This window comes from Trifolium pratense, linkage group LG3, assembly GCF_020283565.1.
Source record: "Trifolium pratense cultivar HEN17-A07 linkage group LG3, ARS_RC_1.1, whole genome shotgun sequence".
Taxonomy (NCBI): Eukaryota; Viridiplantae; Streptophyta; class Magnoliopsida; order Fabales; family Fabaceae; genus Trifolium; species Trifolium pratense.
In genome coordinates this window covers 17,145,800-17,215,515 of record NC_060061.1, presented here as the reverse complement: position 1 = coordinate 17,215,515, position 69,716 = coordinate 17,145,800, and the positions used below count along the sequence as shown (strand labels likewise).

Sequence of the window (69,716 nt, the reverse complement as noted above, 5' to 3'; positions counted from 1 at the left end):
CTTCATCTCCGCCTCCGATCTCCCCAAATTCGCCGTCCCCGGTCACGAAAACCTATTCCTAGCTTCCATCGGCGATTCCTACGTTTTCTCTTTCTCATATCCTTCATCACATACTTTACTTCAATTTATTATTATTACATTTTTCATTGTTTCTTATATGTTCGATTCAGTTACTTAGATTTAATTGTTATTTATTTTTTAATATTATTCATTTCAATTACAATTGCAATTCTGAATGATGATAATTTATGCACGAATTGGTGAATTTCGTGAAATTGTGACCTTAACTTAGAGAATACAGCTCATGAAAGCATACGTGGTGGTCATATTGCATTGAATTCAATTCAACGTCGATGTGCAAAAGTTTCTGCTGGCGAATCTGTAGACGTGACTCGGTTAGTTTTCGGTGGTTTGTATTTTACTGATTGGCATTGATTATTGAGTATTGACCGTCCATTTGCTCATGAATTGATTTGTTATGTTGTTTAAGATTCGTGCCGCCTGAAAACTTCAACCTGGCAGTGCTAACCCTTGAATTGGACTTCATTAAAAGGGCTGGAAGCAGAAGTGAACAGGTATTTAATGTTGATTGGAACAAGTTGATTTTGTTGTCATCAATTTGCTGTTGATTAGAGTGGTTTGGACTTTGGAATTGAATTTTAAAATTGTTGATGTTGCTTTGTCTTGTAGATTGATGCCATTGTACTTGCCAAGCAATTTCGGAAGAGGTTTTCAAAGCAGGTAAGGTCTTTCACAGGGCTAGTTGTGCCCTTTAGTTATGCTATGTGCTATTGTTGGTTACTTTTTGACTAATAAATTTGAACATAGTCATTGCCAAACAGTTACTATATATATAGTCCATAGTATTGTAATTCAAATAATTTATAGTTCTAAGTTATTGTTTTAAATAATGCGAATCTTATTTAATTCAGGTAATGACAGCAGGGCAGAAAGTTTTATTCGAGCATCAAGGAATTAATTATAGCTTTACAGTCAGCCATGTTACTGTCGAGGGCCAAGAAAGGTCTAGTGATAAAGGGATGATTTCGGATGACACATTCATTGCTTTTGAAGCATCACGTGACAGTGGAATTAAGGTGAGTTTCCTAATTTTCTTTTGACATCTACACTACTGCTTAGTTCTTTCTTGACACATATTCCAAATGCTTACACAGCTTAACTATCCTTTGATGCTTAATTTCGCTGATTTAGTTTTGGGTAATGTTTGGCCAACCTTGATCTTAGACTAATACTGAAGTTTTTTGGTAATATCTTCTATATATCATTTAATAACGAAGTTGAGTAATTTAGTTTATTCATTGTTACACGTATTCCATGTGATCTAATAGTTAACACTCTGCTATGCAAAATAATGTCATGATATGTAAACTTCTTCACTTTACTCTACAAACAACAACCAAGTCTTTTCCCACTAGGTGGGAAAACTTCATAACTCTACTAACTGTAATTTTTTCTTGCATAATTTTGTTGTGCTTTGCAGATTATCAACCAGCGCGATGGTACTACTAGCAACATTTTTAAGCAGAAAGAATTTAACCTTGAGTCTCTGGGTATTGGTGGCCTGGGTGCAGAGTTTGCAGATATATTTCGAAGAGCTTTTGCATCTCGTGTTTTCCCTCCCCATGTGACATCTAAGTAATAGTTATGATACTGTGGTCCATTTAATCCAATGTTTTATAATATATCATGTTCTCACCTTGAAGGCTTTGAGGTTTCAGATTAGGGATCAAGCATGTCAAGGGCATGCTGCTTTATGGTCCTCCTGGAACTGGAAAGACTCTTATGGCACGCCAAATTGGAAAAATTTTGAATGGCAAGGATCCAAAGGTTTGGAAACCACTCCTTATACTTGTGTAATAATTTCAAATATGTGCATCTATATCAACTATTACGCATGTAATTAGCCATGGTTAATAGAGAGAGAATATTTGTAATATCTTTTATTTAATTAATATTGTTCACTCTCCTGGTTGTTTTTCCTAGTGCACCAGGGTTTGCCTTGGAATATACGTTTCTTGAATGTTTTTATGATTTCGTACTTTTAACTTTTCTACTCAAAATTTTGCATAACTTGATCGTTTTCATGTGTTGTAGCATAAATAACTTTTTCATAATAAATATATGCTTGATGTAAGAATATTAAATCCCATTACTTGCAGTCAACACTTGCCTATTTCTTTTACTATACCCTGCACGAGTCCTATTTGGGTGGTTGTAACTTTCTCCTGGCATATTATCAGTTCTCACCATGCTTTTACGCCTTCTATACTATACTAACTCGATTTTTGGAAATCATGATTTTTTTTGGTATGCTTTAGATTCCTTAACTGATTGACATGCTTGAAATTTATAAAAATTGGATGGGAAATATGTGTTTTTCTTTGTATAAGTTGATATCTGGTTATATATTATCTTTTTGGTGGTTGATGAATCTTAGTTTTTCTTTTCTTACCCATACTAGATTGTAAATGGCCCTGAAGTTTTGAGCAAATTTGTGGGTGAAACTGAAAAGAATGTGAGGGACCTTTTTGCTGATGCTGAACAGGATCAGAGGAACCTAGGTGATGGATATATATGCACTGCATGTTCTTTAAGTTCAAATTTAAGATAGTTCACTTATATTGTTCTCTGTTTTCCAGGGGATGAAAGTGATTTGCATGTTATCATATTTGATGAAATTGATGCTATTTGTAAGGTATGGGGTTTCTTGAACATTATTTCGACACCAATTATCTATTGCGTTGGTGTATTCAATTTGTTAATTACTGTTAATAAGTACATTATCATTGATTGGTGGAATATATATATATATATATATATATATATATATATATATATATATATATATATATATATATATATGGTCGGGATCAAATGACACCAACTAGTTTGACACCAAATATTACACCTCTCAATAACGTTTTATCCGATATAAATTTTATAAAATCAACCGTTGGATTGAAAGTTTATATCATATAGATCATTTATGTAAAACTTCAACAAATCTAAAATCATTTGATATGGTATTGAGATACATCAAAATTAACGGTTTGACTCTTTTTTTATATGCCGTTAATCTTTATGTGTCGCAATAGCATATCAAATGATTTTGGATTTCTCTGAAATTTTACACAAATGATCTATATGATATAAACTTTCAATCCAACGGTGGATTTTATAAAATTTATATCGGTTAAAATATTATTGAGAGGTGTAACATTTGGTGTCACACTAGTTGGTGTCATTTGATCCTAACCCACATATATATATATATATATATATATAAAACGGGCTAAAGCCCGAAAAAGAAAAATTACAAAAGAATCGAATGAGGAGTACAAACTCCTAACACATCAGCAGCCACCCACTGCTTAATCTGAGGAGGATGCTCAAAAATCACCAAATCTTCTCCAAACTCTCACCCTAAAGAGCAAGACCATCCACAATCATATGTTTGCTCTCGATAAATATGATTTATGCCAGCACTCCAATCAGCCCCCAGCAAGTCTCCTAATCTTCCTCACCGAAGCTCTTCCTTGTACACTACCTAAAGCACCACCTTGCAAGCTTCCAATAACAACATCTGAATCCAACTCCAATTCCACGGTCGAAGGCCTATCTCTTTGGCCAAACCTAAACCCTTATAAGCCCTCCAAAGCTCTTCCATGTAAGTACACGTAGAGCCAAGAGGCTTAGCAAAACCAAATCCAACAACCTCTATCATCTCAATAACACCCACTCAGCCAACTGACAGATTATTACCACTTTGAGGCACTATCTGTGTTTATTCAAGGCCATCCATGTCTATGCGGCTTCCAACTTATCATCACCCCTGCTTTGGCACACACGCAACAGGGATGAAAACTTTGCTTGACCCTCATATAGTTAGAAACTTATTGAGTGATTATCCGTGAAGGAAAAGGAGGCCTCCCAATATCTTCAACATGAGCACCCTTATTTCTCCAACCCCGCAAGTGGTAGCACCCGTGAACATAGGGAACATGATGGCATTTCAACGTGTGGCTATGAGAATAGTGCATGTAGTTATCTGAGTAATCATAAGCATTGGATTTAAAGTTATACTGCAATTGAATTTTCTGATATTATGCATGAGAGCCAATTTGAATAATCTTTCCGCACATAAAAAAGGAAAATAAAATTGAAATAGTCCTACAATGATTATGAGTCTTTTAACCAATAACTTGCATAATTTGAAATGAGCTTCCACGTCTCAACATTTCTGAAGATTTCTTGACCACTGATAAGTGTATAAAGGAATTTTGGTTAATAAAGATTAAAATAATTATCTAAATTGAGAAATCCCTATATGCCAGAAGTTAATCCAAACTGTGCTATATGTTTTTCTTCATGTCTTGTGCAGTCCAGAGGATCAACTCGAGATGGTACAGGGGTTCATGATAGCATTGTGAACCAGCTTCTTACTAAGGTATGTGAACGTGTTAAATCTTAAAAATTCTTTTAATATACATCAATAGTAGGCATCAGTAATTCTAAGAGATTATGCTTGGTTTTGCAGATAGATGGTGTGGAATCGCTAAACAATGTTTTGCTTATTGGAATGACTAACAGAAAGGACATGCTTGATGAAGCACTCTTAAGGTATCTATATGACTATACCTATTTCCCCTGTTCTCACCTGGCTGAAAGTGAAAATATGAACAATTAACATCAATATGCTATAATTATTGTCAAATCTACTTCCAATTTGAATGGTTTTTATAGAATATTAGAAGTTGAGAAGATGAGGAAATGCAAGAAAATAATAGCAAATGAAATAAATCAGAGAGAGAAGAGAATCCAGAATACACTAGTGAATTCGATCAAAGATATCTGGCATATTTATAGAGCAGTTAACAGATCTATTAGATCTGCAACTGCCTGACAGTTACTGGTTTTGGAATCTTGTTACAACTTACAACAGAATGCAGTTTACAACATAGGCATGTTACTAAATTTTCCAACTGTCAAGAGTTGCTTTGCAGTTCATGAGTTATATAGTACAGCTAACACCTCACATTATGTTCTGATATTGTCCAACATAGAATTATGAGAGTTTGAGGAAAATTGTGACTTTTTAGTCTACAGATGTATATATTTATATTAATTACAACAGCAATAATCTCCTAAATTTAAGCTAATGTGCACCAAAAAAATGAGTTAATATTAGATAACAATGCTCTGTATGCATGTAATTATTCTAATGCCCCCCCCTCAAGTTGCTTCATGCATGTCATTATATATGCACTAAAATTGTTATAAATAAAGTCAACCCAAGGCCCAGTAGACGTTTTTGTATATATGCTAATTGGTCATTGGATTGGAGTTAACTAAATTAGTAATTGTCTTTCCTCTAGCATGATGATGCTAAGTCTCTGCGTTTGGTCCGTTCAACAGAGATTTGATCGGAGGCAATACATAATGCCACTTAGTTGTAATAAAGCAGTCGTTTCCATAATGCCTCCCAACTTGAGCTGTTGAAGTAATTGCTCCGAGTTCATTGGTTTATATCGCCATAGCATGATACCCGGCCCCTCAACTGGATCCAGTAACTATGTTATCTTGCTACTCCACCATGAGATTAATTTACTAATAGTCAATAGATGCTGATTATAATACTGAAAGAAAACATGTTTTATAGATAGAAGTTCCCTGCTCCATGGTTGTATCAATGGGGTACCCAATCAGTGCACAACAAGATGAGAATGTAAACATAGTACTTTTGTTTGTCTAGCTCTATCTCCAATTGTTTGAATATTTTCTATATCGTCAACCCTCCTTATTGGTTCTCAAGAGAGTTTGAAGAAAACTATCTGACTAATTAGTCTACACATATTTCATGTTTCTATCATGTAAAATACATGTTAGTTATAAGGGGAAGCAATCATCTCATAATTTAGAGCTAATAAGCTATAGTCACTATATATGTGCTTAACCCTCATGCTTAATTCTGATACTTGTAATTGATTTGTATAGTAGCTATATGCCTGTGTGCATCTGGTGCATATCTTGTAGTCATTTATCAGTTATTATAATGTCTTGTAGACCAGGGCGGTTGGAAGTCCAGGTTGAGATAAGCCTCCCTGATGAAAATGGTCGATTGCAAATTCTTCAAATTCATACTAACAAGATGAAAGAGAATTCTTTTCTAGCTCATGACGTGAACCTTCAAGAGCTTGGTATGTGTTTAGTTAGTGATGCTTAATCTTTTTACACATGCTTATACATCTTGCTATTATTAATGAAGTAATAAATATCTGGATGATTATGCTTCTTAATTGCATTAGCAGAATATTTCTTGACTCGAGAGGGGGGGTTCACCGGAAAGCACGGACCAGTTAAAAAAATTAAGCTAATCAAGGTCGGGGCGGGAATATCGGTTCAAAAATAGAGATCAATCACTTTGGCAGGGGGGGGGGGTATTATAACAGAATGTATTTGTTAGATTTTGTTTGTTAGTTTCATTCATCACATGCACACTGAGGTGGAGTCTGGTAAATTAAAAACCGGTTCAGAGATGTTTCCACTGAAAAAAAGTTCATAAATCTGTTCAACTTTTAACTGATTTCAAGTCACCTAAAACAGAACTGACATAGGCTTTGACATTGTACTTGTGACGGAAGTATATTTTTTAATTGGAAACTTAAGTGAGGTGAATAACAGATTTCTTACACAGGACACACCTATAATCAGGTTCTTTGTGCTAAATAGTTCATAAATGGAACAAATTAATTTTCTATATGATAATTAGCTAATACTTACTTTTGGTTAATGTATTCAGTTAGTAACATGATGATAATAAGATAGTGGAAAAAACATTATTAATGTTGTTTGTTAATATATTTTGTATTTATTAATTATTATTTAGGATCCTAGTTTCCTTAGATATCTCATTTTGTTTTGATTTGATCCCAATATTATGAGGTTGTTTTTGCTTTGTCTCTTGTATATTTATACACTTGTAAATCTCCTATGAATCTGCTAGGAATAACAGAAATACTCAAATTCAATTATTCATAATCAGTTATTTTGATTATATTATTTCTTTATTAACAATCATGTATATGTACAAAGCGAAACCTATGATTTTTGGTGTCAATATTATTTTTCATTTTACTGAATGATAGGACTCGATCTCGATTACGATTAAACATTAGGATAAATATAGAGCAGAAAAAACAATTGTTGTTATATTGATAATCCAATAGAATCAAATGATTCTATGGCTGAATCACACTATAAGATTGAATGATAAAATGCAGAAAATGTAAAGATAGGCTAGGTAGTTCGAGACACCTAGAATCTCCCAAGTAGAGTGACTACTAAAATAATTGTCTAATTCCCTACTCAACATTCTTTCATCTTATAACCATCAGATCTAGATCTACTTTTCCTTTCCTCACTAAATAAGGAAACATTCTTATAAGGGAATGATTCACTTTATCCCCCTGCCCACGTTTCCTTTTATAAACCATGTCATAACTATCAATACCTCCCCCTTCAAAATTCTCCTTGACCTCAAGGAGGAATCTAGGAAACTCTTTTCTCATCTTGCCAGCTAACTCCCAAGAGTTTTCAAATTCAGGCAATCCTTCCCATTTGACTAAAACTTCCACTTCTCCTTGGTCGTTCCTTCGAGTATCTAACGCTTCAGGTTCTGGTTCCAGCTGCGACTCCTCATTCAAACCAGTTGGTAAAGGTTGGAAATGATTCCTTCTTCCATAGACCCAATTAAGCAAGCAATAGATTGAAAGAGAATTTTTCCAATAGCATTCACAAGCAACTTCAACCATAAAAACATTGAATTTTCCTGGGTCCCATGGTATTATCCTCACTGATGAATTTAATACCACCATTTTCACATTGGCTAAATGAAACAACCCCTCTAGGTAGCAAACACTGAGATTCCAATCAAACATTAAGAATGCTGCTAGAAATTTGTCACCCAAATTAGAAACTTTCACATTGTGCTCATCATTGGCATGTTCTATAGTCCTTTGTAACAATTCATACCACATAAGAAAATTAGAAAATACTATAGTTGCAAGAGCCAAAGTTTCAAAGATGACATAATCCTTTTCTATCTCAAAAATTTGTAAAAGTGGATCAACAATAGTATTGACCAAGTTAAAGTTTCCCTTTGTTGCATACCCACAGAGTTTAGAATCTTTATCTATATTCAATTCATATGCACTGGAGCACAAGTGTTGCAACTTGACCCTATTGTCTTTCATAAGGAAGTGGTATTGAGTAAGTAAAACCTCAATTGAAGACACAGATGGTTGTTTGATGGTGAGAGAAAAACTGATGATGAACATTGATATCTCATTGTTATATTTTTGGGCTGCTGTGAATGTCCTAATTGACACTCCAATTGTAACTAGAGAAACCACAATAATTGAAAAGGTTTTACCATTATTGGCAGTAATGTCTCTCCCATGTAATTGGTGTGGAACTGTTATCCAGTGAGCAGCACAAATTAACCAAGTACGAATATCAAATTGAATCTTTTGCAGTCTCTGGTGGCATGCATCAGCTGCATCGAAATAATCTGTCAATGACCATACAATTCTACAGGCAATTATAATTGCGAACCCATCAGATTTTGTATGATCTTGATAACAACTCCCACTTGCCCAAGAAACATGACCATATTCTTTGAAGTATTTGAAAAACTCAGCGTGCATCCCTTGTGCAAAGTCATTAGTCCATGAGTTCCAAATTGATGATTTTGGCAACACCTATTCAATTTCCATCCATGGCCACACATCAACAATTCTCTCAACTTGTGTCTTCAAATTGAAAATTATAGAGGGCCAATCTTTTAAGTTCCATATTTGCCTTCCATGGAAAATCTTAAGCACAGAAGCACAATCAACATACATGGAATAGGTATTAAACATTGCAAGCACTTCCCTATCATGAGTACCCTCTGGAGGTACTTCCATCTTGCCAATTGACACAAGCAAATTTGCCTCCGTTTCCTGATGTCCCTTTCCATTCTCGGAATCGCCCAAATCCGGTGGCTTGGGCGGCGGACATCGCTGCGGCAGTACGGTCTCCGGTTGACCACAGTCTAACGGCTCTGACATCTGTGTCGGAACATTTTGGATTGGTGTTGTTTGGACCTCTCCGATATCGACAAGCATATCCGTTTCCGGAAGTTTTGATGGTGGTGGAAGCGCCGGCAGTTTCGGAAGTTCCTGCATGACTCCATCCATGCTCTGCATCTCAGTTTTTTCTATTCGCCCTTTCCGATCTGTCAATTCCGGCTCTAACAACAAATTTGTCAGAATCTTCAAGGACCTAGAACTAATTCCTTCACACCTGATTGTGTGGTTGCTTTCTTTCTCCTCTACCGTTGTTCCCTGTTCCTCTTTCATCTCCATCATGCTCACATAATCATCTCCATCAAACTGTGACACTAGTACTTCATCAATGCTCGGCGGTGGTTCCGGCTGAAACTCTGATTTGTTGAGGTGAGTTTCGTCTTTGACACCATAGAATGTCTGATTGTTACCACCATTAGTTTGTTGTGGTTGAGATCGTGAATCCCACGACCACGTGCTATTATCACTCCATTCCTCCTCTTCGTCGTGGTACACTCTTCGACGATGGCGGTTACGACGATGTGGAAATTCCTCCTGAATCAACTGTTTAATCTGTTCCAACGTGACATTAGGTCGTGCTTGTAGCTCTAGAACCAGCTGACGAAGCTGCTCAACTGCAACTTCAGCCTTGCTCATCCTCTGTTCTAACGCATCAACACGTTTCTCTATTCGATGATTGAATTTTGGATTGTAACCGAGGCTCTGGATACCAATTGATAGGACTCGATCTCGATTACGATTAAACATTAGGATAAATATAGAGCAGAAAAAACAATTGTTGTTATATTGATAATCCAATAGAATCAAATGATTCTATGGCTGAATCACACTATAAGATTGAATGATAAAATGCAGAAAATGTAAAGATAGGCTAGGTAGTTCGAGACACCTAGAATCTCCCAAGTAGAGTGACTACTAAAATAATTGTCTAATTCCCTACTCAACATTCTTTCATCTTATAACCATCAGATCTAGATCTACTTTTCCTTTCCTCACTAAATAAGGAAACATTCTTATAAGGGAATGATTCACTTTATCCCCCTGCCCACGTTTCCTTTTATAAACCATGTCATAACTATCACTGAAAAAGAGGAAAAATAAAATTATTAGAATCATGGTTTTTGAATCATAAAGATCATGGGAGGTTTACTCTGGGTTTACCTTGTCTTGTGCAGCTGCTCGAACCAAAAACTACAGTGGTGCGGAACTTGAAGGTGTTGTGAAAAGTGCTGTCTCATATGCTTTAAATAGACAATTGAGCCTAGATGATCTCACTAAGCCAGTGGAGGAGGAAAATATTAAGGTTACGATGGATGACTTTTTGAATGCACTCCATGAAGTTATTCCTGCATTTGGAGCTTCCACTGACGATCTTGAGCGATGCAGGTACCGCTTTTGGTCACAAGGCTTTACAGTTTCCAGAAATGGGTTAAGCAATTTCATTTTATTTATTCTTGCCCATTGTTATTCTGAAACTTTTCATAAAATGTACTTTGTAGAAGAGATTTCACAAATTAAGTATATTATCTGTTTCATAAAAGTATCTTTGCATGCACACTTTGCATGATAGATAGGATTAAATGTGAAACATGCAAGCTTTCTTTGGTGTGACAGAATGACGCCATTGCAAATTTCTAGAGTCTTCCATTCTGTTTTCTCTTATACTGATTGCTAGTTCAGTCATGTTAGTTATTAGTTAATTTCTGTTTCTTCTCTATACTTTTAGAATCATCAATGCATGTTATAAACTTATAAATTTCCTTGTATCACTTGTTATAAACTTATATAAAAATCTCAGAGACTCTGATAGAAATAGAAAGTTGAGATTTCAGAATAGCTTGAATTCTCTTTTTGAAATTCCATTATTCTCAAACTTCATTAGAGTATGAGCGAGAAAATAAAGGGAAGTTTTGGAAACAGTGAGAAAACCAGAGAGCAATCTCCAAATTCTGCATTTTATATTTTGGTCAACCAAGTACCGAGTTCATGAAGTTAAGAGTCTGTTGTACAGGTGAAGAGAACTGTTACAGCATCTTACTAATTGTATTAGATTCTGTTACTTCAATAGACTTTGAACAACTAACAGCTAATCGTTACAAGCAGTTAAAACAGAAGCCAACAGTTGCTGTAACTGAACTAGAGAATTGCCTGATGCGAGTATTTATCATTCCATTCTATACCTACCTCCAATACTATAGCGAAAAGACTGCAGCCTTTTAACCTGACTAAAGCAAAACATCAAAGAGTACAATTTCCAAACTATATAAATATTTTTGTGCTACCTCTTCTCTTGCATCATTTGAATGCAAACACGAACTACTTTGATGGCTTGAAAGGTATTTTTCAGTTTCTTGCAAATGGAGTTTCTGGGGATCCCTTCCCTTGGATAGTTTATCGCAAATGTTTTTGCAGCTCTGCTGGTTTTCGACGTTTTACTTGTTTCCAAAAGCTTTTATTTAATTTTATACTTTTATGATATGGCACATGAAAGTCTGAGTACATCCGGAAGTACTTTAGAAATCATAAAATTTGTTTTATGGTTTAAGGTTTTGTGTTATTTGATTTGTAGACTCCATGGCATGGTGGAGTGTGGTGATCGACATAAGCACATTTATCAAAGAGCAATGCTAATTGCTGAGCAAGTTAAAGTTAGTAAAGGAAGCCCCCTCGTTACTTGTCTTCTGGAAGGTTCTCGTGGCAGGTATGTGTTGATTTTCATAGTCATTTTGACTTTTGTGATAACATATTTCTAAACTGCTTTGTTGTTATAGTGGTAAAACCGCACTTGCAGCTACTGTAGGTATCGATAGTGACTTCGCATATGTCAAGATAGTAAGTTCTATCCTTATCTTGAACATTACACTACAGAAATCTACGTTGCTTTTGACTTTATAATTATGGCCAAATTTAACTTTGATCTTCTGTAATTGGATAGATTTCAGCTGAAACAATGATCGGTCTACATGAGAGCACTAAATGTGCCCAGATTATTAAGGTTTGTCATAATATTTTCAGCCATTCGTTTTAACCTATTGAGTATTGCATGTATATATTTCCGAAGACTAGCTTACCGACCTTGCATATGAGGTTTTATTGAGTCAACAATCAAGTATATGCTTTTAACTTTCAATTTCTTTGGCACTTTAACAATTACAGTGTTATTTTACCATTTCCCTTTCTTGTTTATCTTGTAAATTTTAAGGTCTGATGATTTCTAATAGGTTTTTGAGGATGCATACAAGTCACCTTTGAGTGTCATTGTTCTTGATGACATTGAGAGGTAAATTTGTAATTATTCTTTTCATCATCCTTATCTGTAATTCCTCCTCGAATATTAATTATTTCGTTGTACATTTATCCAGATTATTGGAGTATGTGGCCATTGGTCCTCGTTTTTCAAACTTGATCTCTCAGACACTACTGGTCCTGCTCAAAAAGCTACCTCCAAAGGTTTCTGTTTGTCCATGTCCTTTGAGTTTATTTTTGAATCGCAAAAGTTTTAAAACAACATTGATGGGAATAAATGAAGAGTTTTCCTTACAAGTGTGACATAAGACACATATTTTCCACCTCAAACAAATTTGGAATTTAAGTTTCTTTGTGTTAGCTTAGAACCAGGGTTTCAATCTTCAACAGCTCAAGTATTTGAAGTTTTAATGTGTGCACATTGTTTTTGCAATTGATACAAGCAGCAGTATATTTAACTGTTGAGAGTTCATCTCCACTCCATCAATATCACCAAATAAAAATTAGAAATATCAACGACATAATTTTTGTGATGTCATGTAATAAGTCTTACTGTAAATAATGTGCATTTCTAATCATGTTTTCAGGGGAAAAAACTCATGGTAATTGGTACAACAAGTGAGGTCGACTTTTTGGATTCAATTGGTTTTTGTGATACATTCTCCATAACTTACAATCTGCCCAACTTGAGCAGAAACGATGCGAAGAAGGTACACTTATTTGTTCTTGGCATTTTGGTATCTCTCCCAGGTTAATTATATACTATTGAGTATTGACATGGATTATGAATTTTTCTTGTCTTTGTTGGCGGCTTTCTGATCTTTTTGATCTGTTGTTTCATTTGTTTAAAACTGAAGTGCTTGTATCACTTGCAATGTCAAAATTTGAATGAACAATTTAATTTGTTTCATGAGTTTATATGCACTCCATTGTGTTTGCTTATATTATAAATACTGTAGTTCAAAGTAAATGTTGAACATCTATTTCATTTGTAAAATTACAGGTCATAGAACAGTTGAATGTTTTTGCTGATGAAGATATTGATTCTGCCGCAGAGGCATTGGATAATGTATGTATCATTACTCCTTTATTTGCTTCATCCGTTTATTTTGTCCGCTGTGATAGTTTGGTTGGTCTTACTCCTAAAGCAGTGGAATTCCAATAATATTACTTGAAAAAGTTTCTTTGTCAATTTTTATGTGTCCGTCTGCAGATTGTTAATAGTATAGGTGTTGGTCGTTTGTTTGTTGATATTTTTATCTTTTTGCCAATGAGGTATGCTCAATTTTGTATTTTCTACCATACTATGCGTTTAACCACAGGAAGTTAAATTATTTGCTGAAAAGCTTAGCATAATATTTCCTACTCGAAACCAGTGGTTGGCAAAGAACATTTTCTGCGATGTTTGTACTTATTTTAACTCCTACTTCATGCTCAACTTTATCCTCAGATGCCTATCAAGAAGCTATACATGTTGATTGAGATGGCAGCGCAAGGTGCGCAGGGTGGATCTGCCGAAGCTATCTATTCTGGCAAAGAGAAGATTAATATATCCCATTTCTTCGATTGCCTTGGGGATGTTGTCAGATTAGTATAATTTATTGCCTATACGTGTTGATTGAGATGGCGCGCAAGTTGGATCTGCCGAAGGTATCTGTTCTGGCAAAGAAAAGATTATTATTTCTCATTTCTACTATTACTTTGGGGATGTTGTCAGATCAGTATAATTTCTTGTCTAGTCAAGTGCTTTCACAATACAGTGCATTGTATCATCATTGTGTTTTTATTGAATATCATTTTTGTATATTTAAAGCTCCTAAGTTGCATAATAGTACTTTTCAGTTTTGCGGAGGCCTTATCAACCACTTATGCTTGCTTATGCTGATAGTAATTTTGAGACAGGTGTTTGTAGATCAGGTTTTATGTGTTAGGGCTATAGTTTAGTTTGAATTGAGCTGTACCAAACTGGCATAAGCATAACCTTCTGTCTCAGTGATTCAATATTATCTAAACATCTTATTGTGTTATCTTACAATGATATATTTGTGTAAATGTGAAAATTAATAACAATGTACAGGAACAGTTTCAACGTTTTAATATCAGGCTATCTAATTACAGCATTCACATTTTCAGTAATAGCTAAACATTGTTTGAAATTAACCCATTATTAATATATAAATTGTGGGATTGAGATCATCTTACTGCTTCCCCTTCCTTCATCTCATCTAATCAATGTCAAGCATAATTTATTTCTAGGCTGTTTTCATTTCAGGTGAGTTTCATGTACTTGATTAACAAATTAAAGGTAAAAGGTAGATATTATAAGTATGCCATAACAAATCATACGTGTTTCTAGTTACACCCTAAAAAACTGGTGAGTTTGTTAATAAAAGATTTTTGTTGCTAAAAAATAAATCAATGATATTGTTGGTATTATAAGAAATCCACACAATTTTTTTTTATCCTCTTTATATATAGGTATAGATACACAATACTAAAATAAAATCAATTAAAATTAAATAAAAAATGATTATGAGATATACACAATAATTTAAACTTTTGAAATATATATTCAAAATTTACAACACAAGTAACACGGTTTTAAAAATCATGTGTTAAAATCCTAATCGTAAAAAGTCTTTTAAAAAAAGTCTTTTACAATCTTACAAAATCAATAAAATCACACGAAATCTTTTAAAATATTCAAGATTTTTTTTGCCAAAAAAGTCTTTTAAAATTCCAATCTAATACACCCCTTAAACTTGTGAAATATATACTCAAAATTTACAACACTAGTAACAGGGTTTTACCTGACCTAGTGTTCCTTAATTTCCCTGCGGCTGCTTCACAGAGGTTCTCTTCTTCCTTTTTCTATTTTCTTTTTCTAGTTTTGTTGAAACTGGTAAATATATTATAAAATCCGGATCAAAAGACAAGACATATAATTTAACAGCTAGAATTTGGATCGAAGTGCTTAATTTGTTATATTATTCTTTTCGTATGTCTTTATATAATGTTAAATCCTTTGTTTGTTTTTTGTTCATTTAATGCTATGTTATTTTATTTATATTTGGTCATTTATTTTTTTGCTGTCATCACATGTTACTATCAACTACTACTCTACTATATATTGAAACATAGAAAAAGCCTAGATTTGTTATATGTTTATGCAAATCACATCAAAATTTCCAATGAATTTTGTTGGAAAATCACTAGTCTCTGGACAGTTGAATTGTGTGAACAAATAAGTCAACAACCCTAAGTCAACAATCACATGATGATCACATCTCCACATTCATCATATCATAGCATTATTTAATAGTAAATAATTTATAGCCCACTAATGGCCTATAGATAGTAACTTGAACAAGCAATCCGGCTAATTAGTTGGGTATATTCACCGAGAGGAAGGGAAAGAGAATTTAGTGGGTGGATTAAGAAAGGAAAGGAAAGGATCAACACTGTCGTTTCAAAGATGGAGAGGAATATTATGATTTGTGTTATTTTAACGGAGTGCAAACAGTGTTAATTTAGAGGAGAGCTGTTTGTCACATTCAAAATTAAGTAGGGGAGGTTTGTGTCTGGATAAAAAATAGAGGGAGGGTGAGTGATATTTTAACAAATTTTAGGGGAGGTTATGTAATTTGCCCATAATATTATTACGGCTTTGAGTATTGAGGTTTATGTGTTAGTAGTATAGTAGTTCATTAAAAATTATTATAAATTCTCTTATAATTCTGTCATTATAATATTATTGAAACTCTAGCCATCACTTTATATTTGTCTTTGAACTTTAATAAATTTAAACTTTTGAAATATATATACACTCAAAATTGACAACACAGGTAACAGGGTTTTACCTGACCTAGTGTTCCTTTCCCTGAGACTACTTCACAGAGGTTCTCTTCTTCCTTTTTCTATTTTCATTCATTGTTGTTTTTTTTTTCTTCTTAATTTTGTTGAAACCGGTAAATATATTATAAAATCTTATCAAAAGACAAGACATATAATTTAACTAGGATTTGGAAGTGGTTAGTTTGTTATATTTTTCTTCAGCAAATAATTTTGGTATGTCTTTATATAATGTTAAATCGTTTGTTCATTTTTTTGCTATATATATTTAATTTACAAGGAGCTTTGTTAGGTTAGAAAGCGGTTTTTGAATAGTAGTAGTGTTGGATATTGCCTTGCAAATTGATGACTTTATGCATGTTGGTTTTTCAATTGACAACTTTAAAGCGAATGTAAAATTATTCCTAAGCGAAACTAGTAATTTTGGCACAATTCCTGTGGAGAATGATAACTTATTACTTTATTACTTGGTTGTGATTCTGTGCATTTACAGAGCCACCATCGGGACATATGTTTACACAAATCAATAAACTAAATTTATTAATTTTTTGATATCTTCTAATTAAAAATTCGAATATTAGAACATATATTTATTACAATTTATTTAGTCCGCGTGACTTTAGCTCCGTTGGTAGAGACATCACTTTATATGCAGGAGTCGAAGTTCGAACTCTGGACACTCCACTTATCCAACGTTAAATTCTAGCCACTAAACTACCTGGTTAAAAAAATATAATTTATTGATTAATGAATTTTACAAGTAAAGCACAATAATTTCACTTATATTTTATAATAAAATTTTAAATATTTTATTAAAATAATTTTTTTACTGTAATATAAAAATAAATGAATATGTTTAAATGTACAGATTTTTGAACTAGTTTAGTAATAAAATATGGGTAAAATATGTTTTCAATCCTCACTTTTATAGCGAATTTTGGTTTTTGTCCTTATAAAATAAAATCTCTTATTTTCATCTTACAATTTTTTTTTCTTTTGTTTTTAGTCCCTAATGGAAAGATTTTGATTTTTTTTGACATTTTTTTAACACAATATGGACTTATATGGATTTAACATGATATATACACATACAATAGACTATTTTGAACATAAAAATGTCATAGTATTGACATTAACATGTCAAATTTTTGCTCATTAAGGACTAAAAACAAAATAATTTTTTGGTGAATACAAGTGATTTTATTTTACAGAAACAAAAATCAAAACTCATTATAAAAGTAGGGACTGAAAACATATTTTATCTATAAAATATTAATATATTTGCTATTAAAAAACAAACCATAAAATATTAATATTAAAAAAAAATCGGTACAAAAATATATTAAGAAAAGTGAGAATTGAGTGATAAATCAGAGAGCCGGAAGAGACGAGGGAGTAGAGATCCTGACAAGTGATTGGACTAAGAGAAGAATAGTATAAAGAGATATTTATTCAGTGTTTTAAGCCTATGATAGGCTTCCACACACTTGTTTCATCTAATTGTTAGGAATGAAAAGAAAAAAGTGAAAAGTAGTAGTCCTTCATGGACCACTTATTGTCATGGTCCATATTAGAAGCAGTCCGCATTTTAATTATAATTTATATCAAGTGAATTTAAACTCGTCTCTCGAGGTTATAAAGTCAAACTCTTATCACTAAAGTTAAACAAACACCTAACATCAAGAGTAAATCCAAGGTTGCCACCAACTTGGATTTCAATAGTATTTTATTGGGTTACAAAATCTCATAATTCATAAAGGGAAGAAATCCTTGACTTTAAGAATACAATGTTCTGGACTACGCCTAACAAATCGGCAAGATTGCTTTCTTTGATGGATGAAATAATTAAATAAAATCTAATATAAAATATGATAAATTTTGTTAGGCTTAAATGCAGTTTTAACCCTTCTGTTTTGAAAAATGCGTAATTTTACCCCTTCTATTTTAAAATGCGGAATTTTACCCCCCCTATTTTATAATTTGTTGGATTTTGCCCCCCCCCACAAAAATTTGGCACAAAATCTGCTTCTGAGCCTCAAGTTCAAAGCTTTGCGCAGAACTCAATTTGGATCAATAATTCACCAAACTGGTACCGAAACGACCGCAATCGAGTTAGTTTTCTACAGAATCAAACTCCACTAAATTTGGAGTTACAGAGAGAGATTAATTACCGTTTTAGTGAAGGTCTGTTCAAATTAATTATCGTATGAAACTACTACTGGTATTTTCGTCATACCTCTCACCCTATAGCTCATTTTTTAATACTATTTACATGTATGGAAAGCTAACGAAATTACCCTTGTTGGAATTTCAATTTCGTCGAATTTGGAGTTACGATGCGTTCGGTAGACGATGTTGAATTTGAAGATCACTAGTAGATTTCTGCAGAATTAGTAATTGGACAGACCTTCACTAAAACGGTACTTAATATCTCTCTGTAACTCCAAATTTAGTGGGGTTTGATTCTGTGGAAAGCTAACTCGATTACGGTCGTTTCGGTATCGGTTTTGTGAAGTATTGATCCAAATTGAGTTCTTTGCGAAGCTTTGAACTTGAGGCTCAGAAGCAGATTTTGTGCAGAATTTTGGTGGGGGGCAAAATCCAACAAATTATAAAATAGGGGGGGGGTAACATTCCGCATTTTAAAATAGGAGGGGTAAAATTCCGCATTTTTCAAAACATGGGGGGTAAAACTGCATTTAAGCCATTTTGTTATTTTAAGACTACCATATTAAATTATTTATTTTAAATTTGAATACAAATATGTAATAAAGGTTATTTTGATACTAATTAATTTAGAGATTAATTTTTAGATATTTTTTTATAAAAAAATAAAATAAATTGTTTTGTGTTTGTTTACCAATAAGAAAATCATTTTTTAAATATAAAAAAAAATCATTTTTTTTTAAAAAAATACTGTTATATAAAAGGATTTTTTTAAAAAAACCTACTGAAAACAACTTCCCATTTAAACCAGTTTTTAGAATTGTTTTACTTTCCAAATTCTCTTTTTTTTTTTTAAAAAAAAAAAACTATAACAAAGAGATGAAAACTTGTCTTGCACCTGAAGATTCTGGGTATGATTCTTCTGAATATCTTTAGATGATGTAAATATAAATATATTTGTACGTGCTTTTTAAATTTTATGACCTTCCATACATTGGATCGAAGTACTATACTCCTACCATAAATTTTCCCTATATTCAAAAAACAAGTACTATACTCCTACCATAAATTTTCCCTATATTCAAAAAACAAGTACTATACTCCTACCATAAATTTTCCCTATATATATTCAAAAAACAAATATGAAATTTGATTCAAATGAGTTTCAATATTTTCAAAATTAATTTTAATCTTTATCTGCATTGTCCAAGTAACTCTTTATAAGTTAATTTTTTTTTTTTTTTTTTTTTTTATCACGTAATTTAGTGACTAGAAATTTCACTTTTAAATGAGGATAAGTAGTGTTTGGGGTTCAAACTTCAACCCATTTGCAAAAATATAATATCTCTCTTAACTAAGTTTTTTTCTTTTTGACAATCTCTCTTAACTAAGTTAAACTCATGAAAACTATAAATTAACTTTAATATTGGGATTCCATTTAATTAACATGATATTATAATCGTATAAATATCAATGTCCAAATTAGATCCAAACTCTTTATCAAAAAAATTAGATCCAAACTAGATGGTATTTGATCGGTAAAAAAGATATTTGTACTAGATATATGCATATGTACGGTTGGCAAGTCACAAGACGTACTATAACCTCTTTTTTTTTTTTTTTTTACTTTAAGTGCTGGTTTTTGAAAATGAGATCTAAACTTATTTTACACTCTTAAGTTATGAAGGTACCATATAAAATTGACGAAGTTCATATATATTTTTTTAAAAAAAAACTTTAAAAAGTGTGTTATTATAATTTCTCATATAAAATATGTGAATACTTCAATATACATTTTATTTAGATATGTATTGATATATTGTTGAGGTAGATAATTCTAATAAATCAACAAATAGTATTTAATATAGAAAAATAAATACACTATTTATAAATCTATTAAATCTATTAACTTATCACACCGGGAGCCGAAAAATAATAGTAAATAATAAAAATGAATCTATTTATTTATAGAGATTATCTTTTGTTACATTGTCCATGTAATTTTTTTGTTATCATGTTATATTTACGATACGAAACTCATATTCTTTAGTTTAATGGTGACTGACTAATCACATCTGGGGAATATGTGGGGCACAAAAAATGAGTTATTCCCTCGATTAAATTTTGTTCATACGCAAGAGCCAAATATCAAACTTTTGACCACTTGCTTAAAGGACTCGGGACTCTTACCACTTAAACCAACTAAATTTTTAATTAAATGGTTATAGTTTTAATAATCCAACACTTATAATTGTTCGACAATATAAATATTTTTACAATACACTAATTTAGCTTCTTTAAAAAAAATATAAATATTTTTACACTGTAAATATATATCAATAAAATTTTTATTTATGTAATATAATTATAAATTACAATATACTAATTATATATGATATAATATGTATCATATAATATATTATGTATATGTATGTATGTAAACGAGGAGGAGAGGGGCCTTGGCCACTGCTTGCCCCCCTCCAGATCCATCCGTGATCTCAACAAATATATCGATATATATTAAAATAAAAAATGTTCTAAAGAGTTCTCCTATAAAATATTATACCTTTTCCCAAATGACCATATGCAAACAGAATAGATCGCTAGAATATGTCTATCATTTTACTATTATTATTTCCCACGTGAAAGTTGACAAAAGTGGAAAGGAACAATCCACACCTTCCACGGCACTAGTAACTTCCTAGCTACCAATTGTGGTAGTTAAGTTTAGAGCTTATATAAGAAACTGTGCTTTGTACAATATAACTTGTTTTGGCAATACGTACAAATATTGATGGAGCTAAACTTTGGCACTAATTCTTTAGACAACTTTTGTTCTGATCAAGATGGCTTATCCCTTAAGCCATTAAGGTGCCCTGCACCTTTTCTTTTGAAGACCTATGATTTGTTGGAAGAAGGTAGTGAAGAAAAAGATGGAATTAAAATAGTGTCATGGAATGAAGAAGGAAATGGTTTTGTTGTGTGGTCTCCAGCTGAATTTTCAGAGCTTATCTTGCCTAGATATTTCAAGCACAATAACTTCTCTAGCTTTATTCGACAATTGAATACATATGTAAGTTGTAGCTTTATTGATTTAATTTCTCTCTATACCAAAAATATAATTTATATATTGATAATAAAATGTTAAAATGCATGGCAAGTCTCATATTAATTATAGATATGGTCTAAATAAAACTTAGGCAATCCTCACCTTAATTTATAAAATTGGTTTTGAAGAGAGGTTGAATTAATTAGTTCTATAGATCCATGCTATTCAAAAAAAAAAAAAGTTATATAGATCCTAAATGAAACTTTTGAACAATGGATTTCCTTTCTTCCATTAATTTGAAGGTTAACTATAGTTTAAATTTCAATTGTTTCACTCATAGTTTAAATTTATATTACATGCCAAAAAAAAGAAAGATAAATCATTGTTAATTTCCTTTTTATTCCTTCAAAATAATTTTGATGTAATTATATATGTGATAATATTTTTGTATTGATCAAGGTATCTTGCAAAGTTGTTGAGTCTCATTCTGATATTTTGGTTGTTCTCTAGTTTTATTTCTTCCCTAGTTTCCACAATAGTTCTTTGAAGAGTAAACAATCATTTTGTTCTCTAAACAAATGAGGTTTTTTGGTTTACAATGGAGGTAGTGACGATCAAACCTAAAACCTCATGCATACTATCACTAGATCAGATCTAATGACTTAAATAAATGAGGTTTGATCATATTAGTTATTGAATATATTGAAATTACAAATACATTGAAAATATATTCTGTCAGTAATATTTGAGCGCATCAAACTGACTAATTAATTAAAGACATCCAATGACTAAACAAACTATACAAACTACATTTAGGTTACATTTGATTTGTAAAAAGTGTTAGACAAAAAAGTATGTCACAAAATTTTCAGTTTTCGTCCAATACATTGCCCCCGATTTATTCAATCTTAGAAATATATTTTTAAAATCAAACACAATATAATTGAAATTGACATATCTAATTCTTATTTTTTAACGGATAAAACGCACCTTAAAGGTCAAATAATCTAGCTAGAATTTTTTTTTTTATTTGAGGACCAAACTAAATTTACTCTTTCTCTGAATTAATTAGAAAGTCTTGAGATACTCTTTGGAAAAAGAAGTACTATGTGACAATTAAACAAAACAAAATCAACCCACTTGGGGTTGGTCGAGTGGTGTTGGCTTGGGCTCTTGAAGTATGCTCCTCTCAAGGTCTCAGGTTCGATTCCCATTGGTGCCAATTTCGGTGGGCTAAGTCCATACAGAGCAAAAAAAAAAACTCTGGCTTTAAATGAGGCCCCCGCAAGTGAGCAGTATGATTGGTCCCCTTGGATTAGTCGGTCCTATGACCGGATACTAAGTTTTAAAAAAAAAAAAAAAAAAAAAAACAAAATCGAATTCGCCCACGTGCACATAATGAAGAATATTTGGTCAAACTTAGTGACACAAATTGCAACTATAATATATATGGTCAAATAATGAGTTATTTTAACCAAAGTCAAAATCGTCGTCCGTACGTGCTGTATTATAGTTATACTAGGAGCACACTTAAATTGAAAATTAAAATAATCTTGCTTGTTGCTCATGCATATTTTCAACAATATTGTCTTTGACTGATATTTCAATTATTTCCTTTTAAAAAATGTGACTTACATAAAGAAGCCATATTCGGTGTTCTAGCATCAAGTGGTTCAAACTATGATATTTCCTATCAAGTCCAGCGTGAATCAATACTGGACTAACTAACGATTGGTGGTATATATATTTTAACACAACAAATTATATTTTAATGTTTATTTTATTGGTCAAGATATTTTAATGTTTCAAAGTGTGATACATTGGTTTTATATAATATATCACACTAATTAATTACTTCAACAGGGATTTAAGAAAACATCATCTAAAATATGGGAATTCAAGCATGAGAAATTTCAAAAGGGTTGTAGGCACATGCTTGTTGAAATCAATAGGAAAAAGTGTGAGCCAAGTGTGTTTCCTCAATACCTCAAGTCTTGTTCAGAGGAAAATGCAATGACTAGTTCATCAGTGGAAGAAAGCATTAACAATCATGAAATACTCATGGAAGAGAACAAGAACCTAAAGAAAGAGAGATTAGAGTTGCAAATGCAAATAGCTGAATGCAAGGCACTTGAAATGAAGTTGTTGGATTGTCTCTCTCAATATATGGATACCAGCCAAAATAAAGTCAGGAGACTATGACACTATATATGTTAATAGAGAAGAAAAAATGTGTTTGTCATCATTGAATAATAATGCATGCATGTTTTATCTTTCTTGGTTTAATCAAAATTTGAGTTAGGGGGTAAATATTGGTAAGATTCATAAATGATTATCATAATTTATATGAACCAACAGGAACCTTTAAAAAAAAATAAAGGACAAATAACTCAAGAGCGCTCAAATGGAATGACGCATGTCTTGGGTTCGATATTGAATTAGTCTCTTTAGTTGCGCTTAGAAGGTAATTGATTTACGCCAAAAATAAAAGATAAATAAGAATTTCGTTATATAAAAAATAAAATTATGTAGACATGACTTTGGTGGGCTTCACTTTCTTTTGATCCCTCCCTTTACATTCTTAAAGAAAATGTTATATATGCTTAGTCACTATAAAATTACAGCTTTTAAATTTGTTTTTTTTTGTTATATTTATGACTTTTAAGTTTAATCCTACATAACATTTACTCAAATTTAATCTTTAGTTGCTTATAAAAAAATAATAATAATCTTTAGTTTGAAAGAAGAAAAATATGAACAATTAGTATATGTAGTCCTTGATTTAATCAATATCCATATATAAAAGTAAATAGAGATTAATATTGAGCAAAATTAGGGTAAGAACTAAGCTTAAATTATCATGAATCTTATAAAAACTAAATATGCTTAACCCTTTGGTATAAGGTGAACACTCTAGTACCCTGAAATTTAGTTGGGTACTGATACTCTGTAAACAAAATTTAATATCATGTTATATTTTATACTAAAATAAATTCAAATTTTGAATAAGTTTTGTCTAAAGTATCGATATCCAACCAAACTTATGAAAACATTCAGCGTGAAAAATGAAGTGATGCTACCTTTTGTTCAAAAAATGAAGTGTTATAGGCAATGTCTACAGTGCAACAGTCACTCATACATTGTTGAAGATACTCTGATTCATACAATGTATTTGGAACTCACGTTTAGTATTCCAATTGATGAAGCTACACTGAACATACTCCTATAAATTTACCACTAGATCAGAAAATTAACATTTCAATCTCACCCCAGGTTGACAAAATCTACGGTTACACATGAATTAGTTTAGTCAGTAATAGATAGAAGCAAAAGGGAAAAAGTTTAACAGACATTGAATAAAACAGCCACATATCAAATATAGTAGAGAGTAACCATGTAAAACATTATAATGTCAGACAAACACAACCTCATGGCACCAGGATAAAATTTGCCTTGTTCATCAGAGACGATTCAATACTCACAGCTAAAATGGCTTATAAGATACAATCTTAATTATTTGAAGGATTAACAACAAACCTACTCAGATAAAGTTGACTTCAGCTCTCCATTATTTCGCAGCTCCAAAATGATATCGCAACCGCCTATCAGTTCACTTTTGTAGTAAAGCTGAGGAAAGGTAGGCCAGTTTGAGAATACCTTTATTCCCTGTCTCACCTCATCATCACTCAGTATATCAAAGTGACCAAAATCCACCACACCCTCCTCTCGGAGGGCGTTTACAACTTTGGAACTAAAACCACATCTTGGAGCATCTGGGGTACCCTTCATGAAGAGCATCACAGGGGAAGAGGCGATCAATTTCTTCAAACGATCTTCAATGGTCTCTTTTGGAAGAATCCCTTTCTCCTGTAAAGTTTTCTGAAGTTCCCCGCTTTTTTGCATCTCCAACACTATGTCTGATCCGCCAATAAGCTCCCCCTTGATATATAGTTGAGGATAACTTGACCAGTTTGAATAAACCTTAAGTCCTTGACGGACTTCTTCATCAGTAAGAATGTCAAAACTCTCAAAGGGAACATTTTCTTGTCGGAGAATGTCAACCACCTTCCTGCTGAAACCGCACTTAGGTGCATCTGGTGTTCCCTTCATAAACAACATAACTGAGCCTGAATTGACCAGACTTTCCAGCCGAGAGGTTAATGTTGTACTCAAATCAGTAGATTTAGAGATGCCACCCTTGGCGTTTCCTGAATCTGTTATATCTGCTTTATCAATGGTATCAATACCATGATCTTTGAAAACATCCTTTAATTCCCCACTCTCATGCATAGCAATTGCTATGTCACACCCGCCAAGAAGTTCTCCTTTGCAGTAAAGCTGAGGAAATGTGGGCCAATTGGAAAACTTCTTCAAGCCCTCACGAACCTCTGGATCCGAGAGGATATCAAAACTTCCAAACTTCACATTTTCTTCCTTCAAAATATCAACAACTTTACTGCTAAATCCACATTTTGGTTCTTCAGGACTTCCCTTCATGAAAAGCAAGACAGGATGAGAGTCGACAAGCTCCTGTAATCGCTTTTTCAGATGACTACTAAGCCCTTGTTGAACTTTACTTTTATCCTTTGAAGAACCATTTTCTTGTGCTAATTCTTTCACTGTTTCGAGAACAGCAGATCCTGCAGCCATCCCAAGACTAGCAGGTGATGCAGCACTACCAGGGTTAATCGAGCCTGCTACTTTAGAAACCTTGTTAGCTAAACTTGATGGATCAGCTCCCTCCAATGTGTCAATGGTCTTGCCATCCTGACAGATAATGAATATTAATCAACTGATAACATCAAGTAAAGATAACAACCTAACTTTTTTAATCCCATATGAAAGTCTGCATCATCTAAGTATTACGATTGCAATATAACAAAGATAACTCTTCTGTGTACATCGTGAAATTTGTATGATAAATAAGTAACTAATAATATCAAAACCAAGTCTTAATTAAAAATCTGCAAAAGTTAAGATACACAACAAATAACTTTGATAAGTTGCAAATTCAATTTCATTTTATGTTTATATGCAATTGTCTCAACTGTGTGCCGAGAAAGTTATATTAGTCCAATGCAGCAAATTATCTTTTGTTAACATAAAAAGGTTCCATAAAAAGATCATTACAAAGCGCAATAAGAGAATGTAAGTTGGAGTACTCTCATACTTCACATTAAAAAGGTTTGTACAAATTAGGTGCGTACTCTCATACTTCGAACCATGTACCTCCTTCATTATACTCCTTTGGTGTTCCCAACCCAAACAATAGCTTCTTATATAAGTTAAAATTAGGTTAAACATTTAAAATTAGAAAGTCTCTCATTTAACTTCCTCATACATAAACATCTATATGCTTATAAGTATTCATGTGTAAGTAAGAAACCATATTCAAAGTGACGAGAGAAGTTCAAGCCTTCAACGCAATATAGCTTTCCCCCCAACCATATAAAAAATCAGGTAGACACACTAGCGCAAACTATACACTTGTTCAGCCAAATTATCACTATAACAGAACCGCAGTCATCAACTCATTAGTCGTATAACATTAAAATGAACCTAATAAGCAGAACGAGCGAGAAATTTCAAAAAATTAATAAGAAAAGGAAAGTCATGCAGAGGCAGCAGAACTACCAACACATTGAAATAGTGAAATAGTATAAAACATCATAGATTCTCCCCAAAATTTAATTTTTACTAACCCACACGCTACCACAAAACAGCAACAAGAACAACAACAGCCCATATACAATAATACTAAGGCTCTGTTTGGTAAGGCCAAATATTGAGCTTGTTTGGTAACAGTTTTTAAAAAAGAGCTTATAGCTTATTTTTCAAACGCTATTTCAAGTAGCTTATGAGCTTATAACTTATCATATTTTCTTCCAATTTTACCTGTATCATCTTACTTGAAAAAATTAAATATTAATTAAACATATCTTTTTTATGTCATTTTATACTTATAAGCTAGTTCAACCGATAATTTTACCGAACACTACAAATTCAATCAACTAGCTTATAAGCTATCCGCTATAAGCTAGCTTATCAATTATCGGTTATTTTTTACCAAAGAGAGCCTAAGTATCAATTAACCGAATCAACCTAGTTTATAATTGAAACAAACCTATCAATTACCTAACAATCATCATAGTTTTCATTCTAATCAAATTGCATAATAAAATAAAGTTTACAAATTGAGAATTGAAGAAAGCATACCTTGAAGAAGACAAAAAAAGGAACAGCAGAAACAGAATAAGTCTCAGATATCTCAGGTTGTTCTTCAGCTTCAACCTACAAAAAAAAAAAAAACGGATTTTGATTCATAAATATAATAATAAATATAATAATAAATGAAGAAGAAGAAGAAGATGAAAAGGAAAGTAAATTGGGAAAGAAGAGAAACCCTTAAGAAATGGGTATGAGGAAAATCAGTGGCTAAATGAGAGACGAGTTGGTCCATGTGTTTAGAAGCTTCACACCATGATGCCCAGAAGTGGAGCACGACGGGAGAACCACCGCTAACCGCTTCATCTAACTCTGCCTTTGACTTCACGTCTCGCACCGACCCGCCCATTCTTCTACTCTCGTTGATGATGATGATGATGAATTGAATGATCACGTTTACAAACCCTAATTCTTGCTATATAACCAAAAAAAGAAAAAATTATATTAAGATTTAATTAATATGCACCGACGGTTTAAAATAGTTTTATGCTATCAATCAATATCAACAATGTTTTCTGCCACATCACCTCACTTCATTCCACTTTCTTGACATGACATGGCAAAATAATAGTTATTTATTAGCCGATCGTGTAAAACTATTTTACACCGTTACCGTTAGTACCTATTAGTTTATTAATTAAACTCTTTATATTATGCTTGTACCAAAAAATATATTTTATATTATGCGTATCTTTTTTATTTTTTTGATGCAATCTTTTTTTTTTTTATTTAAGAGTTTTAATGGGCCAACCAAATGTTAAACCCATATACCCAATCCTCCATCCTATAAATAAATCTATTTATTTTTACCAATCAAAAAAGGTTTCTTGAAACTTTATCTTCCTCTTCCCAAATTCCGGTCGCAAAAGAAGAGGATAAAGACTTTTGAAATATGCCGTTGTCGTCGTTTTTAATTCTTGATGATGAAGATCTATATCCACCTATTCCGGGTTTTATATACCTTCCTTTGTGTTGGATTTTGCGCAGGAGATGATTGCTAAGTCCGATGATAAAACCGTTGTGGCAACCTACCTCTCTCATGAAATAAATGAGGACTCTCATTTGCTTGATCTTTTCAAGCATATTGGTGATGTGAATAGTGCAAGGCTTGCTATTGATCATAAAACTAGCCTTGGTGCCAGATTTGGCTTTGTTACCTTTGGCATCAAAGAAGATGCTCAAAAGGCTATTAAAGAACTCAATGGCTGTGTGCATGGCTGGGACGAAGCCACCATGGATGTTAATTGGGTCACCCCCCAAGAAATACCGTCTTATAGTAATTTTGTACGATAAATATATATATTAAGGATTTTATCATTTTATTAGTTCTATATATATATATATATATTCAGTTACAACTTACAAGAGTAGTAAGATACAACATAACAATGAATTATCATTCATATATATCAAGTTGGTTTATTGACAATGCAATACTTATTTTTGGCAAAACTCTCAATTATTTGCACCTTCTTTCCTCTTGGAATGGTTATGATCAACTATATTTTGACAATGCGTTGAACACTTTAAACTAAATTTTTGTAACACTTTAAACTAAGTTGACATCTGATATAAACTTGGAATAACTATTGTTACACAAGCAAAAATACAATTATTCGGTAAATTACAGAAAATCTTACGGATTCTTATAAAAAAAATAAAAAATAATCTTGCGGATAAAGCTAAATAAGAGATCTAAAACCTAATTCTTTTTGCTATATAACCAAAATAAAAAAAAATTTATATTATGCTATACCAAAAAAAAAAAGATTTTATATTATGCGTATCTTTTTTATTACTTTTTTTTTTTACGCAATCTTTTTTATTATTTAAGAGTTTTAATATGCGTATTTTTATCAAAAAAAAAGAGAAGAAAGAAATGGATCAAAATAAAATAAGATACATATACTATTATATATTTTCTAGAAAATTTAAAATGTAATTTAAACTTTTTTTCTTCCACTTTAAACTTATTTTTACACTTTTCAGATTTTTTCATTGAGACATAATATAAGCTTATATAAATATCACATGTTATTATTTCTGTCCATAAGTTCTAACTAAAAATCGTTAGATCGGACATCAAGATTAGGTAGCTATAAGCATCTCTCTTGATTACAACTTTGTTAGTTAGTGTGTTCCCCTCATGGAAGTACCTATTTGGAACCAATACTTATCATTGCATAGTGTGGATGTGTTTCTATTATAAAAATCATGCATTTTTTTAAATCTAAATTAAGGATTTCATTTCACCATGTCATATGAAGATGAACAATTGCAAACACACATGAAGCTAAAACACAGAACAAACTAATTCATTTGTATGATGTATCCAATAAACTCCGTCTCACACCAATGCTCTCCGTTAACCAGATTCTTAACACTGAAAACATCATTGCATGTACCATTAAAATTAAAACTAAATAGGTAGGTTATAGGTTTATGCTCTATTTAATCTCAGTGTTTAATTTTTATTTATTATGAATAAGCGATATCTTGCCTCAAAAAAATGAATAAACAATTTTTTTTAAGCCAAATAATATATTAAAACATTTTAAGCACAATGTGTGCCTAAAAAGAAAATAGAATTCAATACAAGAGGTAAGGAATCAAGATACTGAAAAGCCTAAACAAGCAGATGGATGGATATATCATCCAAAGATTTAAATCAAAACAAAAATTCTTTTTCTGTGTCTTCAACCACCACCAAATCTAAACTTTGATGTCAAATATACAACCTATCAATAGCAGACTCCTTTTGAACAATATCTATAACTGCAATAACAGCCAGTAACAAATTACTAGCAAACAATGTCAAACAAAAAAAACAAAGGTAGGAAGAGACTGATTGATTCATGCTCCAAATTTCACAAAACACCTTAGCTATCCTCTCTATGCACCAAAGGCAAGTACGGTGAGACCTTACAACCCTTCTCCGCGGCACCAATAACCGCTTTGTTGTACTTTTCCGTGCAATACGTGGCCTTTGGCGCAACCGCATTCGCCACCCGATGAAACATTGGAGATTGTTTCACCTTCTGCCATGCCGAAGCCACACTCTGCTCTGCCACGGGCTCACCCTTGCCATAATGCCTCACCGCCATTTTCGACACAGTGGCTATGTTGGCAACAGGAGCGTTGCTTGTGGAATGGTGTTCGGCATGATCAATATTGGCATGGCGGATGATCTCATCAGGAAGAAGGCGGAATTTTTCATTGACAGGTCCCATCGCGCTCTTGACGGTTTCTTCAACGGCCTTGATGCCTGGCCTGAGCTCCTTAGAGCACTGCTTGGCATAACCGTAGAAGGTGTTGAACCGCATGAGGAGTTCTTACTTGCTCTTCCTTGTTCTTTTCACCTGCAAAAAAGGGAAGAAGAAAAAAAAAAGTAATTGAAATAATAAAGGAGAACAGATAAATTGCAATGGGTATGAGGAGAGAGGAGGACAAACGTACGGAGGGGGTGTGAATGAGAATCTGATTTATCATTTTTAGTGTTTTGGTGAATTGATTTACTATATTTTTAGAAGGATAATTATGGCAATCTGATTTGGGTTATTAATAGGAAGGGTGAAGAGAATGAGTAGGCAAAAACAATGGCTCTATTCTCTGTTATGATCTCCCCAAGCTTAAGTTTGGCAAATGCCTAAAAAATGCTCCATGTAAAGTATCAACAAAACAAAGGACAAATGAAATGCAGACTATAATTTTAGAGTAAAATTCAATAAATTAAAACTGCTAAATGTTACAAACTTTCATTTAATTATACTACCAAATTATTTGTATATGTATGTATATACATCCAAAATTAGTCACTTGATTGATCAGGTAAAGAAGAGAAGCAGCAGACCAAAAGTGGGTTCAAACTCCCATTAGCATATTGCAGCAGGGGAACGAGGGTTCACTTCACATATGCAAGGGTACAACCATAATTCATTGGACTTTCTGGTTCATAATTAGTGACACGTGGGTGCTTTTCCATAATAGCAAGTGCGCGATCTTTAACAGCACCAGTGCCCATCCCATGTATTACAAAGAGAACTGAATACGGACGACTTAGGTTAATTGCTGTCTCAAGATGGATAGCAGCTTCTGCCAGTCGCATTCCTCGTAGATCCACAGTATTCTTAGATGTTTGCACCACTGGACCATAAGAATGATCATTATTGCTGCTGTTGATCTCTAGGTTACCCTGGGATTCTCCACTCTGTGGACTCTACAATATCAAATTAACAACATTCAAACTCATCAGTTTCCATGAAGGACATTTTAGATAATACAATTAATTTTTTTTATAACATCAAAACATTAAAAGAGATTATATACTATTCTTAAGTCTTAACAAGCGGGATTTTTGTTGCTGTTTATATATGAAACTAAAGGGAGTACATCTAAACCTACCTCTCTAAACTTATCCTAACTATTCCCAACTCACTAACAAATTGCGAATCTTACTAATGGGGATCAGGTACGGATTCAGATCTGCTGCTGTAGCAAAATCACAAAGTTACACACAGTAATTGATTACAGCCGTTGATTTAAGATCGGACAGTCCAAATTACATATCAGATTTAATACTGTTCAATAATAGCATTCGTTAATTTAGATCAGACGGTTGAGAACAGTAACTGCGTCATGTAGTTACTGCGGGAAATCCAATTCCGATCAGGTACTAATGCACGAGTGACGCAATGTCTGGTTCAAAGCTGAGCTATGTGTTTCCATGTTCAACAACTAGATAAGATTACTGCTTGCAAAATAACTTTCTTAATGGAAAAGTACATTTTGTTATCTTCCCTGACAGGTTATCAACTGAATTAGGACATTTATATAACAACAAAGATTTATTTATACATACCTGCCTCCCCTGATAAGTGGCAAAACTAGTTGCAGGATTCTTTGAACTTGGTGGAATAGCTCTGATGCTATTTTTCTTGACACGTACTTTCACTTTACCATACTGTACCAAGATTGTTTCATCATCCCCAGGCGATTCTACCACTTTTGCTAATTTTCCTCCCAATTCCTTGACACGGACTTGATCTCCAAATTGTGGAGTATATGATGCAGTGCGATCAGCACCACTGATGGGAAAACCAACAGCAGCAGGAGTGTGAGCTTTTACAATGGAGGCAATTTCAGTTTCAGATTCTTTAATAAGTGAATTGAGTTGGTTGCGGCCCAAATTTTTTAGTTGTTTTTCGAATTTATTTATCACAGTTTCTATTTCAGATTTTGCACTCTCTAACTCTTCTTGGACCTGTTGAGCTTCCTTTGCCATAAGCATCATTTCTCGTCTATCAAGGTCTTCTGCCTCCCTTTGGATCTTTGCAAAATGGAAAAGAAAAAAAAAAGTGAGGGAGAGAGAGGGCAAAGAAATTGCAAAGCAATGAACAGAAGCAAATATGATGACATTCAATTACAGACTGCACACAATTGCTCAACAATTCTTTTGCTAAACAGTTTTTCCCAGAATAACGACATTATGAAAATTTTATATGGAAGATTTTACATACTTATTTTTAAATGTGAATACAGTCAACGAAAATCATATTCTTGAAATAACTCCCTAAAATATATTCAAATTAACAGCCATTGGCTATCCCCAAGGATTGGACATCTAGTGAAGAGGCACAACATTATGTGTTAGATAACCAGCCTACACAAATCACACTTTGATTTCTGGTCAACTTATTGAATCCTTACTTATGAAGGATGCAAATTTCAGATAAACTTGAAAGGGAACAACAAAGATTGTCATACTATATCGACCAAGGAGAAGAAACTAAAATAAAGAAACAGAGTATGTCTTAGCTAGATTGTACCTCAGAGTACACGTTCATAATTTCTGTATGAATGGAAGCGGCCTTTTCAGCTTCAGCCTTTAATCGATTTTTTTCTTCCTGCAATGACTGATAGAGCATTCCCCTCCGTTCTTGCTGCTGTTCTGGTTTTAACTTCTCCACCCACTTTTGTGCATGATCAATTATTTTTTTATCAAAGCCAATAGATTGTGCTATGCTTAATGCATTTGAATCACCAGTGCATCCCCAGAGAACCCTATAAGTTGGTTGCAAGGTTTCCAATGAAAATTCCATTGCTGCATTTTCAAAGCAGGTATCCTTTTCCTTCATAGTACTTAGATCGGCATAATGAGTGGTCACAACAGCCAAATTAACATGATCCCTCAGATATTGTAAGATACTGGAGGAAAGAGCTACACCTTCTGAAGGATCAGTTCCACAACCAATTTCATCAATGAGAACAAGTGATTGTTTTGAGGCCACTTCCAGAAACTTACGAATACGTGAGATGTGCCCACTAAAAGTTGAGAGATTTTGCTCAAGGGACTTCAATTTTGAATGGGAGAAATATATCAGAGACAATTGAAACAACCATGTCATATCAACGACAACAAGTCTTTATTATTCATAAAAATGTTCAGATATTACCTGATGATCTCCAATATCTGCAAGGATAAGGTCAAACCAGGGAAGTTTTGGACGTGTCTTGGCAGGCAGATGCATTCCGGCTTTTGACATAAGTGATGCCAGGCCCAACGTTTTCATGGAAGCAGTTTTTCCTCCAGTATTAGGTCCTGAGATCACCACCACTCTAGTTCCATGTCTAATTTTGAAGTCAACTGGCACAGGGAATTCTGTGATGCCTGGTGATGTGCCTGTAGAAGCCATTGTTCCATTTCCATTACTCAACTCAACAGCATTTCCCGACCTTAGTGTACGATCATCTGAAATATTTCCTAGAGACGACTCCAGGAGTAATGGATGTCGCATACCCTCAATATCTATTGTTAAATCGTCATCCTCTTGCACAACTGAAATGTCACTGTCTTTGTCTTCTTCAACAGAATCAGTGCCTTCAAGAGTACGTAAACTGAAAATTGGACATACCCCATTCATCCATTGAGCATAGGAAGCTCTTGCAAAAGCAAGATCAACCTCAAGAACTTTATCCAATAAATAATTTATCTCTGATTCTGAATTTGCTATTTCAGATGCAAGCATACTCAAAATTGCCCTTTCCTCAGCCGCCTCAGAGTTTGAAAGCCTAACTTCCAAGTTATTCAAATCAATTGCTTCTTTCGGTTCCATAAAGTATGTTGCTCCAGAGCTACTGGCATTAAGAACTACACCTTCTGGAAGCAAATACCTATGGGAAGCCCTGATACCCACACACATTCTATATCGACGCTTGGTTATAAATGGTCTATCAATACCCCCAGCCCGAAAAATTTGAGATGATACTTCCTTCAACAAGGAATCCAAAATTTCAATGTTCCTCCTTCTTTCTGATCTAATGATCTCAAGGTCTTCGCTTGCTCTATCAAGAATTACAGAAAGATTGCAATCTATGCAATATTCTATTGTACGCTCCAAGCCCACTAGAAAATTACAATTTTGCAGTATTTCAAGAAGGGGCGAGTACCTAATCGAAAACAATTGCATCAAACCAAGTTATTATATGACTGCTAACTTTGGATTTGTATAAGGAAGAAGTTATGCCCAAAAGAACTTTGTGCTAAACTTTCTTTTAAGGCCTTATTGGGACATGAGAATCCATTATCAAATGATCTATACTCCAAACTTGTGAACTGAATCAGATTATATAATAAAACCTTATTATTGCAGTAAAATATGGCTGACTGATATGACCGCAACAATTGCCTATACATCAAAAACCTTTATGTCATTTTGAACTTGGTCTCACATCTGATTCAATTTAATCTCCATTCAAAAGCTCTTTACACTATCATGGAATCATGAGTTGCTAAGGACGATTATAACCTTATGTGTTCAAACCATTACTAAACCTTATTATCAAGTGATATTAACTCATCCAATTTGATTGGACAGCAGAACTGTGCATCAGATTTAGTGCATCTTTAGATTGGCTTACTTATACTACTTACTCCCCTCCGCCTTATTTATAAGCAAAAGTCAACAAAAAAATTTGGTCTTAATATAAGCAAAAGTAATCTAATTCAACTCTATTTAATGCAATTGTTCCAAATATACCCCTCATTAATTGTTCTACTTTTTAAGATGATTACATATATTTAATGTATTGTAAAGGATAGTTTAGTAAATATAACAATTTTCTTAATAAGTGTGAAACAACACAATTTGGCTTATAAATAAGGCCGGAGGGAGCATGTAACTTGTGAGGCTATTCAGGAGAGTTTATGGAAACAAATTAGGACACGTCCATAAGATGTTTTCTATTTATTTCTTTAATTTCTCCACAATAGCTTATGAAAATAGCTTATAACTTATATCAAACTGCTCGACTTTATTTTATGAATCTTTCGTTATAGAAATAGTTTATACATAAACTATTTTTTTCTATAATAATAAGCTTAATCAAGATGTTAAATATTACTAAGTTTTTGAGTTAGATTCAAACGAAACAATGTGACAATAACTAAAGCTAATAACAGAGTAACAGAAAAGTAGAAGTTTCGAACAAACACACACACACCTCTGTGAATGCGTAGCCTCGGAAGCCACGCGTTTCAAAGAATCGAACAATTCTCTAGCAGAAGCAAGTGTTCGGCGAACGGTGCAAAGCTCAGGAATCGTCAACAGCTGACCGGAAACAGCAACGGAGAGAATGTCAGTCAAGTCATGGATTCCAGAGAAGTCGAGTTGTTGTTGAGGGATGAGTCTGGCGGCAGACGTTTGATCGAGAAGCTTTTGGGTATCGGTTGGAGTACGTCCGATTGGTAAACGGGCGTTGTTTGCGGCGGAGGAGCCCATAGAGGTGGAAGTGAACGCGGAGAGTTGCTTGCATATGGAGGTCCATTCGAGTGTTTTGAGACTATCTTCTTGGACTGAGTTGGAGTACTCGGTGGAGTAGCAGAAGCGAGTTTTAAAGGAGAATCTCGGTGTTGGGAGTTTGTTGAAAGGGATGATGAAGAGGTTGCAGGTGAGTTGCATCGGTATGGTGACTCGCTTCCGTTGTGGATTGATTGGGTAAGTTTGTTAAAGGAAGGAGGGACATTCGATTATTTTATTTTTATATCATTTTTGTTATTTATTTATCCATTTATTTATCATATTTGTATATGAATTTTCAAAATTTATAATTTATAATTTTTATTCCGCATAGAAAGAAAATCATATAACTTTCTTCATAAGAGAAGAGTATTTTTTTTCTTAACAGAATTTTTTTTCGCTCTTGAAGCGTAATATTTTAAGACTAACTTGGGCTGAATATTTTGGAACTTGACATTCGGACATGGACCCTATCGGTGTTTGAGTCAAAATTATGAACTTGACTAACTTGACATTCTTAATATTTTAAGCGTAATATTTTTTTTAAATGAATTTTAAAAGAGATAAAATTATTAGATAAAAATGACGAGAGTATTAATGATGTAAAATTTAAAATAAATAGATGAAATTGTGAGATAAAAATTGTGCCTAGTATTCACAAATGACAATGATTTATAGTAAAAAAATTATTAGAATTAATATTAATATTAATTATCAGTATTGTAATGGTAAAAAACTTAAACGGTCATTTTGTGTACGGTAAAAATCGGAAGAAACATAACTTTATCCTTCTCTCCACATTTCAAATTAAAATAATATTATTTTACACCCAATTTGTCAGTAAGGATGGCAATTTGACTCATACCCAGAGGGTACCCGCAAAAATTATCCACAACGGATAGGGTAAAAACCCGCATTTTGGGCACGGGTATGGGTAATTACCCGCAAAAATGAACGGGTATGAGTGCGAGTACGAGTACCTTAGTACCCACCCCGCCCCATACCCGCATAATATATATTTATTTATTTTATTTATATTATTATATTATAATATATGTAAATCAATTTAAAACAATACAACTCTACTAAACTATTACATATTTTTATAAAAATGTTTATTTATAACATAATATAAAAATAATGTGAATATTTAACATAAATATGAACTTTAACATAAGGTTAGTAATAATTTTGTTTATAATTTTCATTAGTCAATATTAAAATCTTTGAAATTTTTTAAATTCTATTAAAATTATATGATATTTTATAATTGATCAATTTATTTTTAGTAAAAATGCGGGTAACGGGTACGGGTACGGGTATGGGTACCTAGGTACCCATAGGGTATGGGAACGGTGGCAAAAGTTGTTACCCACGCGGGTATGGGGATGGGTACGGGTATTTTTTCAATCCGCGGGTATGGGGATGGGTACTATAGTACGCTACTCATACCCTACCCATTGTCATCCCTATTTGTCAGTGATAGAACGTTGTTTGATGTCGCAACAGTATACTCCAGCATGGCGTACCCCACTCAATGAACCATGATATTTGTGATATCCAATGAAATTGCTCTAAGGCGTGTTTAAATAACTTTATGGAACATGTAATACATGGTAGAGAACTTTCATGCTTCAAATACAAACACGACTTTGTTCGGTATGTCCTTTTTATATTTTTAGGCGCGCTACAATATCTATGAAGAAAGAGGCTCTTGTAAACTTTTGACTGACACACGGGAGGGAATATCGACTCGTAGACTAACAAATGTTATGGTGTATGAATGGGTAGGCGCAAGACATGCATGCGTGAACTTGGGTGAGGTTTCACCACTTGTGGGATTGATAACTGATATTTTTATCATGGGACAAGCACCTCTCAAAGACGCTTCAAGCAAAATGGCTAAACACGATAAAACATATTCTGACAAATCAACGTGTTTTTATATCATTTTTGTTTGACACTTTTGGTCTACTAACACAGACCGTGAATATTCTACAAAGAGTTTAAAATGTCATGCATAACAACATTGTGTCTCCCAGGAATATGAATATTATTTTCAAGATGATTAATTTTGCCATTTAAAAATGGTAGCGGTGCGTCTTATTATTTGTTTGTCTTTCATTCATCTACAATTATCCTATAGTTATCGATGATGATAAAGTTACATGGTTAGAAATTCATCTTTGGTGACATTTTATATTTACGTCAAAAAGAAAATATCAATTATATTTGAATTTTGAAACATACAAAAAAAAAATAGTAGATAAAATTCTATAAAAAAAAAGTAGATAATAATAATAATATTAAATTAAGCTAATGACTAATTTATCCCTTGGTTTTGTTGGATGTGAATAAACGCAGTACGCAGGTGAGTGACGAAAGTACCCTTGTGTAGTTACATTTTGTGCATCAAGGAAATCAACATAATAATAGAACATGGCTCTTTGGTTTCCCCTCCCAATCCCATTTTTTGATTTGTTTCAGAGAAGATAATAAGAGAAGAGAGAAGAAGAAAGATGATACCACAGCAATGGGCTTCTCCGTGCGGAAAACAATGCACCGATAAATACGCAGCCATCACCAAACTCCCATGTATCTATCTACTCTTCCTTTTCCATTTCCCAATTTCTCCCAATATATGGAAGAATCATTCAAATCATTTCAATATTTGTGTGTTACTTGTTTTATTGTAGGGAGAGTATTCTGCAAAAAAGGATGCAATTCAGATGGAGACACATGGGAGGAATGTGAGTCACAGATCATTTTTTTGCTTCCATTTTTTTTGTTCCTTTCTCAATGCTTTGCATTTTTATTTAAACTTTAGAAATTGAATGAATTGTTTGTCAAATTGCTGCCATTGCATTATGGTCTGGTGGATTCTGTGCACAAAAACCAGGGGCGTTTAGAGGCAATTAGGTGGATTCTGCCATTGCATTATTGTTTATATATGTATTTTGAAAACTCGGTATCCGGCACAAAAACCAACTAATTTGAGGGGTCCATTCCCACCGTCCACTTGCGGGGGGGCCATTTAGAGTCGGAGCAAAGCTCTGTATGGACTAGCCCGCCAAAATTGGCATCGGGGGGAATCAACCCTGAGACCTTAAGAGGAGCGCACTCCAAGGTCCCAAGCCAACACCATCAGGCCAATCCAAGTGGGTTCGTCATAAATATTTTATAAACTTACAATGACTGTTTTGTGAGCAAGAAACTAAATATTTATTTCACTTGAAAAGCTCCTATATGAAAGAAATTAATCAATCTGGGTTTTAACCAGTTTGGTTAACACTGACTTAGCTCATACTTTGAGAATCAGCTCCTCTAAACCACTGGCTTTATATTGGTTTTCTTTGCAAATTCAGAGAGAACGAAATGAAAACGTGTGATGGTAAAAGTTGGACTTGCTAGTGGACAGAACTTATTTCTGGTTTACAAATGATAAGTACTGTTTGACAGGTTTGGAGGACTGCAATCAACTATGCTACAAAGATCCTGTACTAAAGGACCAGCAGTGGAGTGCTTATATTGATCGTTCTCCTGGATCTGCCAGTTATTCAGAGGTATTTTATTTTCACGCCTATGTTTCTGCTATATTATAATTAAGGTACTTATATTGATGGTTTCTCTGTCTCAATTGTTTTAGTAACATTTGATTCTTCATCCTAAAAGGAGAGGTTTATATGTTGCAGTCTTGTCGATGAAAAAGTACTTTAGAATGAAAAGCTTCTGTTTTATAAGAGCTATGAGAAAGAAAAAAAACTATAGAAATAGGACTGTTATTTTGGTTTCTGCTTGGCAATGAGTGAGCTACATTGGATTATCTGTACTGTTTATCAGAATTTCTGAACTAGTTGTCTAACCAACACCTGCCAGCATCTCAAATCTAGTTTTTTGCTCTGAAATTTAGATGATTTTGGAAAGGCTTGGCCTAGCAACCAATTTATCATATGTAACTTTTTAAGGATGTCTGCAAATTAATGATTATTTCATCCCTTCCTATACAGGAATGCTTCCATGCTTGTGTATCTGGCTGCGGTTACAAGGTCAGTTTGGTTCTTGAATCTTGGTTAACATGTCATATGCATACATAGAAATGCACCTCTTTTTAATCAGTTAAATTATACATAGAAATGCACACCAGATTCAATTAGGTAATCCTGTCACATCCAATAGGTACAGACACATAAGTATCAACAAAGTGGATACATTCATATTTTCGGTTTCAACTTTAGTCTAATCGGAGCAATTAGTGTCATCTTGATTTGTTAAGCAATCACTTGCTATTGAATGCCAATTTATTTTAGTGAATCTGATTGTAAACCTCCCATTAAAAGAGTGTACAGTAGGAAGAAGACAGGTTACAAAAGATTAGAATCAATGGGAGGGGGCATGAATTATGAATAAATAGAGAATAGAAAGAATTAGCGAGGGCACTTTGGATTTGGTTGAGAGTTTCAGTGCTACTGCTAAGAGAGTCCAGGTCTCTCAAATGCATTTAAGTGGGATATTGTATACTTCTGTTTTTCTAGATTTACCATCTCCAAGTCACTTCTATTTTAGTGAAACATGTTGGAGATGTACAATTTTCTTCTTTTTGTTATGTTATGTCAAGACTCTTCTTACAAAAATCTACATAATTCTGACTGTGACTGATATATTCAAACTTTCATGTTTGTCTATTGCAGTTTGAGGTTGAACCAGACGAGGCTGATAAGGTCTCTCCTAACAGGCCAGTGAAGCCAGAGCCTATTCAGAAGCCGAAACCAAAACCTGTAGACCCCATCGACCCGCCTGATATGCCTGATACTTCAGCATAGTTAAAGACAACCTAACCTAAGTTTACTAGAAACAATGTGTCCTGAAAAAAATATTTTTTGTTTTTACTTATAATTATAAAAACGTCACTTTAATTTCAGTTTATTTATTGTTTTCAATTTTATTTTATTTAATGAAACGAACTGAAAATAAGTGATGGTTTTACAATTAAAAGTGAAAATAGAAAATTAAAACAGATTTTTTTTCAAGAGACCTTAAATTCTTCTTTATTTGGTATACTTTTGCAGGAATATGTTAACTTTTCATCCTACTTCATGCTTTTTATCAGCATGATGATAAGATCCTTTTTGTAGGAAACACTGCAATAGTACACTATGATTTATGTTTTTTAATATGTAACCTTGAAATATTGAAAATATTTGTAGTTGTATTAGAGTGTAACTGTGGATGCCATGAATTTGTTATATAAAGTTGACCTAGAATTTAATTTTCCATCTGATCAATGCCTTTATAAATCTCATTCAAATCAACATTGGCTGTTCCAACAAAGTCTCAGTTTCCAAATTACTATAAGTCGCTTTATAATACCGATGAAATATTTAATGTTATTTTTTTTATAAAATATTCTTAACTACTTTACTAGTATTACTCTCTTCTTTCAATTCCTTAATTTATCTCTCTCGTATCATTAATGAAGGATAATTTTGTAAAATTCCTCATAAATTTTCTTTTCTATACATTTAGTTACACCTTAGAATTTAGAATGGGTGTAATATATTTTATCTCAATGGCATACACACCTTTTAACACAATTTTTTCACAACATAATTGCCTTTTGACATATTTTAAATAAAGGGTCATGCTAAGAGTTTCAAGAGAATGATTCTATTTTTGCATTAGTAACATGTGCCCTTAGAGCACATGTTAGCATTTTTCTTAAATAAATCCTAAGGAACAAGTAAATCTTTACTGATATGTATAATTATTTAATTAAACAATTTGATAAAATGTTAAGCTTTTGTAATACTTCTCCCATAATGTTGTAATATTCATTTAATTATGTAATAAATATGAATAATTTCACAACAACAATAAAACCCTTCTTCAAAAATCAATCGTTAGTTGGTTCAGTGGTGATTGGCGCTGAACTTGGTAGGGAGGACCGCGGTTCGATCCCATGAAAAAAAAAAAAAAAAAAACCCTTCTTCAAAAAGGAACAAAATATATGAAACAAGAAAAAGAGTGATTGTGGCTGCCTCCATCTTAGTTTCCATTGCATATTGGCCCAACCATAAGATGCATCGGATTGTGTGGCTTTCTTACTACTTTTGGCGGCGTAAAAAATCCCGAACGTAAGGATGAACCTCAGACTTGACCACCAAATGCATCTTCTTTGAATCTTCCCATAATAAACCATTCCATTCTCTGGCGCAGTCACATGCACCTTCAAATACATCCTGCCACACAAATGACATAAGGAATAAAAAAGCCATAACAGGGGATCCTTGAGATATGAACTTGAGGAATCAACGTTGCTTACCCTGGATGGGAACTCGTCATAATAATAAGCATCTGTCATCTCAACTCTGTTTAGATCTGATTCCCACAATCTAATCTGTCACCACCATAATGCTACATATCAGAAAATGAAAATAAACAAACCATACAGACAGACACATAAAGATTCAAAACCTGATCTGTCACATTTTCAGGCACAGCTGGTATCCTCTGTGCAACACGAGGGTGAGCATTCTGCCGAAAGAAACTGACTATCTGCGACATAATGCACAATTTCTGTGTAAGATATTGTCCAAACTAAACATCTTAAATAAAAGTCAACTCAGACAAACAAGCTTTTCCTTAATATTTAAGTTAAAGCAAGTTAGCATGGTATTTCTAAGTTTCTTTGTTGGAAAAATGATAACCTAAGGTAGTAAGATAGCAAAGAATGCAAAAAGCTTTATACATACAAGCATATCATGGCTCCGGAAGGAAGCGGTAGTAAAAAACATTAGTAACTAAAATGCATCTATCCATTCATCAGTGAAGGATTGAAAATGGTCATCACATATCAGGTCTCAGATTAAATAGCTTACTGTACTCCTACAGGAGAACTGCTTGTAAAGGCTTTCTTTTACAAAAGTCAAATGGTGAAAAACAATGTTTGAAAATGTGTAGCAAGATATATACCATCTATCTACGGTGAGTACCACAAATATTTTTTTTTTTTTTGACAAAGGTGAGTACCACAATTTAAAAAGCAGATATTATACAATACAATATAATATCTAATACTTACCTGCGTCAAAAAATATCTAATACTTACCTGGTCTGCTGTAATGCCATTTTCAAAAGCGTTATACAAGCTTTCTTTTGTAATAGCTCCAACAATAAGATTTGGAAGTTGATACTCTACTCTGGATACATGGCAATTATTCACTATTAGATATTTGTAAATGAATGAAAGAAACACTCGGTGTACTAAGACCAAACAATAAAATTTTGGTGAAATATGTAATAAAAAGCTTTATAGCTAAATTAATGGTTTAGTACTATACCAATTAAAAACAATATAAGATAAATTAAGGATACTCAAAACAAAACAAAACAAAAAAACCATGAGAAACAACTTCCAATGTCCACAAGCTCTGAAATCCAAAGGGAAGGGGAACATGAGAAAAGACTAAAGGCTTTATTTGATGAAATAGAATACAGCATTGAAGAGAGTATTATGTGGCGTACCTTGAGAATAACCGCAATATCTCACAATGTAATTTTGAAGTTGAGTAAGCATAAACTCTAAAGTTTGTTTCAACAACAACAAATCCCTGAAAAAATTAAATAGAATGACATTTTATATTCATCAATATTCCCAACTCTTTATTTTGCTATAGAAAAGTCTATATTTATTGTTACAATGTGTAATAGATTAGAACAAATTCAGCAAAGCTAACCAATGATCGATTGCCATGTTATGAGGTAGTTGGTCTGAAGTAGTAAGAGGTGAAAAGAAAAGATTCATGAGCAAGAAAAACTTGAAAACTCCAATAAATACAAGTTTTCTGTGAGTTGGAGTATGCAGTCCGACAGAAACATCCATACATATGCAAACAAACAACTTAAACATATTGGTCGAAATCAAATTTAATTAATACTGCATATAGAAAATTCCCCTTCCACCCAAAAGATCAACTACATCATATATAAATACATATTTACATGGACAAATTTTTAAAGCAATGTTTAAATTCATTTTCAGAGTTTCCTTTTCTTTCTTGATAAAAATAAAGAATTTTATTAAAAGGAAAGAAGAAATATGAAATGAATAAGGAAGTGAATCAAGCACAGATGGCAAAGTGCAGCTCAAACAAAAAAGCTCACTACAGAGCCTCCACCCCTAGGCATGTCCAAGAAGTTTCAATAAACAAAATCACATGCAGAAACAAGCCACGCTTAAACTTTCTATTGAAATAAATCTATTCTTAACCTCCTTTCTTGATGATGATTCGGTCATGCTCACTGAAAGATTTGTTGCCAATTTTGTTGGTATAAACCAACTTTCTTTCCTGCCCTATAAAGTTGTCAAAAAAAGAAGAAAAATGAGACAAATAATGATGAATAAGTATACAAAGTCATATCACCGTGTATCTCAACACATTTTCTACAAATATAAGCACACAAACAATATAACCTGTTGAAGTTTGACCAGTCCAAGGTCTGCTAGATCCTTAATTATGTTTCTCTGGAAATCGGTCAATGTGTCTGTATTATAGGCCTAATCATTGGAAAAAGAAAAAAAAAACAAGTGTCAAATTTGCATTAAATTGCAGTTACGAACGGGAAATACAACAACAAAAGTATGATCAGACCGACACTTGTAGAAGTAATGATAATGTATGTATGACATAATAGTTTCATGTGCAACAAATTCTCAGCAAGGTACATGAATGTCTTACCTCCCCAATGACATGAAAACTAAGCTCCAGCATGAATGAGATCAAGTCACCTGCATCGACACCTCTCTCCTGCACCAAAATTAGATGATGAACAGCATGTAGAAAACAAATAGAAAACACATATACATGTAGAGACAGATAATTGTTAGAGCTACCTCAGAATTAGAGATATATTCTCTGATGATGTACCAAAGTTGTGCATTTGTATCCATCAGCTGTAATTCATAACAAATTCTACAGTTATAAGAATGCCTTACGTTGAGTTTAAGTGTCTTATAAATCATTTGATGCATACCAAAAACTGGAAACCACTTTCAGTTAATTTTGGAGCTTCTCTGTCTCTGTATCGGTACATAAAAAATGACATAAAAAATGAGATACAGTTTACAACACCCACATATATGAGCATAGTGCAAACACCTGTTACAAATGAAAAGTAACACTGCCAAGTAAACAGAACCTTTGACTCAGGAGACGCCGCTGGAAAACTTTCATCAGAGAAGAGCTTATATTTAAGTTCTTGTCAACTTGACTTGGGCTTATAAGTTGCAACAAGAAACGCTAGTTCACCACAAAACAAAGTCACTGGGGAGTTTAGGCTTCATTTTGGTCACAATTTAAACAACACATTGCAAATAAATTTAAGTCAAATAATTAAAGCGATTTATATAACAAATAATATTAGGAATAAAATTGCTAAATAGATGTACAGATTAAACAGGAAATGGAATCAAAAGTTAAGACATTGCACCTCCCATTGTGTCAGAGCATAAGTCTCAAGTTCCTCTAAGGTTAGGAGCCTCACAGTAATATTAGAAGGCATCGATTCCCTCGGTAAAGTTCCACTGCCATATTTAACCACAAGGACATGTTACCGGCTAAAGCAAATATTGCAGTTGTACTCTGACAACAGTCTGTGTTTTCATAACGAATTTTGAATTGAGGAATGACTGTTAAACAACATTTTGATCCTATAATTTCATGTAGTGACCATCTATCATCTATATAGGTTTCTTAACTCATAATAAAAAAATTATGTACTACTCACCCGTGTACTAAAAGATTTTGGAGACTTCTCTGATATGTTGAATTGACTTTGTAAGTTTTTTCGTTCTTCCTGCCAGAAGGAGAAAAAAATAAATACTAAACTGGGATAAAACAAGGGTACAAAGAGATAATGATGTTTCACTATAGTCTTCCAAAGCTTGAAACACAGGCACACAAAGATGTGGAGAATAATATACATAATCAAGAGATAAAAAAATGAACCAAATTGTGACATAAAATCCTGCTGCTCATAATTTTTAAGAAAATACAAAAGCCAACCATGTGATCGGTATTAAATGTGTTATGGGTGATGCGATAACGTTATTGATAATTCTACACCGATAAGTGTTCTAAAAGAAACAAAGGGAAAAGCTAGAAAAAAATATCTTATGCAACTGTGCAAGAAATTTAGCACAAATTAGGAATACAAATATTTCCATTGAACTACAACATGTGACAAATAAAACAGTGTTTTATCACAAAAGGTCCCTTTAACACATTACAAGGTGCAGAATATGTGCCCATACTCCATAGTTTAGGGCTACCATTTGAAAAGAAATGAACCAACCATTTCAGAGGCATAATAGATATCTACTTTTCATTTTTATGGAAGATACAGAAAATGAAAGTTTTCCGGAGAGAACAATCTCAAGTACCTGTCAAGAGCTTCAACAAAAACTCTCAATTGAACCAATCTATCAATGGCAACTTTGTGCTTTGAAAGTCCATCTGGAAGCACCCATTCCGCCAATAATTTAGCCGACACTGGCCCATCAATATGCAGGAGCTGTAACACATATTTCTTTGCAAGAGGCGGGAGAGACCTAACATTTTAACATATGTATGTGTTAAAGCCACATAGCATGCAAAACTCAAGAAGAAATACAATTTACTTATTTGGATTGACTTATTTGAGTTCATCTACTAATTAAGTAGAGCTTATGAAAACACCTTATGACACACCCATAAATTGTTTTCAGCTTATTTCAATAAGCTTTCTAGGATAACTTATGACAACAATTTACAGCTTATATCAGTATATGAAAACAAGTTTCCTTCATTTTATCTTTTATAATAGAAATCTCATACACAAACACTTATATGATAGATACATGGTCTTAAATCCAAACAAGCTGGAGATAAATTATGGAACTTGATGACAGTGAGATAAAAGAGAAAAGAACAATAACCTGAGAATAGCTTCACATATGAATGCATTCTCATAGAGTTTATCAAGCTTCATTGCAGGCATTGAAGCCACCATGTCCATGAAATTCTTAGCAATGATCCTAACCTCAGGCATTGTGAATTTGGTACCAAATACTAATACCCTTTTGTTTAAAGAAGAAAAAGTGCAGCTTTACAAAAACCCACGAAGAACCTCACTAGATTATTCACTCCAAGCTTACTTTGTAATGAATAATGAAACCCTAAAAATACTGTCGAGACAAATCAGATTAATAGGGAGATTCCATTGGCGGCTATAGGTTGAAGGGGGTGGTGAGTCGGAGGGATTGTTGCCGGAAACTTGATAGCTGAGGGTACGGTGTTTGTGCTGCTACGTTTAATAATCTGTCGTATTATATGTTGTTGACGGAAGAAGAAGGTGGGTGGGAAGTATGAGTCTGGCGGTGATGGGAAATCGCCGCCTGCTTCCGGTGCTTGTATAGCGGAGACGGCGAGATTGCGGTGAACTACGAAAATAGTGTGTGCGGTGAAGAGTTTTGATCGAATTCGATTTTGGTTTATTTTTATTTTACTTTTTGCTTATTAATTGTTTATTTTTATTTTACTTTTTGCTTATTAGGTGTAATTATTTTGACTTATATTATTTTGTTAATATATTTTTGACACAATATATATATATATATATATATATATATTTGCGTCAAAAAAAAAATAAAATATATATATATATATATATATTTTGTCTTATATTATTATATAAATTAAAATTAAAAAACGTAAGTAAAGCCTTATCAATTATTATTTTCATGATATTATTAACACGGTTGGTTCTATTGGACAATTTATTATATGAGGATCTCATTAACTATTTGAACCAATATATTGTTATCTCATTAATTATTTTGTATTGCACTATGAAATATTGATCGAGTTCAAATACGGTATTTTTTCTTTATTGGTTTTATGGGATCAAATTATGATTAATAGATTATTGACAAGACAAAATTAATTTGACTAAATATTTTTTTATGAAAGTCGAATACTTATTTGAGATATTCAGTTTACTTCTTAGATGAATATAAAAAATTGTTTAGTCCTTTAGAAAAATAAATTTGAACAACTTAATCCTTATGTGAATTGAGATAAAAAAAAAATAGGTTTTTTATATTTACATGTACACCGACTCTTTAAGTGATTGTCGAATATGTCATGTCATTTAAAAGGGAGTCATCAACAATAATTAAAATAAAAAATTTAGTACCTAATAAAAATTAAAAATGAAAACAATTTAGTTCGTGCAATATAAGAAAAAAATTCAAAATTATTGTTGAATTTAGAAAAAAGAAGAACAATAATATCTTATCAAACCTCAATAGTATCTGAATTGTACCATTATAATATCTATAAGAAAATATGAAATATAATATAAAAAATACAAACATGTATCGTCACAAAATATCTGTAAACTACTAGTCATTCAATGCACAATATCTGCAAAATATACGCAAGATTATATATTTTTGCTTATTGTTGACATATGTTGTTGTGTTTGTCTAAGATCCTATTTATAGGAGACGGACATTACATGTCACTTGTCATTTTCATATTGTCATTTACATGTATTTTGTTATTTTGCATTTCATGCAACACGCTAAGGGTTCGTTTGGTTGAGTGGAAGAAAGAGGGAGAAAAGAAAATTTTGAATAACCAAATTCTCTTTCTTTCAACTCAACCAAACAAACCACAAATGTCTAACATCTCACATGCATCTCATACAACATGTCAAGTTTATAATCATATAAAATATAATTTGTCTTCACATATACCATTTTTTTTCCGGTGCTTTTCCAAACAAAAAAAAAACCATTTTTTTCCAGTGTCTTCACATATACGATATACCATAGTCATATTGCAATGGTTAGACCCCACATAATTTTGGAGGGAATTAGGGTTACAAAATTGGTATCATGACTACCCTCTTTCTTTCCACTCAACCAAACGAACCACAAGTGTCTAACATCTCACTTGCATATCATACAATATGTCAACGTTCAATACGTTGGTTAGATTTGTTTCAACACCTAGCAAGTGCTCCAAAATAAATTTGTCTTTTTTAATAATCTACACATTAACATATCTTTCTTTCTTTATATATCATCTTTTATAGTGTATTTCTCCTTATTTTTTTCACATTTTCTCTCGTTTTTAAACATGAAGTCACTCAAATACAAATAAACCAAAGTTGTAGGATCCAAAAAATGTCTTGTAAATACCACTTAAATGATGAAAATATAACTTATCACAATTTCTTTATAACTCAAAAAAAGATTGAGAAATAAATGACTCACTGATCATAGCGACATTAACAGCTGAACAAGCTAGATAACAAGAAAATATGCTTAAGAATGAGATAGCAGAGAAAATAACAATGAAGCTTGCGTTTTGGATTAGTGCAATATCTCTCAAAAAAAAAAAAAAAAAAAAAACAATGTTGCTGCCCAGGATCGAACTGGAGACCTTTAGTGTGTAAGACTAACGTGATAACCACTACACCACAGCAACTTCGATGTTATAGTAGTGCAAACAATGTTTATGTTCTATCTAGACTCGAAATGTAACTTTTTCTAATTCATTTTTTGATGAATAATCAATGACAACGAAAAAAAAGAGTATCAATCACAAAAGTAATGTATATGCATGCATTTAGGTTAGCTTCTGCTATCCAAAAAGCTGACGGTTAAACTTGGATTGCTTCTGTATTATATGGATTAGTGGGCATAATATCATATACTATTGCCATTTTTTCATCTTCAACAATATATATCAAACAATTAATCTCTCATATTGTTGCTCGTTTGTTTGATTTTTCATAAATAAAATTATCTATTAACAGTTTGAATGGGATAATCCGTGTCTTTTTTTAGCTTAGTTAGATGACATAAATTCAAATTCTAACAATTTTAAAACTCCTTTGTCAAAAAATAAAATAAAAACAATTTCAAGACTCTTGGAGGAAAATTTTACCGCTCATTATAATTTTATTCGGCCTCATCCGACTCAATGAATTGGTTTATACAGACCGTAGAAGATACTCAATTTACATCCAAAAACAATTCAACGTGGAAGCTCTAAGTTAAATTTTAAGTAACTTGTAGAATGTATTGGTACCATATAAGACCGACCTACCTTAAGAGAAACACATTCTAAGATCACAAAATTTAATCACTAGACCCATTCATGTGGGTTTATTATTACGAAAACCTCATTAAAATTTGTAATTAATATGTTCCGAACCAACCCTTTTTGTTTTTACTCATGTATGTTAAAATAAATTCTAATACGCATAAAACAAAATTTCGGTTACAAGTATAACAAGAGTATGTGCCAAGTACCCAAGTTCAAATTCCATGGAGACTTTTGCTGTGATATTTTGATTTTGATATTTCCATAACAGAGTCTATTTATAGGCAAATTTAGTTTTGGCGATGCAAGAGTTGCAACACACGAAATTAATCTTCCAAAGAATGAAATACTCAAGAAAATGTGAGTAGAAAGACAAAGGAGGAAAGTTAAATGCCATCAACTCATATTGGTGAAATGTCAAATGAACCGATGAATTGGCCTCAACTAACTACCATAACTTGATACGGAAAAAATGCAATCAGTTGAGTGTCTTTTCTCATTTTATGATCCAAAAAAACTCTATCTTGCATTTTAGAACACCACTTGTAATAGTAGTAATTAACACATTCTATATATTAATCAATACATACATGCATCAAATAGTGCATTTTTTTTTTTTACTGAATGCTTCAAATAGTTGTAAAATGGCCAAATTGGAAAACAATTTACATTTCCATAGACAGTTAAATCCAAAGATACAATCCAAGTAACTCACAAGAGCATATTGTGCAAATCTCTTGTTAAGTAGTAATTCAATCTGTACAGGGATATACATATGAGCTAGCTATAGATACAAATTTACCATCTCAACTTCACCACCAACCCACAATAACAAGGGCTGGATACTTTTGGTAGAAGTGGGAAGCAAGAACTGCAACTCTACAGATTTATAACTAAATTTTCCGAATCAGGTTCGGACTTCATATGACTAACTTCGCACTCAAAGGAAAGGGAGTAAACTATCCGCCCAAGGCAACAGCACACATTAAAATTTGTCTGTTGCAATTACTTACCTTATGTGAGAGTCATAAGTGTCAAAGAGAGAGTCTGGAACAATCACAGGCAACTTATCTATGTACATGAAAAGCCTTCTGAGATTCTCCCTTGTCACTGTTGCCATATCAACCACATCCCTTCTATCAGTAAATACCCAGAGATCCCCTGAGTTAACTCTCTTCAGACTGTCACGGCAAAATGGGCATGACTGTGATCTTGTTCGCCTGCAAAAACACCACATCATTTAACCTTCAACTGAACCAAAAACACACTTGGAACACATGCTGAAGGGGAATGAAACATCTGCTAAAATTTCATATCCTAGGATAATAAAGGGAAAACAAGTACTACAAATTTCTCGTTACTAGTGTACAGTCTTACCTTGGTTTGGCAAGAGGAAAATCTAGTGACTCAAACCTCTAACTAAGTCATGCAGAAACAAATCCAACATTCCTCTCCATAGAGTGGAATAATTCCCTCCAGACTCAAAATGTAAATCAAAACTATGCAGATTTATACGACTATCCAAATTCAAATTAGGAGTTAGACACCAATAAGAGTTGTACAACTGGTAAAATCAAATACTCCCTCTGGTTCTTATTACAAGAAAAAATTTGCTTCTTAGGTTCATAGAATGTTTAAATACATCAAACATTCTATGAACCTAACAAATTTTTCTTATAATAAGGAACAAAGGGAGTATTGTAAACCAAAATAAACATAGCAAGCAATACATGACAGAACAACTTTTAAGATATTGAACAACTTATTGTCTTGTACGATGTTTGGTGAACAAAAAGTTATTTTGGTATTTTAGACAGCTTGTACTTGGGACAAAAAGTTGTCATGTGGTTTAGTGAGGGACCAAAATTTCAGTTTTTGCCTAGTCCTAGAAAGAGTTTTAAAATCAAACACAATACAACTGGAGTTGTCATGTCCAGTCTCTTACTTTTCAGCAGATCAAACACACCCCAAGTCTCAGCCTACTAGCTGACAGGCAGATTAGGCACAAATAAATCTATAAGAATTCCACACAAAGCATTGATACATATTTTCATTTTAGTCACTACAGTAATAAAATAGTAGCTCACTAATCAAAACATTTAATTTCTGTAAGTTTTACTCTGGATTCTTGACGTTTGCACTTTCCTCACATAAGAATAGTAGACTATATAAACAGGAAAAAAGACCAAAGCTTATTGCTAGACTCTGTCATTCAAAGCATATGAATACGCAAGGAATGGTAACACATCAACAAATCCAGATAAAGGAAAAGTTAATCAATACTTCAAGCCTAACCAAATCCATTAAGTCAAATAAGACTAAAGTGCGTTAACCATAATATATAACAGCTCAAGTACTAATCAGCCAAAAGGCATTCAGGAGTAATAAAAAAACATCCTTGCAGCAACTACATATGCTTGCCGGCCAAACCAGTTTGAAGTTCAAAACCAATATCTTGTCATAAATTCTTCCAAACCCTACTACAATTTTTGTTCTTTTTTATTGAAAAATCACATTCAGGTGAAATCACACCTTCAATCAATCACTGGATTCTAAAACCAGTTCACTTACAGTGAGACTAGTGATATCCACTACTTACATCCTCTAGCATGGCAATAGACATTTTAGTTTGAAAGGTTGTTAACAAATATGCCTAGACAAAGCCAAAACCAAAACCAAGGGAAACCCCAAGCAGGCTCAATGATTAAATTTCACTATTACTGAAACACTGGCAATTTAGCAGTCACCACATCAATAATAATGCAAGAAACCAGAAGAAAGAAACTAATAAAGACCAATCATACAAAGAATAAAACACTTGTTACAGAGAGTAGGGACTCTCTCACACACACATGCACACAGAAAGAGAGAGAGGGAGAAGGGGCAGGGAGTACCATTCTCGGTAGCATTTCAGGCACATAGCATGATTACAGTTGGGCAACACAATTTTACTATTCATCTCCATGCATATCCCACATTCATCTTCTCTTTCAATGTCTACATCAGAAGATTGCCTATAGTCCTCATCATCTCTTCTACGATACCTCTCCATGCATACAGCCTTTTGCTTTTTATCCTCAGAATCAGTGACACCTTTCTCAAGTTGCAATAAAGAGGGATAAATAACAGCTGCTCAGAGCATAAGTTCAACATATTATCATCCAATCAAGAATAAAATGGAAATAAACTTAATACTAAGATTAAGACACAAGCAAAACTATACCATAGAATTCCCTTATGCTTGCTTTTCTTTCATGGGTAGACATGGTGGTAGTTCCATCCACATACACCTACACCACAGGACAAAAATTGTTCACCTTGTCCAAGTATCTCATTTCAATACCAAGGTCCAAAAATAAGCAGAACTTACCTTGTAAATTAGGATTCTTAACAATCCAAGAGCTCCAGCAAGATGACAATCTGTCCATTGAACAAAAAACAGAAACAAGTGTGCAGCTGGACTGTATGACATTCTCATCTGAAGGGATGCACCATCATACTCCCTAGGAAAATCCGACGCCCTACACATCCATAACACGACAAACAATAACTAACTAGTATACTGAACACACACACACAAAGGGCTCCCCCTCCTAAGAATTATTATCATTCAAAATTGACAAAGGACACCATTCAAATGTTAGTAATTACTCCCACTGGTCACTATTATTAGCAAATTTGATTTTTTTTGGTACATTGGAAAAGTGATGTATGTAGTCCATATTATGAACCAAATACATCACTTTTCCAATGTACTAAAAATGTCAAATTTGCCGGACGGAGTAGTTGTTATTGTTAGTATTTCTCCTTCACCAGGATTTGAACCCATGTCCTTTAACCCTTAGCTCGAACCGATTGAGCTACCCAACCCCTTAAAAAAGGAGTGGTTCATAACTTGGGACTCTAAAGGCATATGAAAAACAACAATAATGAAGAAAGCATTGAATTGAATAAGAAAAAACAAAAATAGTAAGTAGCGTGTAACTGAAGCAGGAGATGATACATAGCACAGTAACATTGAAAGACTAAAAAAGCAAGAATTGAACATAAAAATGTAAAATTTATGATATTAAGCAGTAGAATTGAACCCCCATATACAAAAATAGAAACTTTCCCAAACAAAAAGGGGAAAAAATAGGAATGGTGTGTAGAAAATGAAGAATTAAAATGAAATCCTTAATTAAATGAGCCTAATTGTATTGTATTATAGGAAAAAATAGAAAGAAATATTGAGAGGGTAAAGTAAGTAACTAACAGAGTATTGGCGTGTTGGATATCAGCTTGAAGAAGTTTTAAGGAATCCTTGAAAGACTTGCGCATGGAAGCCACGTACATCGCTCTGTCTCTCTCTTTCTTACTTTCTCACCAAAACCAGAAAGATGAAGAAGAAGGATTCTTCTGGGTGTAGTAGATTCTGTGAATGTTGTTGTGTTGTGTGTATGAGACAAACAAAACAGAAGGAAGAGTGAGTGAGAAAGAGAAGAGAGAGAGAGAGAGAGAGTGGTTGGATTAGAATATGGAAGATATTGATTCCTCGTGTTGCTTCTAAACTGTTCTTCAAAGCCAAACAGCCCAAGCTTGTCAGGACACGCGTACGCTTCAACTCCTCCCCTCCAACCGCAAAGTACAATAAGCTAACTTATAGTTTATCGTTTTAAGTTTATAAACTAAAAATTCTGTTTGGTAACGATTTTTTAAAAATAGTTTATAGTTTATTTTACTTATTTTTCAAACGCTATTTCAAGTAGTTTATGAGCTTATAGCTTATCATATTTTCTTCCAATTTTAACCCTATCATCTTACTTAAAAAAAATTAAATAGTAATTAAACATATATTTTATGTCATTTCATACTTATAAGTTAGTTCAACCGTTAATTTTATCAAACACTATAAATTCAATCAACTAGCTTATTCGCAGTAAGCTAAAAACTAGCTTATAAACTAACCGCTATAATCAGTTATCCGCTATTTTTTACCAAACAGAGTCTTTTCTTTTTGCTTAATTTTAATTTTTGTCATTTTATTTTAGTAATTAATGACTAGAATTTCATTTTTTTTAAAGGTTAATAGTGATTGTAATAGATTTTGAACCTCAATTTTTGCATATTACACGTAATGTTCATAACAACTGGATTACGCTTGTCATATTTTTATTCGCTGACTAAATTGTCTCTTATTTATTATTAAAAAAAATAAAAAAAAATTGATCTCTTAAATTAAAATTGTTCGGTTTTGGTTTTTTCTTTATTTTTTGGTCTCTTAATTTAGAATAAATCGTTCGCTAAATTTATCTGTTTCCTCACGAAGTTTATCTTAAAATTTAGAAGACTTGGAAGTAGCCAACGTGATCTCAGTATGTTATCATATTAAGCACGGATGATTATTTTTTTTATCTCAATATCGTTAATATCATCAACGTGAAACTAAGGTTTTGTATGGGAAGAAAAATATGCAAGTTTATTGTTTATAAGTTAAAATAAAACCTCTCTTTGGTAACAATTTAAAAAAAAAAAAAACTTATAGTTTATTTTTTAAAATGTTATTTCAAGTAATTTATGAGTTTATCGTTTCTTCCAATTTTACTCCTATCATCTTATTTGGAGAAAAAATATATATTAATTAAACATATTTTTTTTATGTTATTTCATACTTTTAAGTTATTTCAACGGCTAATTTTATTAAACTCTATAAATTCAATTGATTAGCTTATTCACTATAAGCTAAAATATATCCTTTAACTCTTTTTTTTTAAATGATTAGGAAATACTAAAGAGACTAAGGGCCCGTTTGGACCTACTTATTTTCTACCTTTTTATTCTCCTTAAAAGTAGTAAATAGGTAATAAAAAAAATTGTGTTTGACCCAACTTTTCCTTATTTTATACTTTTTTACTTTATTTCTCTAATTCTTTTAAGGAAAAATATTGTCAAATACAATTTTCTACTTTTCTCTTTCTTCTAAGAAGAAGTAGAAAATAAGTAGAGTCAAACGGATCATAATTACAGAAACAATAATTGTAAACAATGATTTTTTAAAGGAAGTATGGAAACAATAATATGAAATGCTAATTATTGGTTAATCATTGCTTGAAAAATATTTAAAATATGGATGGGCAATGAAATATAATATAATTTTTTATTTATATTTGTCTTTTATCTCCTCCCAATTGAGCCAAAATCCCTTACCAATAAGCCAAATTCATGGTTGGTGCTTAGAATGTTGTTTTAACCGGTAATGACACTTTCTCATTACTATCTTGTAATCTCATTAATGTGTTTGAGAATGTAGTGGTACGATGGGAGTGAGACGTGATGGTGATGATACCATAAATACATTTGTAACCTCTTTTTCTTTCACTTTCTTGGTTTGTCAATTGCCACTTCACCTTTTTCTGATTTTTAGGACTAACTAGCTTTGCCTTCACGCACTCTTTCCCGCCCTTTCCTGTCTCATTCACACCCCACTTTCTGGACAATACCCAACACAAACCTAGACATCATTTAAAATTTTCAAACTATCACAAAAATCTAATGTAATTGAACTTGAATATTATTAGAGGATTCGAATTTCGAATTTTAGATTTTTCATGTTTTTCGAATATTAGATAAAAAATTCAGCTCGAACGAAAGTTCAGCTATGTTATCATAGTAGTGTGGGCGACCTACAATACTTATATGGACACACAATTGCATATTGTTTCTGCATAGATTTTAGGGGTACATATTTAGTAAATATAATCGACGATGTGTTTATTAGAGTTCGACAGGAAGAATCACAATCATACGTATTTTTAAACGATTAAGTAATCATAGTCACGTAATTCTCATTTAAACCGGCAATAAAAGTGTATTTATGAGTATCAGACTAGTAAGGTGATAGGTGCCAATATTGGCTTCTCTTTGTGTTTGGTGAAACAAGGAATGTGATATCTTTATGATTTATGATGTCTTATGTATAGGAGTGTCATAGAAGATAATGGATAGAGTAGTTGAGAGATTATAGAGAGTAATGAGGTGGTGGTGGAGTTTATCGGGGTTATGCCCAAACAAGTGTACCTCGCTATCAAATTAATATTATATTTTTGGTCGTGAGGGAAGCTCGATGATCATTTACGTTGGGCCAAGATCAACCACACAACTGAATTGAACAATGAGTTTATCGGTTCTTTCACTTATATGTTGGCTTCACTTTTTCAAGCAACACGATTTTTTCATCTTAGAATTTGAATCGATCTAACTCAATCCTACAAACTTGACTTGTAAGATAAAGATTGCACCCACTTCTAAACTCATGTTGAGGCCTTATCTCATTCAATATGAGATATTCTTACCCCGATAAGAATTTAATACTACCTCCAATTTTTTTTATAAGAGACAATCGAGTCAATAAAAATTGATTTATTTAGTTTTTGTTTTACAGAATTGATTTATTTAGTTTACAATATAGTTTAAATACATAAATTTTTATTGACCAACTAGCTGGACACCCGTGCGTCCGCACGGGAGTCGCGGCGTTGCCGCTCCTCACTTGGTAACATAAAATAATAATTTACTAGAAAGTAGTTCAAAAGATAAAAAAAAATCAGAAAGGATATAATATTTGGTAAAAAGAAAAAGAACAATGATAAAATCATCACAAAAAACCCTCAAATATCTGTATTAGTATAATATAAATTTTGTTTAAAAAATATATATAAATATAGATAATGGAGAAATCATGAAAAAAAATAGGCTACCTTATTAATATATTAGTAAAAACATCGTTTTGTAAAAATAACCAAAAACTTGTGTCTGTGTATTCAATATATGAGTATAAGAATAATACTAGCAACACACTCTTTAACAAACACATTCCAACACATTCTCTTTTATTGGTTGAAATTTACATGGGTCCCATAAAAAATTGTGGACCCATATAACTTTTATGAGACCCATATAAATTTTAACCACTAGAAGAGAGTGTGTTAGAGTGTGTTTGTTAAAGAGTGTGTTGCTAGCACTCCTCATGAGTATAAATATAGTCCCATAAAAAATATTAGAAAATAGGCAACCTTATTAATATGTTAGTGAAAATATAGGTCTCACAAAAATCATAAAAATGATTAGGTCACCGTATTAAATATTAAATATGAGTATAACCCGTAAAATTGTAAAAAAAAATAGACAACATAAAAAATAAATTTTCATGTTAATATATGAGTATAAATATAGGTTCCCCATATATTATAAAAGAACATACAAGCTTATTAATATGAGTAAAAAACAAAGGTACCACAAAAATTACACAAAACATTAGGTCATTGTATTAACATATGAGTATAAATATAGATCTCACAAAAAATAGTAAAAAACTAGAAATTTTATTAATAAGAGTAAAAGCATATAGCCCTGCAGAAATGACACAAAAGATTAGATTCTTGTGTTAATATATGAGTATAAATATATGTCATGTAGAAATTATGAAAGAATTGACAACCTTATTAATATATTAATAAAAAACATAGGTCTCGTAAAAATCAACAAAATAATTAGGTCCCTGTATTAATATATGATCTATTATAACCCGTAAAATTATAAAAAATTAAACAATTTTATTAAATTATGATTAAAAATATAAATCTTGTAGAAATTAAAAACAAAAAAGGTTCTGGTATTAATATATGAGTATAAATATATGTGCTACATAAATTATTAAAGAACAGGAAACCTTATTAATAAGAAGAAAAACACAGGTCTCTCAGAATTCACACAAAAAATGATGTCCCCGTATTAATATATGAGTATAACTCGTAAAATTAATAAAAATATATACAACTTTATTAATATATGAGTAAAAATATAAGGCTCGTAGATATAACCAAAAAAATTATGTTCCCATATTAATGTGAATATAACCTGTAAATTATTAAAAAAAATAGATAACATAATATATTAGTAAAACACAAGTTCCGTGAGACTAAATATAAATTCTGCATAATGTATTGGTCAATCTATTTCAAAAGAATAACCAATGTATATGATGACAAGTGAATTTTTTGTTCCGGTAAAATAAAAGGTAATTTATTTCTCAAAAAATTAATTAGTCCTTATGTCAACAACAAAATATCTTCCAAAAAAAAAACTTCTAAAAAAATGTCATTTATTTTTTAACTTTGTATTTAATTATTTTTTTTAAAACTAAAGTATCATCCGCACAACCCTGCAGAGACCAATCCCCTCGAGATGACTGAGAATTCTTATTGTTTTAGTCTCAACATTTTTTCGGAAGTTTTTCAATTTTTCTCCCACCATATTCTGATATTAAATTAATTAAATACAAGACAAAACTTAGAAACGGTTCCAATTTTCTCCCACTATATTCTCATATTAAATTAATTAAATATAGGACAAAACTTAAAAACAGTTCCATAGGTACTGTTGATACTGTTCACCAATTAAAATGTGACACCTGAATTAATTTATTCGTCATTAATAATTTTTTAAACTCCGTCAGTTCACCATTATCTAAAAATCTAAAAGTGAAAATGAGTTTTTAATTTCCACCGTTGTTATCAACATTGATTGTATTATTGAAAGTGAAATCAACAACAACAACAGTATAAACATGCCAATAACCTCCAACCATGGTGAGACTTTGATGAAAGGCCAACAAACTGAAATCGTTTGAGTCCTCCTATTGATGAAGATATATATATAAGCCATAAGTTGGGAAGGTGAAAAAGGAACGGATGAATTGAAGTAAAGAGTAGTGGTGATCTTCATCGCTTTACTCTTCTCTTTCACTTGCTCGACGAAATTCGAATTGACAACGTGAATTTTATTAAAATTGAAATTAGTGATATGGAATAAATTAATCCATGTATCATGTTTCAATTGGTCAGAGTAAAAACCATCTCTATGGTTGTACAAAAAAAAAAAACAGTTTCTAATGGAACTGTTTATAAGTTTTGTTCTTAAATATATTTAGTTGAATTAAAAATTAACTTAATTGAATATTGGTTCGAAGTCTATAAATGAAGTTGATATTATAAAAAAAATAAAAATAAATTCAAAAAAATATGTGTAGACAAATATAAAATAAACGGACAAATATAACATTAATATTTTATTCTTTTTAGGTAATTAGTATTGCTGACTTATTAATGAAAACTTTCCATATAAAACTTTTCAGAAAATAAAAAAACGTAAATATAAAATAAAAGGACAACTATTTTTGTTTTAAGTAAGATTAAAAAAAAATATGTGTAGACAAATATAGCATTAATATTTTATTTTTTTACGTAATTAAAAAAATGGATTTGTAGATAAAAAGAAAAAAATGTGGGAGAAGAGATAATTTAGATTAAAAAATAAATAAAAATAAAGTGATGTAATTTAATTTGGGTTACATACAAAAAATTGAATTTGTAGGTAAAAAGAAAAAAAGTGTAATCTATCTATATTAACAAAAACGTAGCAGATGGTCGATGTCCAGTTAATAAATATGTATAGGATATATCAATGTCCAGTTAATAATTGATTTTTATTTACTAAAAAATTGAATTTGTATAAAGTGAGGTATTTGAATTTGGGTTACATACAAAAAATTGGATTTTTAGATAAAAAGAAAAAAATCGTGGAAGAAGTAACAAATAAAGTGGAGTTTTGCGGTTACAATTGGCCATTTAACTCATATTGATTATATGTTGGTTCCAAAAATATAACAAATTAATTCATATGACTTAGTTATAAATGTAATAAGAAGTGTAACTAAAATGTTAAGGGTTCGAATCCTACTGAGAAATTTTTTTAGTATTTTTCTACTAACTTTTTTTGATAAAGACAAAAAATAACCCTGAATTATTTATGTGTCAAAAAATGAAAAAGGGACAAATTGAGAATTTCATTAGTATGTTATTTTCTTAGATTACGCAAACTTGGAATTTTAAGATTTGTGAAAAAATGAGGTATTTTGAAAGAAAAAAAATTCTAACAGGATTATTAATAGAAAACAAAAATCTCAGACAAATTCCACTTTAGACAAATCAACAAAAATCTACGGAAGTTTTTAAGGAATGGTAACATGATAACAACAACGCTACGTGCATGCTGACTCAGATTACTGTCACATGTTGTTGGCTTCATAAAATTGAAAGCGCAATCACCCCTATAGTAGTATCTTTTATTGCAACAATATTGCACTCACCCAACAATAAAAATGAGAACTATTTTTTGACCAAAAAATTAAAAATTTAAACTATTTTCAATTCCTTTTAAAAAAAAAACTATTTTCAATTATATGTGATGTTAGCCTAAACACCTATTTATTTACTGATAAAAAAAACACCTATTTATTTTTTATATTATTTTTTATGTTAATGTATTATACGAATGAATTTTTATTTGACATGGAATAATTTCCATAAAAAACTTTTAGATATTTAAAATAGTTTCTCATTTTTCAACTGAGTTTTTTAATAATATGGAGTCGAAATCAAACTTCTGATCATTTGTTTAAAAAATTTAAATTATAAGACAAAAAAAAAATTCAAATTATTTACGACTTGTACCAATTTACAAGCAACTATTTTTAAAAACATCTACCAAATATATTCTAGGCTTAAATGCAGTTTTACCCCATATTTTGAATAAATCGGAATTTTACCCCCTATTTCACTAAAACGGTAATTAATTTCTCTCTGTAACTCCAAATTTAATGGAGTTTGATTCTGTGGAAAGTTAATTCGATTATGGTCATTTTGGTACCAGTTTGGTGAATTATTGATCAAAATTGAGTTACCAAAATTGAGGTACCAGTTTGCTTCTGAGCCTCAACTTCAAAGCTTCGCACAAAACTCAATTTTGATCAATAATTCACCAAACTGGTACCAAAATGATTGTAATTGAGTTAACTTTCCACAGAATCAAACTCCGCTAAATTTGGAGTTACATAGAGAGATTAATTACTGATTTAGTGAAATAGAAGGTAAAATTTAGATTTATTCAAAATAGGGGGTAAAACTGCATTTAAGCCTATATTATATTCTCTCCTTTTTTTAATAATAAACATCACATTGTGCCCAAAAAACAAACATATATATTATATTCATTTTTTTTTGTTATTAAACTTTCTGTTCCCCGAAAAAATAACACCGGTAATTCAGAATTCGACCGCGAGATTAAAAAATATCTGGCGAACATATATTATATTATATTATATTCTAGGCTTAAATGCAGTTTTGCCCCCCTATTTTGATTAAATCGGAATTTTACCCCCCCTGTTTTAAAACGCGGACTTTTACCCCCCTGTTTTATAATTTTTTGGATTTTGCCCCCCCTAAAATTCTGCTTTCGAGTCACAACTTTAAAGCTTCGCACACAACTCAATTTTGATCAATAATTCACCAAAAGGATACCGAAATGACCGTAATCGAGTTATCTTTCCACATAATCAAACCCCACTGAATTTGGAGTTATAAAGAGAGATTAATTACCGTTTTAGTGAAGGTATGTCCCCCAAAATTTTGCAAAAATCTGCTTTCGAGTCACAACTTCAAAGCTTCGCATACAACTCAATTTGGATCCATAATTCACCAAACGGCTACCGAAATGACCGTAATCGAGTTAGCTTTCCACAGAATCAAACCCCACTAAATTTGGAGTCACAGAGAGAGATTAATTACCATTTTAGTGAATGTGTGTCCAATTACTAATTCTGCAGAAATCTACTTGTGATCTTAAAATTCAACATCGTCTACCGAACCCATCGTAACTCCAAAATCAACGAAATTGAAATGCCAACAAGGGTAATTTCGTTAGATTTCCATACATGTAAATAGTATTAAAAAATGAGCTACAGGGTGAGAGGAATGACAAAAATACTAGTAGTAGTTTCATACGATAATTAATTTGAACATACCTTCACTAAAACGGTAATTAATCTCTCTCTGTAACTCCAAATTTAGTGGAGTTTGATTCTGTGGAAAACTAACTCGATTGCGGTCGTTTCGGTACCGGTTTGGTGAATTATTGATCTAAATTGAGTTCTGTGCGAAGCTTTGAACTTGAGGCTCAGAAGCAGATTTTGTGCAAAATTTTAGTGGGGGCAAAATCCAACAAATTATAAAATAGGGGGGGTAAAATTCCGCATTTTAAAATAGGGGGGATAAAATTCCGCATTATCCAAAATAGGGGGGGTAAAACTGCATTTAAGCCTATATTCTATTATAAGCATTTTTTTTCGTTGATATAAACTATTATAGGCATATTTAGCTATTGGTTATTTAATTTAATCTAATAATAATATTATTTTATTACCTATTTTAACTTTGTTGCTTACTAGGTATTAATTTGGATAATACTGCCAGCATTACATGATATCTTTTTCTCTACCTATATATATTTAGCCATAAGAGACTCATTCTACCTATTAGTATCCGTTTTCATAGGATTTTACTAAATCTCATTCTTTATCTGCAGCCATTCAGATTATTCATTTTGGTAAATTCTTTTGTTTCCCTTTAATCTCTATCCTAATTTTCCCTACATTTAGAGTGTCTATATTTTTGTTCATGTTAATTCATTGTTTAAAACCTTAGAGATTTAATGTTCTTTTTGCAGCTAATTGGTTTATTAATATTGGTTCATTTCTTTGAGAAATTTTATAGACTTATTGGAGTTGTTGATAAAGGAAACAGAGTGATTACATTGGAAGAGAATTTGGAATTGGATCCACCATCTACAGAGGCAAAAATGTTGGCAATTTTCAAGAAAAAATTGGTTAATCCACCTCAAGAGCTTAATAGTCCTGCTCCATTGAATTCATCAAGAAAATCTAAACTTCCTGATGAAATTGTTCATGATTTCACATCATTTAATCCCTCCAATGCTTTCTCCATGAACTTTGGAAATGATGCTTTTTTAGCCTATTCCCCTTCAAACAATACCTCCAAACATCAAGGGTATGTAATTACTATTAATGGATTGGATCTGAAATTTCACAATTGAATTTAGGTTTACATACACATATATGCAAATATATATATATATATTTTTGAGTTTTTTAGTCCTTACAAATATATTACTTTTATTTTTTTGTTTTTTTAATTTCTGTAAAATTTGTTCATTTTGAAATTAGTCTATATAATATATGTGTGTAATGTTCATTTTAGTGCTTATATATATAGCTTATATTAGAGGAACTGAAATCAAATATTCTAACGATTTTAATACAAACAAATATTACATGGACTAGAATAAAATTGCAAGGACGAAGACTCAAACGATACTGGGACAAAAACATATTTAAACCTTGAATTTATAAATTTTGTACATGTATGCATGAGCGGTTCTAAGGCCCAACAAGCCTGGACAATTGTTGGTATTTTTAGGGGTTGGTTTATGGCAAAAATGAGATTTTTAGAGGTTAGTTTAGAGCAAAACTGAGATTTTTTGTTTGACTATTTATATATTATGTCACATGTGAAATTTTGTACGACTCTATAATAATCTTGGCTCTGCCGCTGCATGTATGATGTATATATGTATTATGTTATTATTTTTTTCTCATGAAGAAAATGTTCCATGCAGGATGTTTTGTGGTTTGGATAACATATACTGTGCTTTCATGGGTAGCTTGAACAATCTAAGTATGCTAATAAAGCAATATGGTCTATCAAAGGGAACCAATGAGGCCAATTTCCTCATTGAAGCTTATAGGACACTTCGTGATAGGGGTCCCTATCCTGCTGATCAAGTCCTCAAAGAACTTGATGGTAGTTTTGGATTTATAATCTTTGATAACAAGGATGGAACTGTTTTTGTTGCATCAGTAAGACCCTTTTTCAATTACTTTAATTTTCTCTTTATCTTATAATGTAGCCCTTAATATATAATGCTTGAATTAATGGATTACATTTTGATTATGTTTGAGCAGGATTGTAATGGAGAGATTGGATTTTTCTGGGGTATTGCAGCTGATGGTTCTGTAGTCTTTTCTGATAACAAGGAGCTTATTAAAGAAAGCTGTGCCAAGTCATTTGCACCATTCCCTGCTGGTATATACATTTAGCTTCCTTTTTCCCTTGCAAAATGAGTTTAATTGTGTAAAAAAGTTTTACACATTCATATGATGACAGTTTAGTAGATAACTGTGAAGATATTTCAGTGAGTGTTTGCCATCACAGTAAGTTTGACAAAATCACTGTGATTCTGCCATGTTCAATGTGTCTATCTTACCAAAGATACACTACGAACTAATATAATAAACTGACATAACGGTGAAATGTGATTGAATATATATGTGTAAAACTTTTTACACCGATAGTGAATATCAATTAAAAAAGTTTTACACATTCATTCAATCCCAATTTAGTAGATAACTGCGAACATGTTTTTAGTGTGTGTTTGATATAATAGTAAGTTTGACAAAGTTTGACAAAATTACTGTGATTATGAATTTCCACGATATCCGTGATACTAAACATATATTAAAAACTAATATAACAAAGTGACATGCTGGTAAAATGTGATTGAATGTATTGTCTGAAACTTGCACTATATCAATTAAATTCTTTATATTATAACTTCTCTTATCAAATGAAGTAAGTTCAATTATGTTTTATTAGGAATTTAATGGATGAAAATGCATTGCAGGGTGCATGTTTCATAGTGAGCATGGTCTAACAAGTTATGAGCATCCAATGAAGAACTTGAAGTCAATGCCAAGGATTGATAGTGAGGGAGCAATGTGTGGGGCCAACTTCTCTGTTGACTCCCAATCAAAGAAGTCAACGATGCCACGTATTGGAAGTGAAGCCAATTGGGCCACTTGGGGTACACAAACCTGATTCATCTAATCATGATATCATCCAAATGGTGACAACAAAAAATTATTAATAATTGACATAAGCATTTTATTTTCTATCTTTTTTTTATTCCTAGAGCAACATAATTTAAAGGAGATAATCCTTTGTTATTAGTTCTTTCAGGATTTTTTTTTCCTTCCTTTTCTGTTAGCTTGTTTGATTACTTTGTTGTAAATATTATACTGATTAGAAGTTGAATATGACCTTGGTCATTTGCTTCACTAATAATAACTATAAGTTTAAGATATGAATTCAGTTTTGGTACCATCTTATTCTTAAATTTTACTCTACATTTCAATTTGAGTGTTGTTTGAGTTATGTGGATCATACCTTACTTAATTCTACTGTTAGAAGGCTAAATGGGGGACACACAACATTTTATAACTAATGGAATACAAGAAAAGATAAGTCATAAGTGAATGCAAACTACAATTAAGCTTACAAACAATTGTGCTGTATTTTTAACAACAATATTGTTCTTAACATTATGCACTTAGATTGATTATGCACTTAGATTGTTGAGTTTAATAATTATTTATATAATGATATAAAAATATTTTCAAAATGTCTAACTAATCTTATTCGTTAGTACACATGAAGTGCTATGGTCTATGAAATCTCATTGCTATCATCCAAACAATAATCAAACGTGTGCTTCGTCCATATGCTTCGTCCATTGGTCGATTGCATTACAATAGTGATTGAGTTGTTGCATAAATAAAATAACACTATTGATTTATGGCAATCAAACAATGGCACCCCTTGAACCAATAAAAGCGCAACCACTCAATTGTTCAATCAAGTTACATATCAAAGTTGTTAAAATATCATTTTAAATCGTAAATTCTGACTTTTACGTTTTTAGGCAAGATTGTCAGAATTTAGTTTTTAACTTAACTCGTTTTGGTAAAACCGAAACATAAAATTGTCGATTTTACATCAAACTATACAAATTACCCACCAAATCATCAAGTAACATAAAAAAATTATCCAAAAAAAAAAAGGTAAAAACGTCTCAGAGTTAAAACCTACAATTTCAGCGATTTTAGAGCGATTTAAACCATGTAAAATCGTTCCAGAATACGATGTTACCCAAAAAAAAATCTACCATTGATTTAACTCGAAATGCTAACCTAAAAACGTAAAATCTATAGTTTTTAGGTTTCAAATCGGGATTTTAACAAGCTTTTTTTAGGTATGGTTTTCGTGTTAAATCGGAACTAAGCAAAATAAAAAATCAAAACGATTTTACACGAATTAACTACCTACAAAATCAGTAAAATCACTTAAACTCGCATGCTTTCATCTAACGATTCAAAAATTTAATTTGGAAAAAAAAATTACTCCCTCTGTCCCAAACCAAAATAAATTACCTAATTTTAACTTAGTGTATTATTTATATGATCTACTTTGACCATATTTTTCTACTAATAATATACATGCAAATATTAGCATATGAGATGTTTGATTTGTCTCGATGAGTATTTTCAAAATATATTTTGATGAAATAATATAAAATTGTAAAACGTTATGCAATTATTTAAATATAATAAGTAATTTTTATTTTTTTTTGCAAAACATTTGACGTCTGACCTAGAAATTTTAACATTTTTTGCAAATTAAGCTGAGATTTATTGACATTTAAATATAATAAGTTATTTGATAAATAATAAATAAATATTGTAAAAAAAAAAATACATAATATAATAATATAATATGTTTTTCATAAAAATGAAATAAAGCAATAGGCCTAAGGGTTAAAACATACAACCACTTTATATTCCAACCATATATAACATTCAATCTTGCATAGCATGCATGATTCAAAAAGTCATATTTAATCGAAAAAAACAGTCATATTTAATACGTGAAAACAAAAATGATAGAAATATTATTTCTTTACAAAGATATATTGATGGACATATAATTGATGTGTTATTTATTATTGAAATGCATGACTAGTCATATTTTTTGGGGTTACCATGATATTGGGACGAAGTTTCCACTGCCGTTAGCAATAACTAATCTCAGGAATCGAACCCGTGAACTGACCACTTGCTTAAAATGATAAAAAAATATATATAATTATTGTGTTATTTATTATTGAAATGCATGACTAGTCATATTTTTTTGGGTTACCATGATATTGGGACGAAGTTTCCAATGTCGTTAGCAATAACTAATCTCAGGAATCGAACCCGTGAACTGACCACTTGCTTAAGGGACAAGGACCCTTACAACTTGAACCAATTCATTGTTGATTACTAGAGTCATATACTAGAGTCATATTAAACCGATGAAAAGGAGAAAAAAATCAATTAAATATAAATTATCTAACTTTTAAAATTATTATTTAAAATTAATAATATATTAATTTTGTCATATTTTCTTTAATCAATATTCATAACACAAATTTCTAAATTAAAAATAAAATTATAAATTTCAGATTACGTTCAAAATTAAATAAGTTATAAAAAAAATTTAAACAAGTTAAAATGTATATTTTAATATGAGGTAAACTATATGAATTTATGAGTCTACAAGTTGAATGTGCGTTTTGATTTCACTTAGCCCAAACAAGTTGTTTACAGATGTTTGCAGACAACTTTGGGATCATGTAGGATCTTGTGACCCTGACTTGGAAAACAATCTTATCCTAGATGTCAAAGCTATAAAATTAAGGACTTGGACGATCTGATAAGGCGCATCAATGATACAGAACACCCTGTGGAGTTTAGTAGATCAACCTTTTGAAAGGATTGCATCGTTAACCACTTCTGACCAAACCGGTTGCTATGGCCACACTTTTAATCCAAGTCCACAAAAATCTGCAACACCACAAGAAACATAATGTCATCCAACTTTTGGGGTTTAAAGGACAGAGGAAATGCACAACATCAAATATGTTTTAGAAAAATTGATCATATACCAAAAATCAAACTTTTTACGGAACATAATCAATCTGTACAACTAACCTCTAAATCAGGAAGTGGTTCATAAGATTTCATCTCCCTCGTATCAAATACTGTAATGCCCGTTATTCTCTGAATTCCAGGTTTAGTAGCTATGAGATTCTGCATATGTCATGACATTGCTATCAGTATCAAACAAACATTAATCTCATTGTGTTTTAGAACAATTTTTTTCTTTACATCATTATACAACTACTATTGTGTGTCTTCTATTAATCATTACTTGCTGGAAATGAGGTCTAAATAGATAAATCATTATTAATC

At 32.1% G+C, this 69,716-nt stretch overlaps 10 protein-coding genes and 1 non-coding gene across 14 annotated transcripts in view; 4 read left to right on the top strand and 7 right to left on the bottom strand.

Moving 5' to 3' along the window:
- LOC123915735 (vesicle-fusing ATPase) overlaps nt 1–14,433 on the top strand; it is a 14,678-nt gene extending 245 nt beyond the window's left edge. The window contains exons 1-21 of the mRNA XM_045966950.1: nt 1–96; nt 300–395; nt 491–575; nt 691–741; nt 933–1,097; nt 1,502–1,656; nt 1,740–1,848; nt 2,483–2,582; nt 2,661–2,716; nt 4,403–4,468; nt 4,559–4,641; nt 6,085–6,218; nt 10,325–10,535; nt 11,719–11,850; nt 11,921–11,981; nt 12,085–12,144; nt 12,371–12,429; nt 12,512–12,599; nt 12,983–13,105; nt 13,399–13,464; nt 13,846–14,433. The exon at nt 1–96 is cut by the window's left edge and continues 245 nt beyond it. Of these exons, the coding sequence (XP_045822906.1) occupies nt 1–96; nt 300–395; nt 491–575; nt 691–741; nt 933–1,097; nt 1,502–1,656; nt 1,740–1,848; nt 2,483–2,582; nt 2,661–2,716; nt 4,403–4,468; nt 4,559–4,641; nt 6,085–6,218; nt 10,325–10,535; nt 11,719–11,850; nt 11,921–11,981; nt 12,085–12,144; nt 12,371–12,429; nt 12,512–12,599; nt 12,983–13,105; nt 13,399–13,464; nt 13,846–13,992 (2,143 nt within the window). The 3' untranslated portion in view covers nt 13,993–14,433. The remainder of the gene's footprint in view (nt 97–299; nt 396–490; nt 576–690; nt 742–932; nt 1,098–1,501; nt 1,657–1,739; nt 1,849–2,482; nt 2,583–2,660; nt 2,717–4,402; nt 4,469–4,558; nt 4,642–6,084; nt 6,219–10,324; nt 10,536–11,718; nt 11,851–11,920; nt 11,982–12,084; nt 12,145–12,370; nt 12,430–12,511; nt 12,600–12,982; nt 13,106–13,398; nt 13,465–13,845) is intronic.
- A 6,691-nt stretch (nt 14,434–21,124) lies between these two features.
- On the top strand, nt 21,125–23,827 carry LOC123916688 (heat shock factor protein HSF24-like). Its single transcript, XM_045968202.1, has 2 exons — nt 21,125–21,486; nt 23,326–23,827. The coding sequence occupies exons 1-2, from the start codon at nt 21,208–21,210 to the stop codon at nt 23,662–23,664; spliced, it is 618 nt and encodes a 205-aa protein (XP_045824158.1). The 5' UTR covers nt 21,125–21,207; the 3' UTR covers nt 23,665–23,827.
- A 987-nt stretch (nt 23,828–24,814) lies between these two features.
- LOC123915741 (monothiol glutaredoxin-S17) lies at nt 24,815–28,337 on the bottom strand. Its single transcript, XM_045966959.1, has 3 exons — nt 27,866–28,337; nt 27,679–27,753; nt 24,815–26,229 (listed from the first exon to the last, which is right to left on the bottom strand). Exons 1-3 carry the CDS (start codon nt 28,034–28,036, stop codon nt 25,000–25,002), a joined length of 1,476 nt encoding a protein of 491 aa, XP_045822915.1. The 5' UTR covers nt 28,037–28,337; the 3' UTR covers nt 24,815–24,999.
- Nucleotides 28,338–30,349: 2,012 nt separating this feature from the next.
- On the bottom strand, nt 30,350–31,010 carry LOC123914454 (stress-related protein-like). Its single transcript, XM_045965615.1, has one exon. The coding sequence runs from the start codon at nt 31,008–31,010 to the stop codon at nt 30,567–30,569; it is 444 nt and encodes a 147-aa protein (XP_045821571.1). The 3' UTR covers nt 30,350–30,566.
- Nucleotides 30,350–36,739, bottom strand: LOC123914453 (endonuclease MutS2). Its single transcript, XM_045965614.1, has 5 exons — nt 36,187–36,739; nt 34,140–35,133; nt 33,513–34,037; nt 32,546–33,013; nt 30,350–31,903 (listed from the first exon to the last, which is right to left on the bottom strand). The coding sequence occupies exons 1-5, from the start codon at nt 36,642–36,644 to the stop codon at nt 31,589–31,591; spliced, it is 2,760 nt and encodes a 919-aa protein (XP_045821570.1). The 5' UTR covers nt 36,645–36,739; the 3' UTR covers nt 30,350–31,588.
- Nucleotides 36,740–38,911: 2,172 nt separating this feature from the next.
- On the top strand, nt 38,912–41,755 carry LOC123916241. 2 transcript variants are annotated; one of them, XM_045967653.1, is made up of 5 exons: nt 38,912–39,077; nt 39,179–39,232; nt 39,942–40,045; nt 40,490–40,528; nt 41,549–41,755. In XM_045967653.1, the coding sequence occupies exons 1-5, from the start codon at nt 39,002–39,004 to the stop codon at nt 41,612–41,614; spliced, it is 339 nt and encodes a 112-aa protein (XP_045823609.1). In that variant the 5' UTR covers nt 38,912–39,001; the 3' UTR covers nt 41,615–41,755. The 2 variants fall into 2 exon arrangements, with proteins under 2 accessions (XP_045823609.1, XP_045823608.1); XM_045967652.1 differs by having other exon boundaries at nt 38,916–39,077; nt 41,171–41,755.
- A 454-nt stretch (nt 41,756–42,209) lies between these two features.
- On the bottom strand, nt 42,210–48,022 carry LOC123916652 (general transcription and DNA repair factor IIH subunit TFB2). Its single transcript, XM_045968170.1, has 15 exons — nt 47,455–48,022; nt 46,921–47,088; nt 46,266–46,334; nt 45,969–46,062; nt 45,678–45,778; nt 45,513–45,558; nt 45,373–45,432; nt 45,218–45,286; nt 44,953–45,036; nt 44,749–44,832; nt 44,004–44,089; nt 43,588–43,678; nt 42,954–43,034; nt 42,802–42,876; nt 42,210–42,718 (listed from the first exon to the last, which is right to left on the bottom strand). Exons 1-15 carry the CDS (start codon nt 47,565–47,567, stop codon nt 42,584–42,586), a joined length of 1,356 nt encoding a protein of 451 aa, XP_045824126.1. The 5' UTR covers nt 47,568–48,022; the 3' UTR covers nt 42,210–42,583.
- A 1,919-nt stretch (nt 48,023–49,941) lies between these two features.
- TRNAV-UAC lies at nt 49,942–50,014 on the bottom strand. The gene has a single exon. It is a non-coding gene; the product is annotated as a tRNA-Val (tRNA).
- Nucleotides 50,015–51,272: 1,258 nt separating this feature from the next.
- LOC123917582 (E3 ubiquitin-protein ligase AIRP2-like) lies at nt 51,273–55,254 on the bottom strand. The gene is made up of 5 exons (XM_045969342.1): nt 54,891–55,254; nt 54,006–54,156; nt 53,859–53,925; nt 53,530–53,764; nt 51,273–51,855 (listed from the first exon to the last, which is right to left on the bottom strand). The coding sequence occupies exons 1-5, from the start codon at nt 54,968–54,970 to the stop codon at nt 51,645–51,647; spliced, it is 744 nt and encodes a 247-aa protein (XP_045825298.1). The 5' UTR covers nt 54,971–55,254; the 3' UTR covers nt 51,273–51,644.
- An 8,794-nt stretch (nt 55,255–64,048) lies between these two features.
- LOC123916359 (stem-specific protein TSJT1-like) lies at nt 64,049–66,692 on the top strand. 3 transcript variants are annotated; one of them, XM_045967803.1, is made up of 5 exons: nt 64,049–64,114; nt 64,282–64,575; nt 65,204–65,444; nt 65,550–65,670; nt 66,269–66,692. In XM_045967803.1, the coding sequence occupies exons 2-5, from the start codon at nt 64,367–64,369 to the stop codon at nt 66,460–66,462; spliced, it is 765 nt and encodes a 254-aa protein (XP_045823759.1). In that variant the 5' UTR covers nt 64,049–64,114; nt 64,282–64,366; the 3' UTR covers nt 66,463–66,692. The 3 variants fall into 3 exon arrangements, with proteins under 3 accessions (XP_045823759.1, XP_045823760.1, XP_045823758.1); XM_045967804.1 differs by having other exon boundaries at nt 64,055–64,114; nt 64,235–64,575; XM_045967802.1 differs by having other exon boundaries at nt 64,068–64,114; nt 64,305–64,575.
- A 2,268-nt stretch (nt 66,693–68,960) lies between these two features.
- Nucleotides 68,961–69,716, bottom strand: part of LOC123917390 (trafficking protein particle complex subunit 13) — a 4,976-nt gene continuing 4,220 nt past the window's right edge. Inside the window, exons 11-12 of the mRNA XM_045969088.1 lie at nt 69,456–69,554; nt 68,961–69,308 (exon numbers count right to left, since the gene is read on the bottom strand). Coding sequence (XP_045825044.1) covers nt 69,288–69,308; nt 69,456–69,554 — 120 coding nt within the window. The 3' untranslated portion in view covers nt 68,961–69,287. The remainder of the gene's footprint in view (nt 69,309–69,455; nt 69,555–69,716) is intronic.

Excerpts from the sequence above, each read along its gene's own strand:
- LOC123916359 (XM_045967803.1), top strand. The coding sequence starts at position 64,367 with ATGTTGGCAATTTTCAAGAAAAAATTGGTTAATCCACCTCAAGAGCTT. Across the intron at positions 64,576-65,203 it reads AATACCTCCAAACATCAAGG|GATGTTTTGTGGTTTGGATA; the intron begins GTATGTAATTAC and ends TGTTCCATGCAG. Across the intron at positions 65,445-65,549 it reads GAACTGTTTTTGTTGCATCA|GATTGTAATGGAGAGATTGG; the intron begins GTAAGACCCTTT and ends ATGTTTGAGCAG.
- LOC123916688 (XM_045968202.1), top strand. The coding sequence starts at position 21,208 with ATGGAGCTAAACTTTGGCACTAATTCTTTAGACAACTTTTGTTCTGAT. Across the intron at positions 21,487-23,325 it reads TTCGACAATTGAATACATAT|GGATTTAAGAAAACATCATC; the intron begins GTAAGTTGTAGC and ends TTACTTCAACAG.
- LOC123914454 (XM_045965615.1), bottom strand. The coding sequence starts at position 31,010 with ATGCGGTTCAACACCTTCTACGGTTATGCCAAGCAGTGCTCTAAGGAG.
- LOC123917582 (XM_045969342.1), bottom strand. The coding sequence starts at position 54,970 with ATGTACGTGGCTTCCATGCGCAAGTCTTTCAAGGATTCCTTAAAACTT. Across the intron at positions 54,157-54,890 it reads ATCCAACACGCCAATACTCT|GGCGTCGGATTTTCCTAGGG; the intron begins GTTAGTTACTTA and ends ATGGATGTGTAG. Across the intron at positions 53,765-53,858 it reads AAGCATAAGGGAATTCTATG|CTGTTATTTATCCCTCTTTA; the intron begins GTATAGTTTTGC and ends TGCTCTGAGCAG.
- LOC123915741 (XM_045966959.1), bottom strand. The coding sequence starts at position 28,036 with ATGGGCGGGTCGGTGCGAGACGTGAAGTCAAAGGCAGAGTTAGATGAA. Across the intron at positions 27,754-27,865 it reads CTCATACCCATTTCTTAAGG|GTTGAAGCTGAAGAACAACC; the intron begins GTTTCTCTTCTT and ends TTTTTTTTGTAG. Across the intron at positions 26,230-27,678 it reads CTTTTTTTGTCTTCTTCAAG|GATGGCAAGACCATTGACAC; the intron begins GTATGCTTTCTT and ends ATTATCTGTCAG.
- LOC123914453 (XM_045965614.1), bottom strand. The coding sequence starts at position 36,644 with ATGCAACTCACCTGCAACCTCTTCATCATCCCTTTCAACAAACTCCCA. Across the intron at positions 35,134-36,186 it reads GAGGCTACGCATTCACAGAG|GTACTCGCCCCTTCTTGAAA; the intron begins GTGTGTGTGTGT and ends GTTTTCGATTAG. Across the intron at positions 33,014-33,512 it reads TTATGAACGTGTACTCTGAG|ATCCAAAGGGAGGCAGAAGA; the intron begins GTACAATCTAGC and ends CATTTTGCAAAG.
- LOC123916652 (XM_045968170.1), bottom strand. The coding sequence starts at position 47,567 with ATGCCTGAGGTTAGGATCATTGCTAAGAATTTCATGGACATGGTGGCT. Across the intron at positions 47,089-47,454 it reads ATATGTGAAGCTATTCTCAG|GTCTCTCCCGCCTCTTGCAA; the intron begins GTTATTGTTCTT and ends TTAAAATGTTAG. Across the intron at positions 44,090-44,748 it reads AATCATCATCAAGAAAGGAG|GGATTTGTTGTTGTTGAAAC; the intron begins GTTAAGAATAGA and ends TAATTTTTTCAG.
- LOC123916241 (XM_045967652.1), top strand. The coding sequence starts at position 39,002 with ATGATACCACAGCAATGGGCTTCTCCGTGCGGAAAACAATGCACCGAT. Across the intron at positions 39,078-39,178 it reads AGCCATCACCAAACTCCCAT|GGAGAGTATTCTGCAAAAAA; the intron begins GTATCTATCTAC and ends GTTTTATTGTAG. Across the intron at positions 40,046-40,489 it reads GATCTGCCAGTTATTCAGAG|GAATGCTTCCATGCTTGTGT; the intron begins GTATTTTATTTT and ends CTTCCTATACAG.